The 72,089-nt window shown below is 37.0% G+C and overlaps 1 protein-coding gene across 1 annotated transcript; it reads right to left on the bottom strand.

The window, feature by feature from the left end:
• Positions 1–15,840: 15,840 nt before the first annotated feature.
• PCDH20 (protocadherin 20) lies at positions 15,841–23,334 on the bottom strand. Its single transcript, XM_061434424.1, has 2 exons — positions 22,577–23,334; positions 15,841–21,561 (listed from the first exon to the last, which is right to left on the bottom strand). The coding sequence occupies exons 1-2, from the start codon at positions 22,706–22,708 to the stop codon at positions 18,838–18,840; spliced, it is 2,856 nt and encodes a 951-aa protein (XP_061290408.1). The 5' UTR covers positions 22,709–23,334; the 3' UTR covers positions 15,841–18,837.
• Between the last annotated feature and the right edge of the window lie 48,755 nt (positions 23,335–72,089).

Raw genomic sequence — 72,089 nt, 5'->3', positions numbered from 1 at the left:
TATATATTTTTTTTCATAATGAGATGGAGGATTCAGAATATACATGCAGTAATTAATTGATGCTTTTGAACTGTGGTGTTGGAGAAGACTCTTGAGAGTCCCTTGGACTGCAAGGAGATCCAATACGCCAATTCTAAAGGAGATCAGCCCTGGGATTTCTTTGGAAGGAATGATGCTAAAGCTGAAACTACAGTACTTTAGCCACCTCATGCAAAGAGTTGACTCACTGGAAAAGACTCTGATGCTGGGAGGGATTGGGGGCAGGAGGAGAAGGGGACGACAGAGAATGAGATGGCTAGATGGCATCACTGACTTGATGGACATGAGTTTGAGTGAACTCTGGGAGTTGGTGATGAACAGGGAGGCTTGGTGTGCTGCGATTCATGGGATCGCAAAGAGTCGGACATGACTGAGTGACTGAACTGAACTGAACTGAATTTTTTTTTTTATATTAATGTTAAAATATCCTCCCATTGCACGTTACACCAGATCCCATAACTTTGAAAAATACCGTTGCATGTTATTATTTGAAAGATTTGCATAACAATTCCCAAAGTACACTTTACACTCCATTAAATCAAAACCTCACATTGCCAAGGAAGTACCCTAAGAAAGCTTATTAGCTCAAAACTATGAACTTGACGGAGAAGGCAATGGCACCCCACTCCAGTACTCTTGCCTGGAAAATCCTATGGATGGAGGAGCCTGGTAGGCTTCAGTCTATGGGGTCGCAAAGATTTGGACACGACAGAGCGACTTCACTTTCACTTTTCACTTTCATGCATTGGAGAAGGAAATGGCAACCCACTCCGGTGTTCTTGCCTGGAGAATCCCAGGGATGGCAGAGCCTGGTGGGCTGCCATCTATGGGGTCGCAAAGAGTCGGACACGGCTGAAGCGACTTAGCAGACTTAGCAGCATGAATTTGAAATGATATATAAGTATATTTGCAAAACAGAAATCAGCTATCTTTGAAATATAGTGGCACAGTTACTGCAGGCTACATATGTACATATGTAGTCAATGAATATTATGAAAGTGAAAGTGAAGGTAAAGTCGCTCAGTCGTGTTCGACTCTTTGCAACCCCATGGACTGTAACCTACCAGGCTTCTCCGTCCATGGGATTTTCCAGGCAAGAGTACTGGAGTGGGTTGCCATTTCCTTCTCCAGGAGATCTTCCCGACCCAGGGATTGAAGACCCGGGTTCGATCCTTGTGTCTTGCTTATCAGAGGTATTGGCTAATAGTGAATATGTTAAGTAAATAAATAGTTGATAATAGTTTTTATCTTTGGTAATGTGTTAGGATATTGTACCCAAAACCTTAAGGAGAAGGACAATAATCCAAACTTCTTTTGAGGTTGTCAAGTTTGTGATTTAGTTAGTTTCTACATTCAGTCATTCTGGGTTTACCTTCATTTACCTTACTGTATAAAAGCCTGGTCATCTTCATTTTCAAATTAATGGTATCTTCCATATTTTATATATATATATGTGTGTGTGTGTGTGTGTGTATAAATTTTGTATAAGTGAATATTTATTCCCATCTTATAAATCAAGTTTCTTCATTTTTCTGTAAGGCTCACACAATTTTCCTTGATTATTCTCACTTATTCTCTCATCTCCTCAAATTTGTTTCCCTACTATTTTCCTGCAATTATTATTATATTCATCAAATAAACAATTTTGTAATCTTTTTAGTATTTTTCTCTTTATGAGGCATTTTTATTCTTGTTATTTAATCCTAAGGCATATCTGACTCATTCATGACCCCTTGGACTGTAGCACACCAGACTCCTCTGTCCATGAAATTTCCTAGGGAAGAATATTGGAGTGGGTTGCCATTTCCTCCTCCAGGATATCTTCCCAACCCAGGGATTCATAGCTTCATGCTTCATTTCCTGCCTTGCAGGCAGATTCTTTACCACTGAGCCGCCAGGGAAAGGGAAAGGGAAAGTCGCTCAGTCAAGTCCAGTTCTTTGCAACCCCATGAACTATACAGTCCATGGAATTCTCCAGGCAAGAATTCTGGAGTGGGTAGTTCCCTTCTACAGGGAATCTTCCCAACCAAGGAATTGAACCCAGGTCTCCCACATTTCAGGCGAATTCTTTACCAGCTGAGCCACCAGGGAAGTAATTTTATGTTTAAATTTTATCTATATTTTTTCTACAAGTGTATGCAGGAAAGATATACAATTCTTATTAATTCATTTTAATGATTAGTTTTAATTGACTTCATTTTTAAATGCAGTTTTATCTCATAATATTTTTTAAATATTTTGCATATTGTCTTTTTAAGTATCACATTTTGGTTAACTTTCTAGAAAATGTAAAAATGTGTGTTTTAAGGAAAGATTTGAAGGAAAAGTAACTGCTGTTTTCAGTAAGATTTTGTATTTTTTTTACATTCATGATTGTTGTTTTCTATTCTAATCCCCTCAATTGTGAGTTTTTTTCTTGATATTCTGTCTTAGTTTCTTCAACTGTAAAATGATGGGGTTGCACTAAATTATCATGTAAAATTCCATGTTCTGATAATTTATATCATGTTTCTGGCCCTCATGAGATTTCCAAATGAAAAAGGACATACAAAGTCACTGTGGAAACAAAGTCCATGGGCCTGTGAAACGGATAATTAGGATGAACATATTAGAGGATATTGAGCACACAGGCCTTCAATCTAAAACACTATCAAATTTATGGGTTATTTTCCTGTGTAATAAAAATAAGGATTGAATGAATTTGAAAGAAGAATGAGTGAAAAACTGCTAAGACAACCTTATAGCACACTTTTTAATACAAATAGCAATAATGATAGCTAATATTTGAGGGACATTTCATTTGTGTGAAATATTTTGCATAAATTAATTTATTTGATTTTCAAAATTACACTATGAAGTAGAATAAGTTAATAATTTCCACACAGATAAGCCCTAAAAGGGGCAAATTTGGAGAGGGCAAATGGCTTTTCTTGAAGCTAGGACTCCATACAATACTGTTCCCCACCCCCGTCTATTATATAGATTTATTTAGACTGGGTTTGAAATTTCCACCAGTGGGTACTAGATACTACTTAATTCTTCAGTTACACAAGATAAACTGGAGCATAAAATATGTTAAATGACTTCTTTCATCCAAAAACGATGTTAAACTTGAAGATCTATATTTCTGACCCCAACTACCTCTTTCACCTGCTTGTATTTCCTGGATTTATTTAGAATTTCCTGCCACAGATATAGCATTTTTTCTTGATACTTCCACAACACTTGAAATTATACTTACATCTTACATTGTCCACTTGACATCTCATTGCCTTTTTCTTAAATTTCCAACATGATTCTTATGCATGTGGAGATAAATATTTATGTATGTTTATTTTTGGCTGTGCTGGGTCTTTGCCACTGTGCATGAGCTTTCTCTAGTTGCAGTAAGTGGGGCTACTTTCTGGTTGTGGTGCATGAGCTTCTCATTATGGTGACATCTCTCATGGTGAAGTACAGGCTCTAGGGTGCATGGGTTCAGTAGTTGTGGTACACCGGCTCAGATGCCCTGTGGCATGTAGGATCTTCTTGGACAAGGGATTGAGCCCATGTCTCCTGCATTGGCAGGAGGATTCTCAACCACTGGACCACTAGGGAAGTCCTCAAGTGGAGATTTTTGAAGCAACTATGAGCACAATATTGTAAATGTCTTGCATAAAATATTCTTGATGAAGTCAACCTCATGTTGGAATATCTACTACATGGGCACACAGTACTATTTGTACAATTGAATAGAACGGAGAGTTATGAGTATGAAATAAACTTAGTGAATTAGTTTCTTTATAATTCCATCTGCATCACAAAACCCAATATTAGAATGGGAGTTATGGCTACAGTGCTTTCATTGTTGATTTAATGTTTAGTATACAGGCTCTCTATTTGTAAAATAGGCTTGAAAGTAAATTATGAAAATTATAAACTTTATTATATATTACATGTGCATTAATTCTTATTAGTACCACAGTTCATCAGTTATAAATTACTATCTACTATGTTGTATATCAGAGAAGGCAATGGCATCCCACTCCAGTACTCTTGCCTGGAAAATCCCATGGACAGAGGAGCCTGGTAGGCTGCAGTCCGAGGGGTCACAAAGAGTCGGACACGACTGAGCGACTTCACTTTCACTTTTCACTTTCAAACATTGGAGAAGGAAATGGCAACCCACTTCAGTATTCTTGCCTTGAGAATCCCAGGGACGGGGGAGCCTGGTGGGCTTCCGTCTATGGGGTCACACAGAGTCGGACACGAATGTAGTGACTTAGCAGCAGCAGTATGTTGTATATCCTTTTTATATTGCCTAGTCAAGGCCATGTCTTTAACTTGTCACTACTCCTTCTAGCCAGTTTCCAGAGTCTTCTTCAATACAAGCTCCACACATGGGCAATGTGGTCTTTTCACAGAGCTAGAACAAATAATCTCACAATTTGTATAGAAATACAAAAAACCTCGAATAGCCAAAGCAATCTTCAGAAAGAAGAATGGAACTGGAGGAATCAACTTGCCTGACTTCAGGCTCTACTACAAAGCCACAGTCATCAAGACAGTATGGTACTGGCACAAAGACAGAAATATAGATCAATGGAACAAAATAGAAAGCCCAGAGATAAATCCATGCACCTATGGACACCTTATCTTTGACAAAGGAAGCAAGAATACACAATGGATTAAAGACAATCTCTTTAACAAGTGGTGCTGGGAAAACTGGTCAACCACTTGTAAAAGAATGAAACTAGAACACTTTCTAACACCATACACAAAAATAAACTCAAAATGGATTAAAGATCTAAATGTAAAATCAGAAACTATAAAACTCCTAGAGGAGAACATAGGCTAAACACTCTCCAACATACATCACAGGAGGATCCTATATGACTCACCTCTGAGAATATTGGAAATAAAAACAAAAATAAACAAATGGGACCTAATTAAACTTAAAAGCTTCTGCACAACAAAGGAAACTATAAGCAAGGTGAAAAGACAGCCTTCAGAATGGGAGAAAATAATAGCAAATGAAGCAAAGGACAAACAACTAATCTCAAAAATACACAAGCAACTCCTACAGCTCTATTCCAGAAAAATAAATGACCCAATCAAAAAATGGGTAAAAGACCTAAACAGGCATTTCTCCAAAGAAGACATACAGATGGCTAACAAACACATGAAAAGATGCTCAACATCACTCATTATCAGAGAAATGCAAATCAAAACCACTATGAGGTACCATTTCACGCCAGTCAGAATGGCTGCGATCCAAAAGTCTACAAGCAATAAACGCTGGAGAGGGTGTGGAGAAAAGGGAACCCTCTTACACTGTTGGTGGGAATGCAAACTAGTACAGCCACTATGGAGAACAGTGTGGAGATTCCTTAAAAAACTGGAAATAGAACTGCCTTATGATCCAGCAATCCCACTGCTGGGCATACACACTGAGGAAACCAGAAGGGAAAGAGACACGTGTACCTGAATGTTCATTGCAGCACTGTTTATAATAGCCAGGACATGGAAGCAACCTAGATGCCCATCAGCAGATCAATGGATAAGAAAGCTGTGGTACAGATACACAATGGAGTATTACTCAGCCATTAAAAAGAATACATTTGAATCAGTTCTAATGAGGTGGATGAAACTGGAGCCTATTATACAGAGTGAATTAAGCCAGAAAGAAAAACACCAATACAGTATACTAATGCATATATATGGAATTTAGAAAGATGGTAACAATAACCCTGTATGCGAGACAGCAAAAGAGACATTGATGTCTAGAACAGTCTTTTGGACTCTGTAGGAGAGGGAGAGGGTGGGATGATTTGGGAGAATGGCATTGAAACATGTATAATATCATATATGAAACGAGTCGCCAATCCAGGTTCAATGCATGATACTGGATGCTTGAGGCTGGTGCACTGGGATGACCCAGAGGGATGGTACGGGGAGGGAGGAGGGAGGAGGGTTCAGGATGGGGAATACGTGTATACCTGTGGCAGATTCATGTTGATATATGGCAAAACCAATACAATATTGTAAAGTTAAATAAAAAATAAAAGCACACATTTCTTGGTCAAATCCTTAAATTCCTCATTACACCTAGGGGAAAATATCAACCTCCAGATATGGCACAAGTCTCTTTATTATTTGCAGTACTGTACACTTCCTTTTTTTAATATAAATATTTATTTTAATTGGAGGCTAATTACTTTACAATACTGTATTGGTTTTGCCATACATCAACATGAATCTGCCATGGGTGTACATGTGTTCCCCATCCTGAACCCCCCTCCCACCTTCCTCCCCATACCATTCCTCTGGGTCATCCTAGTGCACCAGCCCTAAGTATCCTGTATCATGCATTGAACCTGGACTGGCAATTCGTTTCACATATGATATTATACATGTTTCAATGACATTCTCCCAAATCGTCCCACCCTTGCCCTCTCCCACTGAGTCCTATACATCTGTGTCTCTTTTGCTGTCTCGCAGATCCCACCCTTGCCCTCTCCCACTGAGTCCTATACATCTGTGTCTCTTTTGCTGTCTCGCAGACAGGGTTATTGTTACCATCTTTCTAAATTCCATATATATGCGTTAGTATACTGTATGGGTGTTTTTATTTCTGACTTACTCCACTCTGCATAATAGGCTCCAGTTTCATCCACCTCATTAGAACTGATTCAAATGTATTCTTTTTTATGGCTGAGTAATACTCCATTGTGTATATGTACCACAGCTTTCTTATCCATTCGTCTGCTGATGGACATCTAGGTTTCTTCCATGTCCTGGCTATTATAAACAGTGCTGTGATGAACATTGGGATACATGTGTCTCCTTCAGTTCTGGTTTCCTCGGTGTGTATGCCCAGTAGTGGGATTGCTGGGTTATAAGGCAGTTCTATTTCCAGCTTTTAAAGGAATCTCCACACTGTTCTCTGTAGTGGCTGAACTAGTTTGCATTCCCACCAACAGTGTAAGAAGGTTCCCTTTTCTCCACACCCTCTCCAGCATTTATTGCTTGTAGACTTTTGGATCGCAGCCATTCTGACTGGCGTGAAATGGTACCTCATAGTGGTTTTGATTTGCATTTCTCTGATAATGAGTGACGTTTAGCACCTTTTCATGTGTTTGTTAGCCTTCTGTATGTCTTCTTTGAAGAAATGTCTGTTTTGTTCTTTGACCCATTTTTTGATTGGGTCGTTTATATTTCTGGAATTAAGCTGCAGGAGTTGATTGTATATCCTTGAGCTTAATCCTTTGTCAGTTGCTTCATTTGCTATTATTTTCTCCCATTCTGAAGGCTGTCTTTTCACCTTGCTTATAGTTTCCTTTGTTGTGCAGAAGCTTTTAAGTTTAATTAGGTCCCATTTGTTTATTTTTGCTTTTATTTCCAATATTCTTGGAGATGGGTCATGGAGGATCCTGCTGTGATGTATGTCGGAGAGTGTTTTGCCTATGTTCTCCTCTAGGAGTTTTATAGTTTCTGGTCTTGTTTAGATCCTTAATCCATTTTGGGTTTATTTTTGTGTATGGTGTTAGAAAGTGTTCTAGTTTCATTCTTTTACAAGTGGTTGACCAGTTTTCCCAGCACCACTTGTTAAAGAGATTGTCTTTAATCCATTGTATATTCTTGCTTCCTTTGTCAAAGATAAGGTGTCCATAGGTGTCTTTAATCCATTGTATATTCTTGCTTCCTTTGTCAAAGATAAGGTGTCCATAGGTGCATGGATTTATCTCTGGGCTTTCTATTTTGTTCCATTGATCTATATTCCTGTCTTTGTGCCAGTACCATACTGTCTTGATGACTGTGGCTTTGTAGTAGAGCCTGAAGTCAGGCAAGTTGATTCTTTCAGTTCCATTCTTCTTTCTCAAGATTGCTTTGGCTATTTCGAGGTTTTTTGTATTTCCATACAAACTGTGCAATTATTTGTTCTAGCTCTGTGAAAAATACCGTTGGTAGCTTGTTAGGGATTGCATTAAATCTATAGATTGCTTTGGGTACTATACTCATTTTCACTATATTGATTCTTCCAATCCATGAACACAGTATATTTCTCTACCTATTAGTGTCCTCTTTGATTTCTTTCACCAGTGTTTTATAGTTTTCTATATATAGATCTGTTGTTTCTTTAGGTAGATATATTCCTAAGTATTTTGTTCTTTTTGTTGCAGTGGTGAATGGAATTTTTTCCTTTATTTCTATTTTCTCATTATTAGTTTATAGGAATGCAAGGGATTTCTGTGTGTTGATTTTGTATTTTTCAACTTTACGCTATTCATTAATTAGCTCTAGTAGTTTTCTACTGGAGTCTTTAGGGTTTTCTATGTAGAGGATCATGTCATCTGCAAACAGTGAGGGTTTTACTTCTTCTTTTCCAATTTTGATTCCTTTTATTTCTTTTTCTACTCTGATTGTTGTGGCCAAAACTTCCAAAACCATGTTGAATAGTAGTGGTGAAAGTGAGCACCCTTGTCTTGTTCCTGACTTTAAGGGAAATGCTTTCAGTTTTTCACCATTAAGGATAATGTTTGCTGTGGGTTTGTCATATATAGCTTTTATTATATTGAGGTATGTTCCTTCTATTCCTGCTTTCTGGAGAATTTTTATCATAAATGGATGTTGAATTTTGTCAAAGGCTTTCTCTGCACATATTGAGATAATCATATGGGTTTTATTTTTCAATTTGTTAATGCGGTGTATTACATTGATTGATTTGCGGATATTGAAGAATCCTTGCATCCCTGGGATACAGCCCACTTGGTCATGATGTATGGTCTTTTTAATGTGTTGTTGGGTTCTGATTGCTAGAATTTTGTTAAGGATTTTGGATCTATATTCATCAATGATATTAGCCTGTAATTTTATTTTTTTTTTTTTTGTGGCCTCTTTATCAGGTTTTGGTATTAGGGTGATGGAGGCCTCATAGAATGAGTTTGGATGTTTACCTTCCTCTGAAATTTTCTAGAAGAGTTTGAGTAGGATAGGTGTTAGATCTTCTCTAAATATTTGGTAGAATTCAGCTGTGAGGCTGTCTAGACCTGGGCTTTTGTTTGCTGGAAGATTTCTGATTACAGTTTCAATTTCCCTGCTTGTGATGGGTCTGTTAAGATTTTCTATTTCTTCCTGGTCCAATTTTGGAAAGTTGTACTTTTCTAAGAATTTGTCCATTTCTTCCAAGCTGTCCATTTTATTGGCATATAATTGCCTATAGTAGTCTCTTATGATCCTTTGTATTTCTGTGTTGTCTGTTGTGATATCTTCATTTTCATTTCTAATTTTATTGATTTGATTTTTCTCCTTTTGTTTCTTGATGAGTTTGGCTAATGGTTTGCCAATTTTATTTATCCTCTCAAAGAATCAGCTTTTGGCTTTGTTGATTTTTGCTATGGTCTCTTTTGTTTCCTTTGCATTTATTTCTGCCCTAATTTTTTAGATTTCTTTCCTTGTACTAATCCTGGGGTTCTTCATTTCTTCCTTTTCTAGTTGCTTTAGGTGTAGAGTTAGGTTATTTATTTGACTTTTTTCTTGAGGAATGCCTGTATTGCTATGAACTTTCCCCTTAGCACTGCTTTTACAGTGTCCGACAGGTTTTGGGTTGTTGTGTTTTCATTTTCATTCGTTTCTATGCATATTTTGATTTCTTTTTTGATTTCTTCTGTGATTTGTTGGTTATTCAGTAGCATGTTGTTCAGCCTCCATATATTGGAATGTTAAATAGTTTTTCTCCTGTGATTGAGATCCAATCTTACTGCATTGTGGTCAGAAAAGATGCTTGGAAAGATTTCAATTGTTTTGAATCTACCAAGGCTAGATTTATGGCCCAGAATATGAATCTATCCTGGAGAAGATTCTGTGTGCACTTGAGAAAAAGGTGAAATTCATTGTTTTGGGGTGAAATATCCTATAGATATCAATTAGATCTAACTAGTCTATTGTTTCATTTAAAGTTTGTGTTTCCTTGTTAATTTTCTGTTTAGTTGATCTATCCATAGGTGTAATGGGGTCTTAAAGTCTCCCATTATTATTGTGTTATTGTTAATTTCCCCTTTCATACTTATTAGCATTTGTCTTACATATTGTGGTGCTTCTATGTTGGGTGCATATATATTTATAATTGTTATATCTTCTTTTTGGATTGATCCATTGATTATTATGTAGTGTCCTTCTTTGTCTCTTTCACAGCCTTTGTTTGACTGTGAAAGTTTATTTTATCTGATATGAGTATTGCTACTTCTGCTTTCTTTTGGTCTCTATTTGCATGGAATATCTTTTTCCAGCCCTTCACTTTCAATCTGTATGTGTCCCTTGTTTTGAGGTGGGTCTTTTGTAGACAACATATATAGGGGTCTTGTTTTTTTTATCCATTCAGCCAGTCTTTTTCTTTTCATTGGGCATTCAATCCATTTATATTTAAGATAATTATTGATAAGTATGATCCGTTGCCATTTACTTTATTGTTTTGGGTTTGAGTTTATACACCCTTTTTGTATTTTATGTCTAGAGAAGATTCTTTAGCATTTGTTGGATTGGTTGTGCTGAATTCTGGGTTTGAGTTTATACACCCTTTTTATGTTTCCTGTCTAGAGAAGATTCTTTAGCATTTGTTGGTTTGGTGGTGCTGAATTCTCTCAGCTTTTGCTTGTCTGTAAAGACTTTTATTTTCCTTCATATTTGAATGAGATCCTTGCTGGGTACAGTAATCTGGGCTGTAGGTTCTTTTCTTTCATCACTTTAAGTATGTTCTGCCTTCCCTCCTGGCCTGAAGAGTTTCTATTGAAAGATCAGCTGTTATCCTTATGGGAATTCCCTTGTGTGTTATTTGTTGTTTTTCCCTTGCTGCTTTTAATATTTGTTCTTTGTGTTTGATCTTTGTTAATTTGATTAATATGTGTCTTGGGGTGTTTTGCCTTGGGTTTATCCTGTTTGGGACTCTCTGGGTTTCTTGGACTTGTACACTTCTAAATTCATTGTTAATAGTATCTTTTAATCTCTTCATCCCTTCAACTGATAACAGTAATATTTGCTCCTCTTTAGTCACTGTTCAGAGAAAGCAATGGCACCCCACTCCGGTACTCTTGCCTGGAAAATCCCATGGATGGAGGAGCCTGGTAGGCTGCAGTCCATGGGGTTGCTAAGAGTTGGACACGACTGAGTGACTTCACTTTCACTTTTCACTTTCATGCATTGGAGAAGAAAATGGCAACCCACTCCATTGTTCTTGCCTGGAGAATCCCAGGGACAGGGGAGCCTGGTAGGCTGACGTCTATGGGGTCACACAGAGTCGGACACGACTGAAGTGACTTAGCATAGCATAGCATAGTCACTGCTAGTTAGGGCCGGACAAAAACTTGGTCCACTTAAGAAGGGAATGACAAACACTTCAGTATTTTTGCCTTGAGGACCCCATGAAGAGTATGAAAAGGCAAAAAGATTTAACACTGAAAGACGACCTCCTACCCCCCAGGTCGGTGGATGTCCAATATACTTCTGAGAAAGAGTGGAGAAATAGGTACAGAAAGAATGAAGAGGCTGAGCCAAAGTGGAAACAACACCCAGCTGTGGTTGTATCTGTTGGTGAAAGTAAAGTCTGATGATAGAAAGAACAATATTGCATAGGAGCATGGAATGGTAAGTCCATGAATTGAAGTAAATTGGATGTGGTCAGACAGGAGATGGCAAGAGTAAACACTGACATTTTAGGAAACAGTGAACTAAAATGGATTGGAATGGGTGGATTTAATTCAGATGACCATTATAAATACTACTGTGGGCAGAATCCTTTAGAAGGAATGGAATAGCCATTGTGGTCAACAAAAGAGTCTGAAATGCAGTACTTGGTTGCAGTCTCAAAAATGACAGAATGATCTCTGTTTGTTTCCAAGGTAAATCATTCAATATCACAGCAATCCAAGTCTATGCTTCAACCACTAATGGCAAAGAAGCTCAAGTTGAAAAATTCTATGAATATCTACAAGACCTCCTAGAACTAAAAAGATGTCCTTTCTGTCATAGAGCACTGGAATGAAAAGTAGGAAATCAAGAGATACCTAGAATAATGAGCAAATTTGGCCTTGGAATACAAAATGAAGCAGGACAAACGCTAACAGAGTTTTGCCAATAGAATGCACTCTTCATAGCAAACACTCTCTTCCAACAACACAAGAGACGGCTCTACACAAGGACATCAACAGATGGTCAATACTGAAATTAGATGCATTAGATGGCACCTCACTCCAGTACTTTTGCCTGGAAAATCCCATGGACAGAGAAGCCTGGTAGGCGGCAGTCCATCGGGTCACGAAGAGTCAGACATGACTGACTGACTTCACTTTCACTTTTCACTTTCATGCATTGGAGAAGGAAATGGCAACCCACTCCAGTGTTCTTGCCTAGAGAATCCCAGGGATGGGGAACCTGGTGGGCTGCCGTCTATGGGGTTGCACAGAGTCAGACACAACTGAAGCAACTTAGCAGCAGTAGAAGCAGCAGCATATTCTTTGCAGCTGAAGATGAAGAAACTTGATACAGTCAGCAAAAACAAGAACTGAAGCTGACTGTGGTTCAAATCATTATTGCAAAATTAAGCTCCTTTTTCAGCTCTGTATTGCAAAATTCAGGCTCAAATTGAAGAAAGTAGGGAAAACCACTAGGTCACCAGGTATGCCATAAATCAAATCCCTTAAGATTATACAGTAGAGGTGACAAATTGATTCAAGGGATGAGAACTGATAGACAGAGTACCTGAAGAACTATGGACAGAGGTTCATACCATTGTACAGAAGGTGGTGACTAAAACCATGTCCAATAAAAGGAAATGAAAGAAGGCAAAGCAGTTGTCCAAGGAGGGGTTAAAATAGCTGAGAAAGGAAGAGAAGCAAAAGGCAAAGTCGAAAGGAAAAGATATTCTCAACTGAATGCAGAGTTCCAAAGAATAGCAAGGAGAGATAAGAAAGCCTTTTCAAGTGAACAATTCAAAGAAACAGAGGAATAAAATAGAATGGGAAAAACTAGAGACTTTTTAAAAGAAAATTGAAGATGCCAAGGGAATGTTTCATGCAAAGATGGACACAATGAAGAATAAAAACTGCAAGGACCTAACAGAAGCATGAGAGGTTAAGAAAAGGTGGCAATGATAAACAGAAGAACTGTATGACCAGTTCTTAAGGACCCAGATAACCACGATGATGTGGTCACTCACCTAGAGGTAGCCATCCTGGAGTGTGAAGTTAAGTAGGCCTCAGGGGATCTTCCTGACCCAGGAATTGAAGCTGGGTCTCCTGCACTGCAGGCAGATGCTTTGCCCTCTCAACCACCAGGGAAGCCTTAGGAAGCATTACTATGAACAAATTTAGTGGAGGTGATAGAATTCCAGCTGAGCTATTTCAAATCCCTAAAGATGACACTGTTAAAATGCTGCACTCATTACACCAGCAAATTTGAAAAACTCAGCATTGGCCACAAGACTAAAAAAAGATCAGTTTCCATTCCAATCCCCCCAAAAAAGGAATGAAGCAACAGTTAGCACTTGACATGGAAAAACGGGCTGGTTCAAAATTGGGAAAAGAGTATGAAAGGCTGTATATTTTCACTCTGCTAATTTAACTTATATGCAATGTATATCATGTGATATGATGGACTGGGTGAATCACAAGGTGGAGGCAAGATTTCCAGGAAAAATATCAACAAACTCAGATGTGCAAATGATACAACTTTAATGGGAGGAAGTGAGGAGGTAAGAGAGGAGAGTTAAAAAGCTGGCTTAAAACTCAACATTCAAAAAATGAAGATCATGAAAACTCAACATTCAAAAAATGAAGATCATGGTATCAGGTCCTATCACCCTATGGCAAATAGATGGAGAAAATGTAGAAACAGTGTCAGATTTCATTTTCTTGGTCTCCAAAATCTATGCAGGTCATTACTGCAGCCGTGAAATTAAAAACAAAAACAAAAAACTCTTACTCCTTGGAAAAATGGATATGACAAACCTAGAGAGTGTATTAAAAAGCAGAGACATCACTTTGCCAACAAAGGTCCATATAGTCAAAGCTATGATTTTTCCAGTAGGCATGTATGGATATGGGAATTGGACTATAAAGAAGACTGAGCACCGAAGAACTGGTGCTTTCAAACTGTGGTGCTGGAGAAGACTCTTGAGAGTCCTTTGGAAAGCAAGGAGATCAACCCTGAAGGAAATCAATTCTGAATATTCTTTGGAAGGATTGATGCTGACGCTGAAGCTCTAATACTTTGGCCACCTGATACGAAGAGCTGATGCACTGGAGAGACACTGATGTTGGGAAAGATTGAGGGCAAGAGGAGAAGGAGGCGACAGAGCATGAGATGGTTGGATGATGTCACTGACTCAGTGGACATGAATTTGAGCAAACTCTGAGAGATAGTGAAGGGCAAGTAAGTCTGGCATATTGCAGTTCATGAGGTTGCAAAGATTTGGACACGACTTAGTGACTGAACAACACCAACAAAAAGTCATAATGTGCTCACTAGGACATGTGTGATTTTCACATTATTTCTTCTTCCTCAAATACCCTTCTCTCTTCTGTCCAGTTTCCCCTGGCTAACTTCTCCTTTTAATACTCAGATTAGATATCATCTTCCTGAGAGTGTCCACTTTAGAAATAACCTCCTTCGGGAATCTTTCTCAGAGACTTCCCAAGATTGAGTTAGATCCTGTTCACTTGATATTCTGGGAACAGGCATTTATCCCATACAATGCTTTTGTTTTCAGATTGAAGTTTTTCTTGTTAGCCTTTCATGCCATTATCTAAAGTCATCAAGGGACTCTGTCTTGTTCTCAGTTAAGCCCATAATATTTAGAGTACCGAAATAAATATATATGATATGAATGACTGATTATTTTTTTAGTCATTGCAGTCTTCCTACTTCTTGACACCAGTGGGCTAAGCCTTAAAGTTCATTCAGTTTTGTTTTATGTCCTTAATGGAATACATTTCCAGTTTAGAATTTTATCAGAGGAAAAAGTACTAGTATTTTAAGAACAATTACCAACAATAACTGACATTTAAAAAATGATTATAGACTGTAGGTGTTCACATATATATTATCTGAAAATTATTCATGAACTTTTCTTATCAGAATTATAAATAATTAGAAAAAATTACAGTGGGTATTTTGCCCACGAATTACTTTTATTTTTAACTGATAGATTTTTTCTTTTTTGTTTCTATTTGCATAACTGTCAATCCTCTTCCTTTCAATAAATATTTGTTGACTACTCACACTCTAAAATCACATTGCTGGGCAGAGTTTGTAAAAATCAGCAAAATGATATTTGGTAGCACTGACTGCTTTCTTACAGTGAGCAAATTTTCCTTAGAGTGAGGACAATGTTCAGGTATCTGTGTCCCTTGTCTGTGAGCTGAGACTGTCCAATGAGTTGAAGAGCTCCATATGCTCAACACTGTCCTTTCATTACTCTTTTCTTTTTTCTGCCACAGGTCAGCACCCCAGTTCTCTGTGCTGAGATAGATTAGAACTGGAGTCTCCATAAGCTCAGGAGAGGATTGTATTTTCCCTTTTTTGCAATTGTCAATTGAGATGTTCTAGAAGTATAAATTAGAATTCTCAAGATAGGTATTATTGCAGTCAAGTCCACTTTATGCACTGTCCCTAGTATTGCTTCCCAGATGGTGCTATTAGTAAAGAACATGTCTGCTAATGCAGGAGACATGAGAGATATGGGTTCCATCCCTAGGTTGAGAATATCCCCTGGAGAAGGAACCAGGATACCCAATCCAGTATTCATGCCTGAGAAATCCCATGGACAGAGGAGTCTGGCTACAGTCCATGGGGTCACACAGAGTTGGACATGACTGAAATGACTTAGCACACACAATATTGCTTCAGTGATGCTACTTTATAGGCAAGATTATGCCTGGTGTCTACATAAAACACATGTAAAGCACTCAAAAAGACAAAGGCTTTGGATTTTTAATACATGTATTCTACACAATTGTTTTAAAAGAAGAATTTCTTTTTCCTTTTCCTTTTAACTACCATTGATAGCATAACTTCCAAGAGAACCTTTTTTTTTTTCTTTTAATAGGGTCAAGGCATCTAAACAGTCAAGTAATGCAAACTGTTTCCTCACTTGTAGCTGAAATTGCTTTGTTACTTTAAATTTCCCAATCCAAATTAATGAACAATTTTCTCTGTAGTATAAGAATGGATTTGGCAGTGCAAAGATCAGAGCAATCCTCTTCATTAAATTGGGCAAAGAAGACGCACTGGTCCTCAAACTGTTAAATGGATATTAGGGCTTTTAATGAATGGAACATTTATTTTTGTGCCAGCTCAACTAGCAACATTGACATGATTAGCATACATTTTGGCAGCCATTCTAGCACAAGGTGTTAGTAAAAAGGGGCTTTTATCTTTGAGCTTAATTTACTTTAATTTCCCTTGTTATAAATGTTTTTAGTGTGAATGAGATGTTTTTGTAAAGGAAATCCTGGCACAAGAAGTTATCAAAATATGTCCTTTTATTAATGTTAAAGGCATTTTTTAATGCTAGAGATGAAATCTGTATCCCCAAACACATGAACCTCTTCAAATTCAGAAGTGAGTAAAGTATTCTGCTATTTATACTGATAATTAAATCATTGCAATTATGGAGGGCTGTTTTTTTTTTTCTTTTAATGGTGCTACTTCTTTCACATGTAGTTCCTTTGTGTAAAAAATAGAAATATATATAAAAATAACAGGTGGAGAATGATTTCCTCCATTACCCTATATTAATTACAAATGAAGTTTGGAGGGCTATATCAATTATGAATGAAAAGTTTGGGGAGCTAAATAATCTTAGTTTCTTAGCTCAGTTGGGTCTCAAACGAAAGGAATTTCCAATAAAAGTATATTTCCCTTTTGTAGCAAGCACTACTGTTTCATATCTTATTATCATACTTATTTAAATTGTCAAATTGAAAATAAGAAAATGAATTAATACATATTCAAAAGATCTTAATTTTTGTATTTAATTTTTTTTGCAACGTGTTTTTATTTTAAAATTGAAGTTTATAACAGAGTTAATAGAGAATTTGAAATTAAAATGAGTGTTTATACTTGTTTCTAAGTCATAGTAAATAAATATGCATGTACACATGCATGGCTATAAATTTTCATATGAACTATCAAGTACATAACCATAGTCTTTGTCTATGATACACACACACACACAGACATATATATATGTCTATAATTACACATATGTTTAATAATTTACCCAATGTTTATTTAAGTAATAAATTAGTATAATGTAAACTTTAGCATAACATAATATTTAAAATTTACTCATATTTATCTTTAAAAGCAGATGAATTCTATTAATGGGCACTTCAGTAAAACAACAAACCCATGTTCAAATATAAAATAGTAAAAATGAGAAAATTATGAAAATATATACCTTTAATTTGCAGATATATAAACACTTTTGGTACAGTACAGACACATGATGCCAAAAAGTAGAATGATCCAATTTAAGCTAATAAGTTCTTTGTTTACACAGATAATTTTGCTATAGCTCTCATATAAAATAAAATTTCCAGCTCACACAATAAAGTGAGGGTGATCAATCACTGATAAACCAGCTTGCTTCACTGCAAAGCATTCAGTAAAAGCTAAATTATCAAAGAGGTCTGCTGCTGAGCTTACAAATAAACTCTTGGAACTAATCCAAAGCCAAAGAAAGGAAGCCAGAAATGGTAGCCAACAAACCTAAACAACAATAAAATGATAAGTATAACTTTCATAGAAAAGGTCCTGCTAAAACAACAGATAGCGTCCACCAGCTTCTAGAATAATTTTAATAAGGTTTCTTTTTTTTTTATGTAACACATGAATTTAAGTATATAAGATCTAACACAAAGCCCAAATATAAAGTACTACTGACGAGTTGTGAAAGCATCAAAATGTCATAAATACCTATTAAGCAACTAAGGATTGAAACATATCTTTGCTTCTGGTTGTTTTCTTGGACATAGCTTCTAGTTACATTTTCTTTAAGAAAGAATTTCCTGTGTTAACAGTAAATGCAGTGGTAAAGCAAATAGAAAGCCACGAGAGTACACAGAAAGTGGATTATTCTTCAGCACATCAGATCTTTAACACATGGCAAAATATTTATCCTTGCTAAAAAAGAACTGTGCTTCTTCACAGATGCCTTCTTTTCCAAATTAAAGATGCCTTCTATTTCAAATTATACATGATGCATTTGTGAAGTAATAAACATTCTGTTTACAAATGCATTTATTTTCTTTTTAATCATATATTTAAGTAGGGTGAAATCCCATTTAATCTCATCTTTGTTTAATGTTAAAAACAATATATTTAAAATAGACTCTTTCGTTAATTTCATGTACAACTGTCATGTACAATACCTTAAAATAGTTCCCTGCAAAGGAGCAGTTGAAGCCCTCTTGTGGTTAAAGGACTTTTTAGACAAAAAATGCAATGTACATTTTCTTACCTTATTCCTAGGTTTTAACAATCATCTGCTTGGTGTATGAAAGCTGCAAATCATGTCCAAGATTTTCTAAATAACAGCTCCATAGCTGTTAGTACCAATTTCATTTAAAAATTTCTGTACACATATTATAACTTCTGATTTTGAATTTAAAAACCTGTAAACAGCTATTTACAATATAGTACAAGTTATAAATTAGATGTCCTTCATTCAAACTGCCATCCACATTCTTGTTTTGGTGGTGAGAAATCCCCAAAATCAGTTGAAATATCTCTTCTATTCCACAGCAAAAAAAAAAAAAAAAATCAAATATTAGAAATATCCATTGGTTTCCTCTCTCTCATATGCAAGTCAATTTTTCCTTTTAATGGAGTTTGTACTTCCAAATTTTCATCCTCCCTATGGTGTTTCTTCTCTCTCCTTAAACAGATATATATGCCCATCCCTGTTAAGAATGTGATAGAACTCAAGCTTATTACAGATAGAGCTACTAATGTGGGCATACAGGACACGGATTCAGCTTTCCTATGAGTTGGTTCTATTGAAATCTGTGGTTCTTTCTCCTCTATGCTAATTTCTGGTTCCTTTCTTAGAAGATTCTCAATGTAGCTTTCATTACTGACAGTGTCATTGACAAAAAGATTCACCATAACTGTGGAATGGAGAGGTTCTGGATAACCATGATCACTCACTTTCACCAATAAACGATGGAGCCCATAATCTGTCTGCAGCAATGCCTCTTCCAAAGTAATGTTGCCAGTTTTAGGGTCAATTCTAAAGGATTCAGGCCTAGGCCCTCTTCTCCCTATGATGCTATACGCTATGACAGCATTCATGCCTGTGTCTTTGTCAACTGCATAGACCTCTGTAACTAGTGAGCCAGGGAGAGTAGAAGGCAACACCAACAAGTAAGACATGTTAGACTGAGGAAATAAAACAAGAGGCGGGTTGTCGTTAATGTCTAGAAGGAGAATTGTGATTTTTGCAGTAGAGGAGAGGGGAGGCGTACCCCCATCAACGGCTTCAACCCACAAAGTGTAGGAGCTTTGCTGCTCTCTGTCCAAAGAGACTTTAGCTCTCAGCAGGCCCTTTCCAGTGTCTATGACAAAAATATCACTCTGGTTCACCACGGAGAGAGCAACCCATCCGTTTTGCCCAGTATCGGCATCTGTGACACTAATTACTCCAATTTCACCGTATCCTGGAAAATTTTCTGGCACAAAGAAGCTGAAGTCCTTGTTGATGAACCTAGGGCTGTTGTCATTTTTATCCAACACTGTGATAACCACAGTAGCTACTGATTCTTGGGGTGGCTTCCCAGAGTCAACAGCTCTGACTGTGTACCTATACTTTTCTTTCTCCTCTCGATCCAGCTGAGTAGAAACTGTCAGAATTCCTGTGACACTGTCTAAGGAAAAATATGATGGAGCATCAGGTCCCAGAAAATATGAAACTTGGCCCCTCTCTCCACTGTCAGCATCTGTAGCATCTAGCTTAGTCAAAAAGGCATTGGGTGCATTATTTTCTTCAATGGTTAGTTCTACCAAGGGTTGAAGGAAAACAGGAGCATTATCATTGTCATCTAAAAGTTGCACTTTAATCATTTTTTTGACTTGAAATCCCTCAGAGTTCCAAGCTACTATGGCTATTTCATAGAATTGCTGTAGCTCATAATCCATAGGTTTTGTCGTTTCTAGAAGATACTCATTACTGTATGGTTTGTAGGGCAATAACCTAAATGGTCCTTCACCATCCAGATAGCAGTTCACCTTGTATTTACCTTCTGGATCTCTTATGGTAAAGAATGCAATTGGAGTGTTAACAGGTTCCAATTCTTTCAGGTAAATAATACCATCTATTTGATTTGCTATATAACGAGGGACAATTTCAGGTGGCCTGAAAATGACTTTGATAATAGTCACCAGGGCAGTGATCACAGCAGGGATGCAGCCTGGCCCATTAGCAAGGATGGTGAGCTTGTGTGTTTGCAGAACACTTCCTCCAATCTTACTGAAAAGTTTAATGACCCCGGTGTTTTCATTCAAATGGAATAAATCCTTGGATGCTTGTGGAACTTTCTGACTGTAAGAGTAGGTGATCTGAGCATTGTTTCCCAAGTCTCTGTCCACAGCCTGAACAGCTGCAATTGGTGTGCCCACAGTAGCATTCCCATACACAGTGATGTTGATTTGTGAGTCTGTGAAGAGTGGGCAATTGTCATTAATGTCACTTATTCCAATGGTGAGGGTGGCACTGCCTATCAGTGGTGGAGACCCACCATCCTCAGCTATGATGATGCTCACATACTGGTCCTGGGTCTCTCTGTCCAACAGTCCCATGACAATTAGATAGGGGGTGCGCTCCCCATTCTCATTCTCCTCCACGTCCAGGGTGAACATACGATGGTAGTCCAGCAACCGGTAGGTCTGAACACCATTAGTGCCCATATCTGGGTCCACTGCGGGATGCTCTATGGCCAGCCGGGTGTTTACAGGTGCATTTTCTGGGACCCAAACTGATATTTGGGAAATAGGGAACCGCGGGGCATTGTCATTGATGTCCCGGATAGCGATTTTTACCTTCACAAACCTAAAGTATTCCTGAGGCAGGACTAGGACATCCAGAAGCAAAAGACAAGAGTCAGCAGAAGGCGAAGAGGAGATGGAAATGCTGCGCCCCCAGGCAATCCCTCCGCCTCCTTCAAGACACAAGGCCTCCCGGTCGATCTCCTGGGCAGAAGTGTGTAGCTCCCCTGAGCGGTTGTCTAGGGTCACGTACTGGCCACTCAGCCCCTGGGAGGCCAGGCTGAAGGAGAGAGGAGGGTTCCTCTCGGCGACGCTGTGCTGAGGCGACTGAGACAGCAGGTCCTGCCCCCCTGCGCTGGGCAGCAGCCGCAGGTCCTCCGCCAGGCTGCCGATGAGCACCCCCGCCGGCAGCCCCTCGTTCAGGCTGTACAGAATCTCTGTGGCCCGGCTGTAACTCGCCAGACAGTTGAACGGTCCCACGAAGAGGAAGAACAGAAGCAGATGCTGAATGGGGCGGGGTGGGGGGCGAGGGAGTGGGGGGAGAGAAGGCTTGTTACATACACGCGGAATTGGAGTCAGAACGCGTGCCCCGGGCTTCTTCCGGCTCCATCCCCATTCTCAAAGGCAAAGGCTCCAGTCAAAACAGGGTTAAGAGGAAACTTGCTGCAAGGGAGAGATCTGCGCGGCAACGCTGTCTCCAAAACTTATTTTCTGTTTACTTTCTGCACCGCACCCCACCCACCCCGGCTCTCGCCCGGTTCCCCATCACCCTCACTCAGTAAAGGTTCAGAATCCCAAACCATCAAGCGCCCCGGGAAGTATGGTGGAGGGACTGCACCGCGCGGCAGGGTAGGTCACGGGGAGGGAGGGGGCTGGTAGTGGAGAGGACCGAGAAGTGGGCTCTTTATTTTTTCCCACTGAAATGTTTCTACAGCTAAGGTCCTAGGAACGCGAAATGTCTTACATCCCTTGCTATGAGACCGATAACAACAACAACCACAACAATAAAAACATAGACACTCTAGCCCCTCGGACTCCCTACTCCACTAAATAAACCCTTTAGGTCTGAAGAATTGATCTTCGTTTTAACACGTACCTAAAATCAAATCGAAAAGATCTGAATTTCCACCCAATGATAAGCTCTCACTAATCCTCCTTCCTAGGTAAAGAGTAGCAAACGCGGAAAACGAAATGCAAAAACAATTCGTCAGTTGCAGTAGACAGTCAAAGCCAGATGCCGGCCAAAGAAACCCCTCTATCTTAAAGCCATATGAGCACACCCTAACCCCTTTCACCTCGTCTTCTTCCATTCGTGCTTCAGAAACTTCTTATTACCCAAGGACTTGCCTATTCCTTGCTAACATGAAGAGACATTATCCCAAACTCCCTTTCCCTCCCCTCAACCTTCCCGTGAAGTTTGGAATAAGGTAAAAAGATTTGAAAAACGTAAAGGAGTAGGAACGGCACCACGGTGCTGCACCCTGTCAGGGCCGCGGGACTCCTGGATCTCAACCCTTACCGGCAGGTTTCCGTGGCTGGCGCTGCTGCTAGGACGACTGAGACTCCCCATATCCGGGCGCGGGCGCCAGGTCGCCCGACTCCAGCTTACTGCCCCGGCCCGTGAGCCGCACGCATCCCCGCCGCCGCGCATTCCCCGGGAGGCTGCGGGCTGCGCGGTGGCGCAGGAGGGCGGCAGAGGACACTCCCTCTCTGGGCATGCAAATCGCGGGGGGAACTTCAGCCAATAGTCCCCGGCTTGTCAATCAAGGACAGCAGTTCCTGGAGGCCAGAAAGGCGTGGGGGCGCTGGGGCACGGTCGTGATTTCCTGCTCCGCACGTGGGCACGTCCAGACCCGGCCTGAGGAGCCGGAGCTGGGACTTGCCTCGGAAGACCGCGGCTAGGCTCTACCTGGTCCGGCTCCAGGAGCATGGCCCCGGCCTCTCTCCTCACAGCACCAGTCAGGACCCAAGTCCACAGGTTGAAAATGTGAGAGGGAAAATTAGATTAAATAAATAACTCTGCATTTATATCCGAAAGAGCATAGCGAGTAAATAAGTATGCATTCATATCCGAATGGAGAATAAGTATGCATTTATATCCGAATAGCAAGTCCGCGCTACAAAGCAACCATAGGCGCGATCCCCAAATGCCAGCTTTGCCACCAGTTCATCGGAGACTTGGATTCAGCAATATTTGCAAGGAGGAAGAAACCCCACTTTTTCTGCGGAGGGAAGGGATTTCAAGCTCTTTGTAAGGCGGTCTCAAGCTAAGAAGCAAATATGGGAACTCGGTGAACATTTCAATATGCTTTAATTTTGAAGCTTCGCTGTTGGTGGCTGTTGGTGGCGGCACTTTCCATGTCGTAGGCGCAAGCGTCCTTGGGTATCTGCCTTGTGGTTTTTAAGAGAGTCGCGGCTTCTGGCTAAGGTAAAGAGCCAAAGGGGAGGGTGGAAACTATTGCTTGGTAGCACAAGTGGTTCTACCTGCAAGCAATTTTACCATATTTCTCTAAGGAAAAGAGGTGTTTTTTGTTGTTGTTTGTTTGTTTTTTTGTTTTTTACAGCGCACTTACTGAAGCCTGGGGCTTCCCGCATAGCTCAGTTGGTAAAGAATCTGCCTGCAATGCTGGAAATCTGGGTTCGATTCCTAGGTTGGGAATATCCCCTAGAGGAGGAAATGGCAACCCACTCCAGTATTCTTGCCTGGAGAATCCTGTGGACAGAGGAGCCTGTCAGGCTATAGTCTATAAGGTCGTCGCAAGAGTTGGACATGACTATCTTTCTTCCTTTTCTTTACTGAAGTCTAGGCTTTTTAGAAATAAAGGCTACTTCAGGTTATTGTTTTTTTTTTTTTTCTTGGAATGCTTACTGGGAAAGGAATACTGCAGGAGTGTGGTGCAAAATGCCTGGATAGCCCCTTTGACTCTGGCACTAGACATATGACAAAATTCTAATTTATACAATCAGGGCTGTATGTATCTTAATACACTGAGAAACCACAGTGTATTAAATCTGTGAAACACTCTTTGATCTGCAGGGTGCCTAATGGGAAAGACCATTGGCCTTTCCCAGAGTAGACATTTCACTTCACCACTAGGTTTTCATATATCCTGCTACTGTCTTAAACATAAAGCCCTCCCAAAGAGTAACTAACCACTGAGCCTGGAATAGAAAAGTCTTTCTCTTGGTTTGGAGAAAGATCTGACATCCTATGTTTTCCATAGGGTCCACTTTAATTTTTTTCTTCTTCTACTGTATGCTGAATAGAATATAAATTGCTTAGCAGAGCTAATTGTTTTGCTTCTAACACTTCCTATTTTCTCCTCATCTCTACCAATCCTAGAGACACAAAAGTCCTAAATATTGATGCCACACTACATCAGAAAACCTGGTGTGTGTAACAGCTTCTTATTGCGTTAGTGTAGCTATACATGGAGTTCACAAACAAAACTTCTTATAATACAAGTCTGGCTTATAAAATTAGCTCCTTTAAGCTCTTTGAAGTGAAATTGTAATGCTGATGAAGTGGTAAACACACATGAACATGTACAGGTAGGTGCAAGGCCATCACACAGTTGGTAAACAAAACAGTTAGAGAAGTATGCTTTGCCTCTCCTTGCTTCCTGAGCTGCTTGTTCTGCCCTACAGCTGAACTTTTACCACATGCTTGGTAAATAATTACTTTGGAATCTGAAGTTGAAACATAACCAACTTCAAAAATCAGAAGAAAGCTGCTTCTGAAATGTGTTTAATTTATGTCATCACACAATACTCACAGCTTCTGGAATTTTGAGGCACATGACCAGAATTAGGCAATCCATCCAAAGTCAGGATACATACAGCTTAGACATACAATCTGAATTAATTCTACATCTGTACAGATAGCAACAGTGGTAGACTATATTTCCTTACAGGTTATCCCCTCCCCAACAGGTAAAGACCTTCTATTTTGGTGAAAATTTGGGATTTGTTTTCTTTAGTTTATCCTTTGTCTAGAAGGACACTACAATCAACAATAATTTTCTCTAGTGTTTCTATAAAGCATGACCATATAAATTATAAGTCAAAACACAGAAATTAAACATTCTGGAGATAATGTTTGAGACAGTAATAACCACCTTTGCTTTAAGTTGTTGTGGTTATTGCAAAGTTTCTTCATGGAAGTTTGTCATCAAGGCCAGCACAATTTGGGGTAGCATCTTACATGACACATCCCAAACTATTAACTGAGCTACTTATTATCTTTCCTCTGAAGATCTAAGTAGAGATTTCATGCAGGTTTAAACTGTAAACGAGCTTAGAAATAAAAAGAAAAGAGCAAATTCCTTTTTTTCTTCTCTTGTATCTTCTTAACTTGGCACTGTGAAAGTGTCCCCAAACTCCTGTTCCTTATGAGCCAGCTCTGTGACCTGGCATCTGGTGTCACATATTTCTTTCTAAGGAAGACTTAGAGAGCTTCTATGCTATTAACCCCTTGAAAATAATACTTATGAACTTCTCAGATGTCTCATTTGCTCTGGGCCTGCTTCCCAGGTGTTCTGTAAAAATCAGTTTAGAAGAATAGCTAGATTATAAGCCTCCCAAGCTTATTTTTTCTATAGACAAAGAAAACAACTTGATGAAATAGATGACACTGAGCTGAACCAGGGGATTTGGATACCTTCTCTAGGTTGTTATGAAGTTACTGTGTGACTTTAGGCAAGCCATCAGATCTCTCTGCTTCAATTTCATATAAAAATACCCATACACACTACATACACATATATGATAGAACTAGCTTACCAGATATATGTCTTTGATAGAAATTACATAATGATACATAGGTTAGTTTGATCTTTATTTTATTACAGCATAATGCAGAAGGTTAATAATAATTTTCATTTATTGCAAGCATTCTCTCCTTGAGGTTTCATCTCTTTATTTTCTGTGACCTTGCAAGTGTCTATAAAACTTCGTACATTTAACAAACATACCCTAAAACTCCTAAAATTGTGAAGTGTTATGTTTTCCAGGTAGTTTTTGTTTGTATTTTTCAGTTAACTCTGATAATATCATTTAAAGTATTTAAATGACAGTATGCTATCCATAACATTTCATGTGATTAATGCATATACAGACAATTAAACTTATTTTGAACCACATTCTGGTTATTCAAGATTATAAATAAATACAAATTAGGCATATGACCTTATTTGAAGACTACTTTATGCAAATAAAGACTACATTGAGGTACCAACTCACACTATTCAGGATGATAATTATTTAAAAATGTACAAATAAGTAATAATATTCATGAAGAAAATGGAATTCACCTCCACTGTGGTGGGAATGCAAATTGGTATAATTACTGTGAAGAACTATATATGGAGGTTTCAAAACACTAAAAACAGAGTTGCTGTATAATCCAGCAATCCCACTTTTGGGCATATATCCAAACTATGATATGAAAAGACACACGCACCCTTATATTTATAGAAGCACTGTTCACAGAAGTGAAGACAAGGAAACAACCTAAATATCCATTGACAGATGACTGAATAAAGAAGACATGGAATATTACTAAGCCACAAAAAGTAAGAAATTATGTCCTTTGCAGCTACATGGATGGACCGAAAGATTATCATGCAAAGTGAAGTAAGTCAGAAAGACAGATACTAAATGATATCACTTATATGTGGAATCTAAAATGCAACAGAAATTAACTTACCAAACAGAAACAGACTCACAGGCACAGAGAAGAGACTTGGGATTGCCAAGGAGTACGGAGATTTGCGAAGGGTTGGATTGGGAGTTTGGGACTAGCAGATGCAAACTATTATGTAGAGAACGGACAAACAACAAGGTCTTATTGTATAGGACAGGGAACTATATCCAATATCCTGTAATAAATCAATATGGAAAAGAATATGAAAAGAATATATATATATATATGTGTGTGTGTGTGTAACTGAATCACTTATACCAGAAACTAACACAACATTGTAAATCAACTATACTTCAATAAAAAAGAAAAAAAAGATTATTTTGTTTTTTGTGTGTTAATATATGATTTTATTTTTTATTTTTTTTAAATTTAAATTTGTTTATTTTAATTAGAGGCTAATTACTTTACAATATTGTGTTGGTTTTGCCATACATCAACATGAATCCACCACAGGTGTACACGTGTTCCCAATCCTGAACCCCCCCTCCCACCTCCCTCCCCATACCATCCCTCTGGGTCATCCCAGTGCATCAGCCCCAAGCTTCCTGTATCCTGCATCAAACCTGGACTGGTGATTTGTTTCTTACATGATATTATACATGTTTCAATTCCATTCTCCCAAATCATCCCCCCCTCCCTCTCCCATAGAGTCCAAAAGACTGTTCTATACATCTGTGCCTCTTTTTGCTGTCTCGTATACAGATTTTAGCAGTCACTTTAGATGTCTTAAAATATGTTGTATATGTATAATGTTCACATAGATATGTAATAAATGTGAATATTACAGTATATGTGGGACATTTAATAACATGTAAATATATTATATAATCATTGTAAATATATGGTAAAGAATCTCCCTGCAATACAGAAGACCTGGGTTCAATCTCCAAGTCAGGAAGATCCCTTAGAGAAGGGCATGCTCACCCACTCCAGCATTCTTTCCTGGTGGCTCAGTAGTAAACATCTGCCTGCTAATGAAGGAGACATCAGTTCGATCCCTGGGGCTGAGTCAACAAGCATTTATCACTCATCAACAGTGAGAAAAACACTATTGTAGACATAGATTTTCTATCTGAGACCTTTCTGAAGTAAAAACCTCTTTAGTCAAATATTGTTTCCTAAACATGTACATGTGCTTCCCAGGTGGTGTTGTGGTAAAGAATCTACCAGCCAATGCAGGAGATGCAAGAGATATAGGTTCAGTCCCTGGGTTGGGAAGATACCTGGAGTTGGAAATGGCAACCCACTCCAGCATTCTTGGCTGGAAAAACTCCACAGACAGAGGAGTCTGATGGGCTGCAGCCTGGCATGGGTTTGCAAAGAATCAGACACGACTGAGCATGCATGAGCACTCGCACGCACACACACACACACACACACACACACACACACACGAACTTCTCAGTGTTTGGCTGCTGCTGCTGCTAAGTCGCTTCAGTCATGTCCGACTCTGTGTGACCCCATAGACAGCAGCCCACCAGGCTCGCTCATCCCTGGGATTCTCCAGGCAAGAACACTGGAGTGAGTTGCCATTTCCTTCTCCAATGCATGAAAGTGAAAAGTGAAAGTGAAGTCACTCAGTCGTGTCCGACTCTTAGCGACCCCATGGACTGCAGCCTACCAGGCTCCTCTGTCCATGGGATTTTCCAGGCAAGAGTGCTGGAGTGGGGTGCTAGCTTAGATCTTCTCACAACTTGTAAACAACATATATTATGATTTTTTTTTTTACTGATGAATATGTGTATACTTGAAAGCATGTGTATACTTGAGAGGGTCTGAATAACTATGAATCTCCTAGTTAGTCCTCATTTTATGTATTAGTTGAGAGCAAGAAAGATGGTCCCTAGCTAATGAGAATCCTCAAAACACTATTTCTTAAAATAGTAGTAGATTTTGGCCTCAGGATTATCTCCCCAATATTAGAGGATAGCTTAGTAAAAGAGCTTTACTTTTTTTTTTTTTTTTTTACTATCTATTATTTCCCAAATCCTACTGTTAAACATTGCCATAAGTACTGGTTATTTTGTTTTATATTTTATTAATTTTAAAATTTTACAAACGTTTTAAAGAAACAATAATAGCTTTTCTCATAGCTCAGTCGGTAAAGAATCTGCCTGTAGTGCAGGGGACCCAGGTTCGATTCCTGGGTTGGGAAGATCCCCTGAAGAAGGAAATGGCAACCCATATCCAGTATTCTTGCCTGGAGGATTCCATGGACAGAGAAGCCCAGTGGGCTACAGTCCATGAAGTCGCAAGAGCCAGACATGGACTTACCGTCTAAATAATCATCATCACTAATTTCAGTAAATTATTGTTCAAGTAAAGCAAACTTTGAAAAAATCCTGTTGTGTTTTTCCCTACACAACTAAGAATTAATTGTAAGGCTAATAGAAAGTAAACACATTGGTTCTTCAGCTAAGAAAACTGGATAGTTAGGAAATAAATATGTATTTATCTTGCATTATTTGTATGAAAGGGGCACACATAAGCTAATTTACTGTAATACAAAATTGTATTCTAAAACATTTACCACTGTACTGTGCAACTTATAAAGGTGACTTTTGTTAAGCATTGGTCTATTCTGAATAGTTGGTGATGGACAGGGAGGCCTGGCGTGCTGCGATCCATGGGATTGCAAAGAGTTGGACATGACTGAGTGACTGAACTGACTTGAACTGAACTGATTCTGAATAGTACTTTCCTTTTTGTTTTAGAAACTTTGTATAAGTAGATTTCACATATCTCTTCTTTTCCCCTGTTTTCCAAGAGGAAGGAATGTAGTAGAATTGAACTGTCTTTTTATTTCCAGAACTCCATTAGGAGCACTTTAAAAGGGATAAGTATAGCTGGATGAAGTCATCAGAAAACTCCAGATCTAATTTTAGATCACATTCTCAACTTTCTCTCCTTATCCTTAAAATAAATTTCAAAGTCATTTTCGATTCATTAAAATTTCACATTCTTCCTTCTTGCTTCTGGTAGAGGTGATAATGAGCAGTGAAATCATCAAAAGAAAGGTAGCAGGATTGAGGAGAAGACTAAATGAAGGACATGCAAAATCCACAAAGTGGATCAGCAGTTGCTGAATAATGAACAGTTAACTAAATGCAGTTTACTGATGATGTATGTGTATCATCTAGCCTTGTTCCCTAGAGTCAGCCCCTGGGAGAGTTGAAAGAAGGGAGAAGTATGGGCTTTGCCAAGAATGAAGCAATTTTAAACCCTATAAATTAGCATAGAAATTAGGTCAAGGACAAAACAAATCTATTGAAGGAGAGAAATCATTTGAAATTTCATTTTAGGACACTGATCCTGTGTCCTATATCCTTCAGGTACCTTCTCTTCACTCTCACAGATTGAAGTGTTACATTGGGAAAAGCTTAATGAAAACTTGTCCTCCTGTAATATTTTACACAGATTGACAGATCTTCTGCCTGGCTTTTGAAAATTTCTTTTTTATCTGAGTCTTTGAATTTAAGGTGGGATTGCTAAAAACTGCATAACTGTTCTGATCTTGGCATACACTGAATTAGTGCTGTAGGATTAATCAAAGTTTCTGTCAATGATGTAAAAAGTCAACATGTTCATAGTAGTATCCCTACAACCACTAGCTTCCTCCTGGGTATCTTTGTAGGAGGAAGGTATAGCTGCTGATCTCAATTTCATTTACTGCTGACAGGTACCAATCATTGAGCACGTAAGTTTTGCAGGTGCATGGTGAACATTATCTCTAATCTTCACAAGAAAACTGAAAGTTAATAATCCCATTTTTAAGAGAAGAAATCTGAAATTCTCAGAGGGTAGTAGGTTGCTTAAGGTCATATAGCCAGGAATTAGGCCAAGTTAAAATTAAATAAGGAAAATTTGGTATTTTATTTTAATTTCATAAATCTTCTTTCTGTATATTGGTGTTAATCTAATATTCACTAAGGTAAGCACGTATGTTGTGTGTTGAATATGTGAGTGTTATCAACAATGGGCAGAATCTGACAGGAACAGAATCACTCCCAAAATACAAAACTTGTGAAAAAATTGCATAATTATGAACTTCAATAAAAAAAATATGTAAGTCCAATTTATGAAATAACAAATATTTTTTATTTTCTTATTTAGACTATCAAGAAAAGAAACATTTTGTAAATAAACTTTCATTAATGGCTTGGAATTATATGGCACCAAAACATTTATTTAGTGAAAGTAGTGTGCTTCTTGAGAGAAAAAAAAAAATATTATAAACATCTTAAAGGCCCACCAATTCTTAATCATAAATAATATTTAAAACTGATCAAGTTGGTATCAACTTTATATAGAATCAATAATAATAATTATAGTTTTTTGTGGATTGCTCCTCTTTATGGATAAATAATTTCTTCATTAACTAGATTAAAGTAGAACATCACTAAGAGTAACTGGCTTTTAGTGACAAAATTGCATTACCAACTTTATTTTAAATATTTATATGATTTTTTAGAATTTAAAATAACTCAAAGAAATGCAAATGAGTTAAAATGAATGGAATAATATTTTTATTACCCATAATTTAGACTTTGAGCAATTTAACCCCTATATAGACAGAATAAGAAAGAATGCTAGAAACTGAGAAATTCACTTGAGAAGCACTTTTTTTTTTAATTTAATTTTATTTTTAAACTTTACATAATTGTATTAGTTTTGCCAAACATCAAAATGAATCCATCACAGGTATACATGTGCTCCCCCTCCTGAACCCTCCTCCCTCCTCCCTCCCCATACCATCCCTCCAGGTCGTCCCAGTGCACCAGCCCCAAGCATCCAGTATCGTGCATTGAACCTGGACTGGCATCTCGTTTCATACATGATATTTTACATGTTTCAATGCCATTCTCCCAAATCTTCCCACCCTCTCCCTCTCCCACAGAGTTTTATTATACTCATACTCAGTTGCTTCAGTCGTGTCCGACTCTTTGTGACCCCATGGACTGTAGCCCACCAGGCTCCTCTGTCCATGGGGTTCTCAAGGCAAGAATACTGAAGTTTGCTGCCATTTTCTTCTCCAGGGGAACTTCCCCACCCAGGGATCAAACCCAAGCCTCCTGCGTCCTGCGCACTGGCAAGCAGATTCTTTACCACTGTGCCACCTGGGAAGCCTCTAAATAAAAGCATTAAGAATTTTCTAAATGTATCATAAGCATGATATATATTTTCTGTAGGAGCAATTTTCCTCATTCTAAATGTGCATATATATGATATGCTTTATTGGGGGGAAAAAAGCATTAAACACAGTTAGCGCTACTTCCATATTCCAAAACCTCTTTTTCAAAAGCCCTGAGTCTGCTAAAGTCCTGCTAGAGCTTGTTAAACTATTTAATAATGATCGTAAAAGACCTTTTACACACAATATCCGCTAGTCACAAAGCTGAGAAATCTCAGGTACCCTTGATACCTGTGTGAATATTTTAGCATTTCTGTGAGATTTCTGGATCAAGATTGATTCCAGGTGCCATCTCTACATATTTATGTAATAACTACAAGCAGCTTTTGTAGACTAGATACGGGTCCTTTGAATCAACATTAATGTCAAGGCTCTCCAAGGTCTTATAGCAAAGGCTACAGTTAACCTCCTTAGTACCATAATTGAAGCAGCAGTGACATTTTTTAACAAAAGGACATGTTTACACTTATCACACACCATTAATCAAAAAATATTACAAATCTTGAACCACCTTTATATTTCTCCTCCAATATGTTTTGGCAAGTAAACAATATATTCCTTACAAATTACCAGGCACAGAATGATGGCAGAAACAACATAGAAGGTGCCAGACTTTTATTTTTGTGTTGCTGTCACATAATTATGGTCTACTTTTCCTGACTTTACACATTCATTTTACACTTTCCCTGATTCTGTGAAACTGAAATGTGCATGAGTTTTCAGTCACAACCAGCCTGTGAGGGTCCTCTGTCCATGGAGTCTTCCAGGCAAAAATACTGGAGTGGATTGACATTGCCTACTCCAGGGCTTCTTCCCAAATCAGACTCAATTTGCTTCTCTTTTATATGCTACATTGACAGGTGGATTTTTGACCACTGTGCCATCTGGGATGCCCCAAACTGAAATGTATTTTCAACCTTTTATTCCGAGCCTATTTTGTCTTTGCCGAATTTTCTCTTCTAACTTTTTAACACAGGTTCCTCCAAAGGTCTTTTGTTTCCTTCCAATCACTCACTGGGGAGCTCTTTCCTTATGATTCTATTCACCCATTTAACCCTGTTCTACAAACACAGACATTTTCTGCTATTAGGAGAAGTTCTGCTTCCTTGACTATGCTAAATAATTTCCTGTGTGGATCACAGCAATCCATAGAAAATTCTTAGAGTTGAGAACACCAGGTCATCTTACCTGCCTCATGAGAAACCTGTATGCAAGTCAAGAAGCAACAGTTAGAACCGAACATGGAACAATGGCCTGGTTCCAAACTGGGAAAGGAATATGTCAAGGCTGTTTATTGTCACTCTGCTTATTTAACTTATATGCAGATTCCGTTCAGTTCAGTCGCTTAGTCATGTCTGACTCTTTGCAACCCCATGAATCACAGCATGCCAGTCCTCTCTGTCCATCACCAACTCCCAGATTTCACTCAAACACATGTCCATCTAGTCAGTGATGCCGTCCAGCCATCTCATCTTCTGTCGTTCCCTTCTCCTCCTGCCCCCAATCCCTCCCAGAATCTGGGTCTTTTCCAATGAGTCAACTCTTCGCATGAGGTGGCCAAAGTATTGGAGTTTCAGCTTTAGCATTAGTCCTTCCAATGAACACCCAGGACTGATCTCTTTTAGAATGGATGGGTTGGATCTCCTTGCAGTCTAAGGAACTCTCAAGAGTCTTCTCCAACATCACAGTTCAAAAGCATCAATTCTTCGGCGCTCAGCTTTCTTCACAGTCCAATTCTCATATCCATACATGACCAGTGGAAAAACCATAGCCTTGACTACATGGACCTTTGCTGGCAAAGTAATGTCTCTGCTTTTTAATGTGCTATCTAGGTTGGTCATAACTTTCCTTCCAAGGAGTAAGCATCTTTTAATTTCACGGCTGCAGTCACCATCTGCCGTGATTTTGGAGCCCCCAAAAACAAAGTCTGACACTGTTCCCACTGTTTCCCTATCTATTTCCCATGAAGTGATGGGACCAGATACCATGATCTTCGTTTTATGAATGTTGCGCTTTAAGCCAACTTTGTCACTCTCCTCTTTCACTTTCATCAAGAGGTTTTTTAGTTCCTCTTCACTTTCTTCCATAAGGGTGGTGTCATCTGCATATCTGAGGTTCTTGATATTTCTCCTGGCAATCTTGATTCCAGCCTGTGCTTCTTCCAGCCCAGCATTTCTCATGATATACTCTGCATAGAAGTTAAATAAGTAGGGTGAAAATATCACAGCCTTGACGTACTCCTTTTCCTATTTGGAAGCAGTCTGTTGTTCTATGTCCAGTTCAAACTGTTGCTTCCTAACCTGCATATAGGTTTCTTAAGAGGCAGGTCAAGTGGCCTGGTATTCCCATCTCTGTCAGAATTTCCCACAGTTTATTGTGATCTACACAGTCAAAGGCTTTGGCAGAGTCAATAAAGCAGAAATAGATGTTTTTTTTTTTTTTTGGATCTCTCTTGCTTTTTCCATGATCCAGTGGATGTTGGGAATTTGATCTCTGGTTCCTCTGCCTCTTCTGAAATCAGCTTGAACATCCTGGAAGTTCACGGTTCACGTATTGCTGAAGCCTGGCTTGGAGAATTTTGAGCATTACTTTACTAGCGTGTGAGATGAGTGCAATTGTGTGGTACTTTGAGCTTTCTTTGGGATTGCCTTTCTTTGAGATTGAAATGAAAACTGACCTTTTCCAGCCCTGGCCACTGCTGAGTTTTCCAAATTTGCTGGCATATTGAGTGCAGCACTTTCACAGCATCATCTTTCAGGATTTGAAATAGCTCAACTGGAATTCCATCACCTCCACTAGCTTTGTTCATAGTGATGCTTTCTAAGGCCCACTTGACTTCACATTCCAAGGTATCTGGCTCTAGGTGAGTGGTCACACCATCGTGATTATCTTGGTCATGAACATCTTTTTTGTACAGTTCTTCTGTGTATTCTTGCCACCTCTTATTAATATATTCTGCTTCTGTTAGGACCATACCATTTTTGTCCTTTATTGAGCCCATCTTTGCATGAAATATTCCCTTGTTATCTCTAGTTTTCTTGAAAAGATCTCTAGTCTTTCCCATTCTGTTGTTTCCCTCTATTTCTTTGCATTGATCACTGAGGAAAGCTTTCTTATCTCTCCTTGCTATTCTTAGATTAGATCATGCCAAATGCCAGGCTCAATGAAGCACAAGGTAGGATTAAGATTGTAGAGAGATAAATCAATAACCTCAGATATGCAGATGACACTACCTTAATGGCAGAAAGTAAAGAGAAACTAAAGAGTCTCTTGATGAAGTTGAGAGAGGAGAGTGAAAAAGCTGGCTTAAAACTGTATGACACAGCAATCGCACTCCTAGGCATATACCCTGAGGAAACCAAAATTGAAAAAGACACATGTATGCCATTGTTCATTGCAGCACTATTTACAATACCTAGAACATGGAAGCAACCTAAATGTCCATTGACAGATGAATGGATAAAGAAGTTGTGGTACATATACACAATAGAATATTACTAAGCCATGAAAAGGAATGTCTTTGAGTCATTTCTACTGAGGTGAATAACCTAGAAGCTATAATACAGAGTGAAGTAAGTCAAAAAGAGGAAGATAAATATCATATTCTAATGCATATATATAGAATCTAGGCAAATGGTACTGAATAATTTACTTACAGGGCAGTGATGGAGAAACAGACATAGATAATAGACTTGTCGACACGGGGAAATGGGAGGAGAGGGTGAGATATAAGGAAAGAGTAACATGGAAACTTACATTACCATATGTAAAATATCCAGTGGGAATTTGCTGTACAGCTAAGGAAACTCAAACAGGGGCTCTGTATAAACCTAGATGGGGAGGGAGATGGGAGGGAAGTTCTAAAGGGAGGGGATATATGTATGCTGCTGCTGCTGCTAAGTCATTTCAGTCATGTCCGACTCTGTGCGACCCCATAGATGGCAGCCCACCAGGCTCCGCCATCCCTGGGATTCTCCAGGCAAGAACACTGGAGTGGGTTGCCATTTCCTTCTCCAATACATGAAAGTGAAAATGAAGTCGCTCAGTAAGTGCCTTCATGACCCCATGGGCTGCAGCCTACCAGATTCCTCCGCCCATGGGATTTTAGAGGCAAGAGTACTGGAGTGGGTTGCCATTGCCTTCTCTGGGATATCTGTATACCTATGGCTGATTCATATTGAGGTTTGACAGAAAGCAACAAAATTCTGTAAAAGCAATTATCCTTCAATTAAAAACAAAACATAACAGCATTCAAAAAAGGAAGATCATGAGAAAGGAAGATCTAGTCCCATCACTTCATAAATGGGGAAATAAATGTAAAGAGTGACAAACTTTATTTTATTGGGCTCCAAAATCACTGAGGACAGTGAATACAGCCATGAAATTAAAAGACAGTTGCTCCTTGGAAGAAAAGCTATGACAAACCTAGACAGCAGATTAAAAAGCAGAGACATCACTTTGCCAAAAAAGGCCCATATAAGTCAAAGCTACAGTTATTCCAGTGGTCATGTACTACTGGATGTGAGAGGTGGACCATAAATAAGGCTTAGTGCTGAAGAATTGATGCTTTCAACCTGTGGTTCTAGAGAAGATTCTTGAGAGTCCTTTGGACAGCAAGGAGATCAAGCCAGTCAATCCTAAAGGCAATCAGTCCTGAATATTAATTGGAAGGACTGATGCTGAAACTGAAGCTCCAATGCTTTGGCCACTTGATGGGAAGAGCCAACTCATTGGAAAAGACCCTAATGCTGGGAAAGATTGAAGGCAGGAGGAGAAGTGGTCAACAGAAGATGAGATGGTTGGATGGTATAATTGATTCAATGAACACGGGTTTGAGCAAACTCGGGGAGATGGTGAAGGACAGGGAAGCCTGGTGTGGTGTGCTGCAATCTATGAGGTTGCAAAGAGTCAGACATGACTGAGCAACTGAACAACCACAATAAGGAGAAGTTATCTGGACCTGAGTATGCCTTTCTCCTGGGTGAAAGTTCCCTTCTATGAATACTTGTTCTTTCTTAAAAATGGTCTGTTTTAGATCTAACATATGACAATGCATCTAGCATAAAACAGAAATATCCATACTTGTAGTCACAAATAAAAGGCAGTCCATGTACATTATGAAGCCAATAACTACTGTTGCCATTTTTTGGAGAAAGGCAGAACTGAGGCACAGAGCTTTGTTTTCATTTTAACATATAGAAGGCTAACTACTCCTGGATCAGAGCAGAGGTAAAGTTTGAAGAAATCACATAGCATTACTGAACACTGTTGCTTGAGAAATCAGCTACCTACCTTTCAAAAGTCCTCTGAGAGCTAATTAGAGTGGTAACAAAAATAATAACAGCTACTAGCTGTTACCCCATAAACCCCATAGCTGTTTTTTGTTTCCAGCATACTGCATAATTATTGCTTTTACAAAATACACTTTTCTTTAATTAAAAATTCCTATATTTTCTACTAAGTTTTCCACAACATGCTTATCCTTCACAGTCCAGTGTTTAATGTATTCCATCTTTTTGGCACTTTTATCTATATCAATTTTTATTCCTATGGGTTTTACTGAATTCAGTTCAGTTAGGTTCAGTAGCTCAGTTGTGTCCAACTCTTTGCAACCCCGTGGACTGCAGCACAGTAGACCTCCCTGTCCATCACCAACTCCGCTAGCTTGCTCAAACTCATGTCCATCAAGTCAGTGATGCTATCCAACCATCTCATCCTCTGTCATCCCTTTCTCATCCTGCCTTCAATCTTTCCCATTATCAGGTCTTTTCCAGTGAGTCAGTTCTTCACATCAGGTGGCCAAAGTACTGGAGTTTCAGCTTCAGCATCACTCCTTCCAATTAATATTCAGGGATGACTTCCTTTAGGATGGACTGGTTGAATCTCCTTGCAGTCCAAGGGACTCTCAAGAGTCTTCTCCAACATCACAATTCAAAAGCATCAATTTTTCTGTGCTCAGTTTTCTTTATAGTCCAATTCTCATATCCATACCTGAGTACTGGAAAAACTGTAGCTTTGACTAGACAGACCTTTGTTGACAACATAACATCTATGCTTTTAACTATGCTGTCTAGGTTGGTCATAGCTTTTTTCCAAGGACCAAGCATCTTTTAATTTCATGGCTACAGTTACCATCTGCAGTGATTTTGGAGCCCAAGAAAATCAAGTCGGTCACTGTTTCTATTGTTTCCCCATCTATTTGCCATGAAGTGATGGGACCATATGCCATGCTCTTAGTTTTTTGAACGTTCACTTTTAAACCAGGTTTTTCACTCTCTTCTTTTACTTTCATCAAGAGGCTCTTTAATTTCTTCACTTTCTCCATAAGGATGGTATCATCTGCATATCTGTGGTTATTGATATTTCTTCTTGCAATCTTGATTCCAGCTTGTGCTTCATCCAGCCCGGTATTTCACATGAGGTACTCTGCATATAAGTTAAATAAACAGGGTGACAATATACAGCCTTGACATTCTCCTTTTCCAATTTGGAACCAGTCTGCTGTTTCATGTCCAGTTAGAACTGTTGCTTCTTGACCTGGATGTGCAGATTGCTACTAGATTTTTCAAATCATTTTATTTATATTTTATAATGCTTTATGAGTATATTGTATATCTTTACTTATTGTCCTGTATAATTTTCGGACAAGACAGAATTCACTCACACAATTTTTCTGGTGGATATAAACATTTTAAGTATTTCAATATTTCATATATACATGTTCAATGAAGCTTCCTTTATCCACATCTTTGTAAATTTTCATGATTATTTAGTAGAAGTTATTAAACATTGAATATGTATTTAAAATAGGGTACAGGAGACTTCCTGCATGGTCCAGTGGTTAAGACTCCACACTTCCAATGCAAGGGTTCAGTTCAGTCATGTCTGACTCTTTTTGACCCCATGGAGTGAAGTACACCAGGTATCCCTGTCCATCACCAACTCCCAGAGCTTGCTCAAACTCAAGTTCATCGAGTCAGTGATGCCATTCAACCATCTCATCCTCTCTCCTCCCTTCTCCTCCTGCCTTTTCATACTGCTCAATCCCTGGGTGTGGAACTAACATCCCACATGCCTCATGGCCAAAAAGTCAAAACATGAAACAGAAGCAATATTGTAACAAATTCAACAGACTTTAAAAGTGATCCACATTAAAAAAAAAAAAAAAACACTTTTGAAAAATGGGATGGAAAAATTTAATATTTCCTAGTATGAAATATAACTTGCTGCTATTTAGTCATTAAGTTATGTCTGACATTTTGCATCTCCATGGACTGTAGCCAGACAGGTTCCTTTGTCCATGGGATTTCCCAGGCAAGAATATTAAATTGACTTGCCATTTCATTCTCTAGGGGATCATCCTGACCCAGGAATTGAACCAGCATGTCCTGCATTGCAGGTGGATTCTTTACCACTGAAGCCCCAGGGAAGCCCATGAAATATATCAGCCTTAATACTAGTATGTTGTTTTGTTCAGGATCTTAGTCTTGTCTGACTCTGCAATCTCATGGACTACGGCAAGCCATGCTTCCCTGTCCTTAACCATTTTCCAGAGTTTGCTTAAACTCATGTCTATTGAGTCAGTGATGCCATCCAACCACCTCATCCTCTGGTGACTCGTTCTCCTCCTAACTTCAATCTTTCCCAGCATCAGGGTCTTTCCCAATGACTCAGCTCTTCAAGTAAGGTGGCCAAAGTATTGGAGTTTCAGCTTCAGCATCAGCCCTTCCAATGAATATTCGGGGTTGATTTCCTTTAGGATTGACTACTTCGATCTCTGCTATCCAAGGGACTCTCAAGAGTCCTCTCCAGCACCACAATTCAATGCATCAGTTATTCATCTCTCAGTCTTTTTTACTGTCCAGCTCTCACATCTGTACATGGCTACTGGAAAAATCATAGTTTTGACTATACAGATCTTTGTAGGCAAAGTAATGTCTAGGCTTTTTAATTTGTTATCTAAGTTTGTCATTGCTTGTCTTCCAAGGAGCAAGGGTCCTTTAATTTTTTGGCTGCAGTCACCATCTGCAGTGATTTTGGAGCCCAAGAAAATCAAGTCTGTAACTGTTTCCATTGTTTCTCCATCTATTTGCCATGAAGCAATGGGACCACATGCCATGATCTTAGTTTTTTGAATGTTGAGTTTTAAGCCAGCTTTTTCAGTCTCCTTTTTCATTTTCATCAAGAGGTTCCTTAATTCCTCTTTGTTTTCTGACATAAAGATGGTGTCATTTGAATATCTGTGGTTATTGATATTTCTCTCAGCAATTGTGATTCCTTTGTGCTTCATCCATCCCAGCATTTCACATGATATACTCTGCATATAATTTAGATAAGCAGGGTGACAATATACAGCCTTGACATTCTCCTTTCCCAATTTTGAACCAGTCCATTGTTCCATGTCCAGTTCTAACTGTTGCTTCTTGACCTCCATACAGATTTTTCAGAAGGCAAGTAAGGTGATCTTGTATTCTCATTTCTTTAAGAATTTTCCACAGATTGTTGTGGTTTACACAGTCAAAGGCTTAGTACAGTCAATGAAGAAGAAGAAGATTAATAAATATATCCCAAGGATGTTTTTAGTAATTTGCAGTGGTATTTGCAATATATGAGGGCACTCATTTCTTTACTTTGACGTCATTAGTAGATGATGTTATTTTATTTATTTCCAATACGATAGGCCCAAATAACATTTATCATTGTTTTTATTAGAAGGGTAATAGTCTTGTTAAATGGAAAGTTTCTTTTTTCTTCTTTTTTTATTTGGGAAGGCAATTCATAGTTTTCCTTATTGCTTTATAAAGTTCACTATTCATAAGTGATAGGAGAACTGATTTGTCTGGCAAACGTTAGATAGGTTTCTTAACTTTTTGCTCTATCTTGACCTGCATTTCTCCAACTAAATAACAAGATCTTTATGGATAATAGTTAGCACAGACTGGGAAGACAGTAAAAATACAATTAATAATTATTAAGTTACCAAAAACATTAATATCTTTGATTTTAGGTAATTTTAAAATACGCTAAAACATCTTCAAGTTTCACTAGCAGCATGGATAATGAATTTCTAAGTACAGGAGATTCTGCCTACTTATGTGGTATTTTTCAAGTCCTCATTTATTTTTTTTAAATGGATATAATAATGTGTATTAACATAAATGCTTTTTGACTATAATATGTATTATATAATTCTCTTGAGTATAAACAAATCAATCAATATTTATTAACCAAAGTTAAAATGCAACATGATTAACTTTATTGAAGAAATACGATACTCTTTTTTCTTCCAAAGTAAACATATTGAAAATTTTATATTCTTAGTTTTGTCTCTGCTGGATGGCAGAGGCATCTAGGATCTAGAGACTATTGGCCTAGCAAAAGCTTCTAATTCACTTGGTTCTTTTCTTGATCACTATACTCTTTAGTAGAGTTCAGTAAATAGACATAATATAAAAATACTTTGCTCCTCCAGGGAAAATGTTTTCTTCTTTATGCATTCAGTAATAGTTCTTTTCATTTTTGGCTCTACTTTAAACCATGAGAGAGAGCAATAAATATGAAACTGAATGGAAATGAAGATCTTAGAATTGCTTTCCCCACAGAAAGAAAATGTCTTTGGGTAAGGAGTGACTCTCTTTTATTTTTCCTGTGGTCTATGATATATTTTTCTTAGCTGCAAAATTCAGGAAACAATACCTTTCTCTGATGTCATATAGATTAAGTAAAAAGAATGTCTGTAAACAGTTTAAGTTTCTGAAGCAAAAAGAAAATTTTTATTTCACTCCTAGGGTCCGAAATAAAAATAGTTTGCAATTCTAGAGCTTGGTAGATCAAGCTATAATCAGAGTATTACAGGAGAATCTGGCAGTAATCTTTTGTATTTTTCATTATTGTTTCTCTCTACCCTCCCCCACTTATTTCTCTTACCTAGCCAGTATTTTATTTTGTATAATAGAAAAAAAAAATTATTGTTTCTAAAGGTGAATGGTGTTATTATTAAGTTAGCAACTGGAATATTTGTGGACATGAAAATGTTTCACATGACAAAAATATTGCATATTTTAGTAGAAAACAGTTCAGTTCAGTCACTCAGTCATGTCTGACTTTTTGCAATCCCATAGATTGCAGTACACAGGCTTCCCAGTCCATCACCTACTCCCAGAGCTTGCTCAAACTCATTTCCATTGAGTGGGTGATGCCGTCCAATCATCTCATCCTCTGTCATCCCTTTTCCTCCCACCTTCAATCTTTCCTAGCATCAGGGTCTTTTCCAATAAGTCAGTTCTTCGCATCAGGTGGCCAAAGTATTGGAGTTTCAGCTTCAACATCAGTGCTTCCAATGAATATTCAGGACTGATTTCCTTTAGGATGGACTGGTTGGATCTCCTTGAAGTCCAAAGGACCCTGAAGAGTCTTCTCCAACACCACAGTTCAAAAGCATCAATTCTTCATTACTCAGCTTTCTTTATGGTCCAGCTCTCAGATCCACACATGACTAATGGAAAAACCACAGCTTTGACTAGATGGACCTTTGTTGACAAAGTAATGTCTCTGCTTTTTAATCTGCTGTCTAGGTTGGTCTTATTTCCCATTAGTAGAAATATTGATATTTTAATATTAGATCAGAATTTGAGACCTTGTTTTGTTTTGTTTTGTTTTTTAATTTGTTGTGGTAGGCATTACAGAGATAACTCACGTCTAGTTAAATCTGGGCTTTATAACAGGTAGAATGTTCTATAATTTAAAATCTACTAAGTGAGGATATTTGTATGCTGCTAATTTTAATAAGAATTAAAACTGTATTGATCTCTTACTTCAATAAAGTCTTGCTAGCTTCCATAAAAATAGGATACTGTTATTATCACAGTAATAGATGAGAAAACTGAGACCCAGTGAGTATACAAGCCATATTAGGCAAGGTCATATGCAGTAATAAATTCCAACTCTCAGCTTAACATGACAAAGGTTTATTTTATTTTTCTTGCTGTAATATAATCACAGGTTCATTGTTGGTCTCCATATATTCTCACTTATAGCACCAGGTTGATGAAGATTGCACTGTTGGTGATTCCTCTGCCCCATCTTTTAGCTTTCAGGGCCACTATAGTGAGGAGAATAAAATATGGATCATTCATACCTATCTTCACCCAACTGTACAGATATCTTTTCTGGAAATACTTCACTGCCAAAAACTCATCACATTTTTTGCCAATCTGCAAGAGATGGAGAAATAGTCTTTTCTTACACTTAAGAAGGAAAGAGGAGTCAGGTTTGAACATAGAATAATTTCAGAACAAAATGTAAGTAGCTTGTCCAAGGTCAAATAGCTGGTAAGTAGTGGAACTGATGCGAAGAACTGACTCATTGGAAAAGACCCTGATGCTGGGAAAGATTGAAGGTGGGAGGGGGAGGGGAAGGGGATGACAGAGGATGAGATGGTTGGATGGCATCACCGACTCAGTGGACATGAGTTTGAACAAACTCCGGGTGTTGGTGATGAACAGGGAAGACTGTCGTGCTGCAGTCCATGGGCTCGCAAAGAGTTGGACACGACTGAGCGACTGAATTGAACTGAGTGGAACTGAAATTCAAATCTAGACAATCTGGCTCCAAAGTCAATCATACTAACAACTTTACTATTGTTAGCACTTAATAAGATAACATTATTTCTCATTCTAAATAAAATTATAGTCTTATTAATTTATCTTTGAATTATTTATTCCAAATACCTATTGTATTCAGAACTATTAAAGAAATGACTTATTGAAAAATTATAACTTTGTCTCATCTAATGCACATCCATGAGGAATGTGCTCAAGAACATACCATTTCCTGAAAACATATTGGTTATGTTTCCAGGAAATAGCATGCATGTATCATATATACATAATTAAATATATATATATATATGTGATATTTACAACTGACATCAATAACTGACTATTCCAGTGTCTGTTTAGTTTACCTGACTTTTTAAAGGAGTGCCTCTCAATTGCTCATTCTCTTCAAATTCTTAAGTGTCACACTATATCAGTTATTTTATGAGTTTACTAGTCAAGAGGGAGGACAAAGTATTCAGATCATTATACCTATACCTTAGAGCTATATAAAATTTTGTGTTGGCCTATTAAATAAAAGTGCTTGAGTCACTCTAAGCATGAACCAATTTTTTGTCTAGTATTCTAAGTAGCAAGTGGATTTCAGATTTTCTATATTATAATTTACATACACTATGCAAAATGTAAATGTAAATACTCCACAAGCTATAAAGTTTGTTTTTTCTATATATACCATTAGTCTAGCCAGAGAAAACAAAAAACTAAAATATACATTGGATTTCAGATTTTCTTGTTGTTGTCTGCTCAATAACAAGTAAGATGAGGATCATAAAGTCTGAAGAAAATGCTGGATTTCTTGGAAGAATTGATAGAAATGCTTTCTGGTGTATTAGATTTATTCCAAACAGTGCTTACTGGGAAAAAGAAAGACATTTTATTGCCAAAGGAATTTCAGACATGCATAAGGTTACAAATTTGTATGGACCTGGTATAAAAAAGCATATGAAACAGTGAAATAAATTAGGATATTGACATTTCTGTTTTTTGTGTGCTTCTAGATCCATGCATTTCTTTTGATTTGCATTATTTTAACTCATTATAATCAATTATTTTATTACACTGTGAGAAAAAATTATTGAAGTCATTGGCAACAATGTAGTGCCATATATTGAGTTAAAAAAAACAAGAATACAAAATATAATTAATTGAGGTAAACTCAAATTTGATTTTCTTATACAATTTGTAAAGTTAGCATTACCTATCAGATTAATACACGTTTAGCCGAGTAAGATGCCTTAGAATCCAATTAATGTTATAAAACTCTTATTCCATATATGGGGAAACTAGGCTTAGAGAAGTGAAGGTCATGCTACTAAATATCTAACTAATATCTAAGTAGGATTAATTGTCTATTTACTGTTATTTACTGTTATCTTGTAATGTTACATATTTATCTTTTACTTCTCATTGAATTATAGTTCTCATAAATTTTTAATTTTGAATATTCTCATCAGTTTACAATTAAACATGAAGAAGCTTACCACAAATGCCTTGAATTTCATAGAAAAAACAACAGAAGTTTTGAAGCAAAGCAAAAGTGAACTTACAGAGGCATATAATGAATTGTGCATTGATTAATTTGATATTATGATAAATTTAGCTGTGACTTTAGAAGGCTTGACTGGCTTCTCACATTCTTATTCCATATGTTGCAATGCCATTTTAGTTGTCTAGAAGAAGAAATACTTTCTTCTTGTGGGACCTATGAGATTATGATGTGAACCAGCTGTATAACGTGGCTTTTTAATGAAAAACTGTACTATAACTATAAGGTTGTATGTTTTTGTAACAAGGCAATTTTCAACAGCAGGTCTAGAGTTCTGTTTTTTCTTAATATTTATTTTAATATCTTTTACATTCCTCCAGAGAAATTATTATTATTGCTGCAAAGCTATGCTCTACAATAAGAAGACTTTATAAGTTTTATCAGTCTGCAATGAATATGTAACAGTAGTTAAAAGAGATCTAGTACTTCCCTAGTGGTGCAGTGCATAGGAATCCACCTGCTAATGCACAGGACAAGAGTTCAATCACTGGTCCAGAAAGATTCCACAGTGGCTGAGCAACTAAACCCATGTACCACAAATACTGAGCCCACATGCTGCGACTATTACAGCCCATGTGCTTAGTTAGAGCCTGTGCTCCACAACAAAAGAAGACACCACAGTAAGTGCTTGCACCGCAACAAAGAGTAACCCCTGCTGACCGCAACTAGAGAAAGCCTGCACTAAGCAATGAAGACCCAGAACACCTAAATAAATAAATAACAATTTTTAAAATGTTTTATTGAAAAATAAATCTAGAATATTGAACTTCTATCATATTAAACATTTTTTTTTTTCAAATTGAACTTTACCTGCTCACAAATTTCTATTCTTCTTTATCTGAGACTGTTACAAACTATTCTCAGTTTGGACTGACATAGATCCTATAAGAGGGCATAGAATCCTTAAAAGTAAGAAGATATATTTTAGCTCTGATTATCTCTAACCATGACTTTGACCTTGATCAGGTCATTTGACTTTCTTATGTGCTGCAATTTTATAATTTATTTAAAAATATGTTGGATCAAGTAGACTCTAACTTTCATTACTTACATTAAAATTTTGAATCTCAGAAATTTTAATTTTGAGTCTACATAACACCTTTTATGATTTAAGCAGACAACAGTTAAAAACAGAATCACTTTGTCTTAAAAATCTACTCCTTTTTCCTTATATTCCACTAATTAAATGACAAATGATTCTTAAATTTTCATAGCCTTTGAAATTATTTGGTCAAACTAATCTCGTTACACTGTATCAAAACCCTAATCCTTTGTTGAAAAGTCACCTTGGATAGTAAGAAGCAACAGGTAGGATGTTTTGGTTCTTGATTTAATCAAAGGGAGAAAAAAGAAACAGAATAAAGCTCATTAGTAATCAGATAAATTAAAATCATGACTTTATTGAGGCACTTTTATACTTGATAAATTGGTGAAAACTAGCAAGACTAATAAAACCAAGTGTGTGTGAACACGTAGGGATTTTCATATACGCTGGTCTGCTGGCACTAGATCAGTTGGCCCCTCTACTTGAGAACACAACTTAGCACTGTTTAAAGATACTTATATATGTAAAAGAGCCATAGATTTTAGGGGGAAAAAAAAGGAATTGTAAACATATAATTCTGACTAACAGTTATACCTGTGAGGAAGGCAGCAAGTGGCATAGGGAAAGAATAGAAATTCATGAATAGTTGCTTTGTCTAGTTCTTAGGGTGAGTGTGAGTTGATTTACTGCTTTTATTCAGAATTTTTAAAGTGATGTATTGTTTTTGTATCAAGCATTATATAATGTAGGCATTAACAAGTAGTTATAGCAAATATGTACTTTCATAAAGTGACTCTCAGTGTTTTGCCATTTTTTCCCCTGAAGACTATAAGAAATTTTGTATAAGAGTGAATTATTTTCTTCCCAAATGAAAAAAAAAAAAACATAGCTGGGGGATAAATTAATATTCAATTTCTTTGTATTAAAGATTTTTGAAATCTACTTGTAAATAAAAATGAATAATATTCAGCTTCTTTTCTGAAAGCAAAGGGACATAAAAATGATTATAATACCATGCCATAGAAGAGTCACTTGCAAAGTGGTAATAGAAGCACATAAAAGAAATTCATTAAGTCCTAGAGAATTTATGGAGGAAAATAAAAGAGAACATTTAAAAGTTAAGAGTATTACAAAGGAATTTATTAGACAGAAAAATAATGTAGCACAAACAGAAGGGTTAAAGATGCCCAGGAACAGTAAAGCAAAACACTTCAGGAAAGACAAATTGGTCAGTATGATGGTCAGATATTGGTCAGATATTTTGAGGCCATGGGTAGAATGATAGGGATGGGTTAACAGTAGAAAAGAAAACTAAGATGTGAGGAGTTGAGTCTTCCATTTAATACGTATGAATGGCAATTGGAACGGAATTGAGAAAATGTCTGCATGATCATGATTTCTATTTTTGATAACTGTAGGCATATTTTTATGGGGGAAAAGTGACAAGTTATGTGTTGAAATTGTATTTAATATTCCTTATTTGAGAAATAATTATGAGTATTTAGACATACAGGCTAATTTCTGGACAGAGGTGAAAATTAGAAATGTATAGACTTACGGACATGGAGAGAGGGGAGAAGGTAAGATGTATGGAAAGAGTAACATGGTAACTTACATTACTGTATGTAAAATAGATAGCCAACTGGAATTTGCTGTATGTCTCAGGAAACTCAAACAGGGTCTCTGTATCAGCCTAGAGGGGTGGGATGGGGAGGGAGATGGGAGGGAGGTTCAAAAGGGAGGAAATATATGTATACCTATGGCTGATTTATGTTGAGGTTTGACAGAAAACAACAAAATTCTGTAAAGCAATTGTCTTTCAATAAAAAATAAACTAAAAAAAAATTTTTAAAAATCAACTTAGCCATGGAAAGTGAAACCTTGGGCTTTTAAAAAATCATCTAGAGATAGTATTCAAAGGCATAAGAGGAGTCAAAAGCAGGAATCTGCACTAGAGACTGAGAAAAAGAAATGAGAGCGGTATAGCTTTAAAGCCAGAAAGATTAGACAAAGGGAGCAGACATTTTTGTGGAAATGAAGGGTAACTTTGGTAAAGTATTTAGGTGTTAAACTCTGTACTAAGTTCTTATATCCTTTCTTTCACCATGCCCCACTCCCCCCACCTCCTCACTAATAGGCTCATGAAATATTATGTTATATTGCTAACTTTACAAATGAAATGAGTGAAACAGCAAATAGTTGAATTCACTTAATACTACACATATCTAGTGTTAGAGGTTAGGTTCAAACTCTGGTCTCTCTGACTGCAAATCACACTCTTAAATTCCACTCTGTACCAGAATAGATGGAGAGTTGATAATGCCCAAAGCCAGAAAATAACCTGGTGAAAAGTAATCAGAAACCAAGATTTAAAAAAGATCATTAGATGTAGCATTTAGAGAAAATTTGGTGTGTTAGAATAAAAAATCAATTAAATCAATAAATTCTTGGAAAAATATTTAATGTAACTTGAAAGTAAGAAGGTTTTGAAGGAATTTATAAGGTGACTGTGATAGGCAGCAATGATCTGTATAGTTAGACAAACTTTGAACAATAATGAACGAGTTACTTCATAGATCAACGAGTTTTCTCCTCTGAAATGTAAATAATCCTTAAATCATTTTAGATGGATAAATTAAGTAATATTCATAAAATCTCCTGTCACTTGGATGATGTAGAACTTCAAATAGGAATGTTATTTGCCATCCCTAATTTGTGATTATACTCTGAAACTTTTGAAGAGTGTGAAGAATAAAACCAGACTCAGCAATATAGTTGTGGAGACCATTAATGGGAGCATAATTTTCTAAATGTTTGACAGTGATAAGAATTATACTGGGGGCATGGTTGAATAGAATGATGGAAATTAAGGGAGGAATCTTTCATGGAATATTTAGAGAGAGAAACTGAAGATGGAAATAATTGTGGAGCAATGCTTTGGAGAAATATTTACGGAGCAATGCCTTAGAAAAGGACTGATAGAATAAAGCTGAGTCATATTCCTGAGTAAGATTGGATTTGAGTGATTCCCCTGATGATTTGTTTCTTTCATTTTTAACCCCTTTGAAAAGCAGGAATTATAGGTCATTGTGCAGTGAAAGTGACCTCAGACCAATTTTCAGAATACCTAAATCAGGGTCTTCTCCTTCTGTCACCAACTAGCAGTTTGATTTTGAACAAATCACTCAGTCTTTGTTATGGACTGAATATTTATATCTCCTCCAAATTCCTATGGTTATTACAAGGATCAGAGCTTTCATTCTCTGTTGCATTTTCTTCTTTCTCTTTCTTCCTTCCTCCTTCCTTTTTCTCCATTTTTCCTTTTTACTTTCCCTTTTTAAATTATTTTCTTTCTTCCCGATTTTCTCTCTTTCTACCTTTCTTCCAAATCAGCCAGAGAGGCTATTTCCTTCTCACTGTTCTTATTCTTCCATTATTCACTACTTAATTGGGATTCGCTACTTTATTCAGATACAAATAACATAGAAAATATTTTCAAATATTAAATAATGAAGATATGCACTGTATACAATATTGAGAAAATATATTTAACAAATGCAAATCACTGAATATGAGCATATCATCTATTTTAATGTTTTAATGATATACAAACCTAAGATTCCCTTAAAAAAAAAGGCAGAAAAGAGTATCTAAACTATCTTAATATTCACCCTTTAAAATAAAATATTTCATCTTTAAAAATCAACTATATAACCTAGAATTATTTAATTTAGAAATCTACTAAACATCTTGTAATCTATGTGTATAACATGTCCAGGCAAACTGGTGAAAAATTAAACTGGACTTAGTCTTCAGTTCCAGGAGACTATACCATCTATGTCAGTTTTCAATGATCAATCATTAATTAATTCTCATTTAATTACCTGTTTTACTACTAGCAAGATTCTAAGATTGACACTGAAGATGAAATCATAAGTGACACCAAAGCATGTTTTCAATTTAGCTAAGATATACACACAAAAATGGAGAACACCAAATTCTTCTTCTTTTTTTTTTTTAATTGGAGGAAAATTGCTTTACAATGTCATATCGATTTCTGCTGTGCAACAATGTGAATCAGCCATAATTATACACATATCTCCTCCCTCTTCATCTTCCTTCACGTCTCCCCATCCCAACCCTTCCAGGTCATCACAGAGAGCAAAGCTGGGCTCGGTGAAGAATATCAAATTCTATATATTTGCTAGGGTGGCCATTAAATAAGTAAATTATACTGTCTTTTTAAATATGAAAGGTATATATAATTTTTCACCTTCAAATTCTGATTAAGCATAATTTGTATTCTTTCAAGATGAAATAAATAAGTAGAAATCATAATTGCTGAAACAAGGTAGACAAACCATTTTATGGACAAGTCACTTTACATAATTTTGATGTGGTTATTAAATGTTGATTTACTAATGATTTTTTATTTTAAAATTTGTCCACTTTTCTAAGACAAAGAATAAGAATTCTGCAATACATATACTGACATCTAGATTTCTTCAAAAGTCATTTGGAAACTTAAAGGTTAATATCTTATATAACTTTATAGACCCTTTTCAGTCCTAATACTATTCTAATTCTACCTGTTTTATAAGCCTGGACACACATACCCTTACACTCACACCCTACACAGGCCTTCACACTTATGAAGTTATATACATACACACACATAAATGTCAAATACCTACTTGCCCATTTCTGACAAAAGATAGTAAGAATATGGAGTAATAAAAATTTAATAACAAAAATATTTTATTATTTTCAGAGGATAATACAAACCAAACATTTTCAGACATAGTGATTTGGGGAAGAGTTTTAAACATACACTTTTTTTGTTTTTGTTTTTGTTTTTAAAGAAAAAGTTGAAATCACAGTGCATTTTAGACCTTTTATCCCATTAGCTCTTTTTCCAATATTTCTTTGGAAGAAAGTCTTAATAATGATTTCTGTACTGTACTGGGAAAAAGTAAGTTCTGTGATACACTGCTAATATGATACAGCTAGAATGCTTAATACCATAAGTCTTTCATACTATTTCTTATCACATTAACACAGGGACAGCATGTCTTTCCTGGCCAGCTTAGTTTCTCATTGCCTGCAGCTATTGGAGATTCATGAATATTTAAACCTTGTGAAAATAAGTGCATGTTGACTCTGTGATATCACTCAATAGCTAAGATTGGCTTTTTTTCCTCCAAAAGTTGGATTTTCTCAAGAAGATTCTGTCACCTGCAGAGAAGCACAAAACCTGAGAGAAAAGCATAGGCAAGGATTCTCTGTTCTGATATTTTCTTGTGTCATCCAGTCACTACACAGAGCCAATAGGCTGCATACTGGCAGCAAAAGCAGAGGTATGTATGTTTTATGTTTCTTCATTGCCAAGTTTCTTGCTGACTTTCTTGTAGTTGTGGATGTAGTAATTTAGCAGTTTACTATTGATCTCCTAAAGCTGATAGTTTTGCATAAGTCCTTTGCATGGCACTAGGCCATTTCCTGTATTTGCCTATGTGATTCTGTATATCTGACATCTTTTCACTGACAGAAAAAAATAGCAATGAATGAATCTGGATTCTACTGTGACTTCTAATTTGTAAGTTTTTCTTTTTGCAAAATAGACAGGTAAGACACTCATTTAATACATGGAAAAAAGTGCTGATGCTCATTTAAAGGCTGAGATATAATTTCTTTTAAAAATACACTTTTTGAACAATTGTTTTGGTTTAAGCAAAATTATTTTGTATTAGGGTAGTGGATTCACCATAGCAATAATTATTCAATTAATTAATATTTTTTCAGTTATAACAGACTTTGGACCCTGCCTTAAGTATTGAGCACAATAAAATCAGTATATTTAAATTTTATTAATTAGATCTTTCCATTTTAGATGTACAAAAGTTCATATATGCTATCTTTACTGGAAAAAATATCAGAGCTTTGATATAGTGTTTTCCATATAAGTTTCACAGCTTGAATCTTTAGCCCATCAAACTTTAATAAGTAAAAATAAGAATTACTTCAACTTCTAATTTCATTTATTATATGTTATAGGTCAATAGTAATTTAGTATCTATTATATGATGTTAAAATATAAGATTATCATGAATAAATCTGTGTCTATAACAAAATCCTCAATCGAGTGACTTCAACTTTTATGACATTTATTATCTCATATAACAGGAAACCTACCAATAAGGTAAAGTATAGACATGGTATCATCAGGGCTCTGGTTTCATTTCTTTTTTTTATTTTCTTGCCTTTACTTTCTACCCTACACCAACACCTTTGCCCCCAGGCTAACAGATCACATAACTATACCAAAGCAAAATTTGCAGTAGGCATTCTTAGATAAGTAATAAGATTTTATCTGAAGCTGTTGTGAGAGAGGAGAGAGAGGCCAGAACTCAGTCTGAACTCAACTATGATGAAAAAAGAATTTTTAAGAGCTAGAGTGAAATGTATAGTAGACCTTCTGAGTTTGTTAACTGGCTAATTGTCTGTACCTAAATGAAACTGAACTTTGTCATATTTCCATGAAAGGAAGTATCGATAGTTTTACAATTGGAGCAGGTGACCCAGAAATTAGGCTCCTACTCTACCTCAGAAATCAGAAGAGGGGGTATCCAGCATCCTGAATAATTACATTTCAAAAATATGGCTGCATAAACCCTGGAAAATTACAAACCTGGTTTATAAAACTAGCATGTGTCTTTTAAAAATATTTAGATTTCAAAAGGATAAAGAAGCAATTTTCAATTAAAAAAAAAAACAATTAAGTAAATGTTCTAAGAAAAGGGAAGTCAGGGGCCATGAGTCAAGCAGAAGCCTGTCTAAAGATTAGTCACACTGAGAAAAACATTAAGACTATCTTGATCTGTTATTATGTGATTTCCAGTAGCAATTAAGACCATCTGTTTCTTTCTTTGAGTTTAATTAGAGAGAGAAAAAAACTGATCTCCCAACTATAGATTATAAGTTCTTCCTTAGACTCTGTTCAGTAATTCAGTATGAATGCTTACTCCTAAAGAGCAAAAATAATTAACAAGAGAATATTATATGGTGATCGACCAAAGCCTGGGTTCCTAAAACAATCACTGGGAATATGGATTTTATTATGGGTTTGTATTCATCCTGAGATTGGTAATGGAGAGACTACTTGATTTAAATTTAGGTTCTACTGCGATAAAAGAAGGGAGAAAAAGATTCTGAGTGGTAAGAACCAATGTCACTATGTCTTATTTTAAACATTTTATTCATTTGTATGTATTTTACCTAGGAGAGAGAAATAGGTAGTTATTTAATGAGTATAGAATTTCTGCAAAATGAAAATGTTCTAGAGATTGGTTATACAACAGTGTGACCATTCGTAACACTACTGAACTGAACATTTAGAAATGGTGAAGACAATAAATTCTGTCATGCATTTTAATATAATTTTATATCCATTTGTAAAAATATTGGAGTCATTTAGAGTAACTTATAGTAGCATGCCATATTTTGTTATTCTAATCATTTTATTTGTGAAGCTCTGTTTTTAATTCATGTATACGTTTTGCTCTTAACGATATTTAATTCTTATTTTTGTCTCATAAATAATACGAATTATTGGAAGCATTGCTATGGTGAATATGGCTTACTGTTCTCTGGAAATATTTATTTGCATTAAGTTAAATGTATTGGAGTTTATCTTCATTACAAAAGGCAAAAAGTAGATGTGCCAGTATTGGGCACTAGGGTGACATCCTTTAAACCTACAAGTCATTTAGAAAACTGTAAATGTATTCCCTTTACATATCTAAAACTACTGTTTGCATTTCCTCCATATAACAGTACAAACAAGTCTCAATTATACTATAAGAGTGACTAGCTTTTGTTTCTGAAAATTATAGCATGACGAAAGATTTGATTGCACTTTTAAAAGTGATTAAAAATGAGGACAAATATAAAGAAATTTATAATTTTGTGACATGAAATATCTAATGGGTATATAATACTGCCAGACAAAGTTTCAGAGGTTAATGTTCTATAAGAAAAATTATTTTAGGACAAAGTAAAGCATGCAAATTTCCTATTCAGGATGAATCTTCTAAAATAAATATGAAATATTTCTCTCTTATGAGAAACATAGTTTTACCAGTAGCAAGTTGAAAACTTAATCAGGTTGACTTCACAACTCAAATTTTGCCCAACTAGTAAATCTGAATTGATGAAAAGTGAGAATTGAGGTATATATTTTGACTTCCCCTTAACTGCCAACTTGACTGAATAACAACGTACTTTTAAATATCTGAAACTATAGGGGATTGCTTAGGTAGTAGGTGAAATGGAGGCGGAGAGGAGACAAGACTCAAGGCCATCTGAGTATGCCTATTTCAACTCTGTTTGGTAAAACAGTGAAGTTATCTTGTTTTCCATTCTTCATATTACATTTTTTCTAGGGAAAATAATTATTTATGTTAAGGAGAAGATTATAAACTTATGGATATTAACAATTATTTTTGCAAATATAAATTTTCTCTATAACAAGTTTAGGCACAGTTTGCTATTTAGTCTCTCTAGTATTAGCAGTCAAGTTGTGAACTGGTTTACTTTTAGAACTGAGTTAATAGTGACTGTTGATTCAGGCTTATTTGACTTTTTTGTGTGTAAAAATGAGAAAATTGGTGAATTTTGTCATTGTTTCTTGACACTAGTATATTCTTGTATTTTTTAATATAAATTTATTTATTTTAATTGGAAGCTAATTACTTTACAATATTGTATTGGTTTTGCCATACATCAACATGAATCTGCCATGGATGGACACTTGTTCCTCATCCTGAACCCCCCCTCCCACCTCCCTCCTCATACCATCCCTTTGGGTCATCCCAATGCACCAGCCCTGAGCATCCTGTATCATGCATCAAACCTGGACTGGAGATTCATTTCACATATGATATTATACATGTTTCAATGCCATTTTCCCAAATCATCCCACCCTCGCTCTCTCCCACAGAGTCCAAAAGCATGTTCTATACATCTGTGGCTCTTTTGCTGTCTCACATACAAGGTTATCATTACAATCTTTCTAAATTCCATATATATGCATTAATATACTGTATTGATGTTTTTCTTTCTGGCTTACTTCACTCTGTATAATAGGCTCCAGTTTCATTCACCTGATTAGAACTGATTCAAATGTATTCTTTTTAATGGCTGAGTAATACTCCCTTGTGTATATGAACCACAGCTTTCTTATCAATTCGTCTGCTGATGGACATCTAGGTTGCTTCCATGCCGTAGCTATTATAAACAGTGCTGCGATGAACATTGGGGTACACACGTGTCTTTCAACTCTTGTATTTCACTTTAGATAATAAGCAGCAATGTATTTTTATCAGCACAAACTGACAAGATAAATGATAGGAAAAAAAAAAAAACAAGAAACAAGTTACATGACATCAATGTATTCCATTTCTCTTTGTATAAAAATAATATAAGGTATATAGTAATTATCTTTTTAAAAATTCAGAAAAACTATAGGAATGCTAACAAATATCAGTATAAATCCATCCACATTCTAGGAAAAGGTAAGAACAAAGACATTCAAACTTAAAACCATATAGGTATAGCTCCCTATAGACTAAGCACTTGACAATATACTGCAAACAGCTCTGAAACCTAGCTATATTTTTAGCAACATCAAGAAGAAAAGAAGTAAAACTCAGATTTTGCATAAGATATAGTCTTGAAGTATTTCCCACTTTAAGCTGGGACACTGATTGGCTTCATGTTAAAAATAACCGGGATTATCAGAACTTCAGCAATAATTATAGTTGTCTTCTGTTACCTGAATGGTCCATGGAACCTAGCATAATATAAATGGACTCAGTATCTCCTGGATATGTAGTGCCCAAAAGATTCCAAATGAAGCTTAAAATTCCTCTATGGGAAAAGTTCTGCTAATCTAGGCTACAAATTATACCAAAAACTAATTTTTATACACTGTCTAAGCTACTGGAAAAGGCAATGGCACCCCACTCCAGTACTCTTGCCTGGAAAATCCCAGGGACGGCAGAGCCTGGTGGGCTGTCATCTATGGGGTCACACAGAGTTGGACACGACTGAAGTGACTTAGCAGCAGCAGCAGCAGTCTAAGCTACAGATCTCACACGCTAGTAAAGTAATGCTCAAAATTCTCCAAGCCAGGCTTCAGCAATATGTGAACCGTGAACTTCCTGATGTTCAAGCAGGATTTAGAAAAGGCAGAGGAACCAGAGATCAAATTGCCAACATCCTCTGGATCATGGAAAAAGCAAGAGAGTTCCAGAAAAACTTCTATTTCTGCTTTATTGACTATGCCAAAGCCTTTGACTGTGTGGATCACAATAAACTGTGGAAAATTCTGAAAGAGATGTGAATCCCAGACCACCTGATCTGCCTCTTGAGAAATTTGTTTGCAGATCAGGAAGCTACAGTTAGAACTGGACATGGAACAACAGACTGGTTCCAAATAGGAAAAGGAGTACATCAAGGCTCTATATTGTCACCCTGCTTATTTAACTTATATGCAGAGGATATCATGAGAAACGCCAGACTGGAAGAAACACAAGCTGGAATCAAGATTGCAGGGAGAAATGCCAATAACCTCAGATATGCAGATGACACTACCCTTATGGTAGAAAGTGAAGAGGAACTAAAAAGCCTCTTGATGAAGGTGAAAGTGGAGAGTGAAAAAGTTGGCTTAAAGCTCAACGTTCAGAAAATGAAGATCATGGCATCCGGTCCCATCACTTCATGGGAAATAGATGGGAAACAGTGGAAACGGTGTCAGACTTTGTTTTTGGGGGCTCCAAAATCACTGCAGATGGTGATTGCAGCCATGAAATTAAAAGACGCTTACTCCTTGGAAGGAAAGTTATGACCAACCTAGACAGCATATTGAAAAGCAGAGACATTACTTTGCCAACAAAGGTCCGTCTAGTCAAGGCTATGGTTTTTCCAGTGGTCATGTATGGATGTGAGAGTTGGACTGTGAAGAAGGCTGAGCGCTGAAGAATTGATGCTTTTGAACTGTGGTGTTGGAGAAGACTCTTGAGAGTCCCTTGGACTGCAAGGAGATCCAACCAGTCCATTCAGAAGGAGATCAGCCCTGGGATTTCTTTGGAAGGAATGATGCTAAAGCTGAAACTCCAGTACTTTGGTCACCTCATGTGAAGATTTGACTCCTCGGAAAAGACTCTGATGCTGGGAGGGATTGGGGGCAGGAGGAGAAGGGGACGACAGAGGATGAGATGGCTGGATGGCATCACTGACTCGATGGACGTGAGTCTGGGTGAACTCCAGGAGTTGGTGATGGATAGGGAGGCCTGGCGTGCTGCGATTCATGGGGTTGCAAAGAGTCAGACATGACTGAGCGACTGACCTTAACTGAACTGAACTGAAGCTACAGATTAAAATAACCATATGTGAAAGAAAATTAGACATAATGAATTAAAATCAGTAAAAAATAGATAAAAGATACAATAGTACAAAAACATGAGATAATGAAATTATCAGGTATAGGCTGTAAAATAATCAGACTTTTAAAGAGATGGGAAAACTTATGAAAATATTTATAGACAGCAAGAAACTATTAAAAATAAAATACCAGTTTGGAAAGCAACCAAATAGAAATTCTAAAAATGGAAAATACAAAATCTGAAATTAAAAACTATAGATTGTACACAACTGAATGAGATTTATTGAGCAGAATTATTGAAGAATATAGAGAGAAAATATGGAAATGCAGAATAAGAAATGAGACACAAAAGACTATGAAATGTTGTGTTATATAGCTATTCCTATGTTCTGTAATATATTTTTACAGAATACAGTAAAACGAGAACTTTGCTTTTAAGAAATGTACATAATCAAGAATACTATGCTCTATAAATTATTTAAATTGTTTACTTAGGTCTTTAATTCATTTTAAATTTTGTTGTTTGTTTATTGCTATTGAGCTTGCAAGAGTTATTTATATTTTTAAAATTTTAGCAACTACAGAATATGTGGTTAGTGAACACTTTTTTTTCCAATTATGCAAGATGTCTTTTTATTATGTTGATTATTTATTTTTCTGTGCAGAAGATATTTTAGTTTGATATAGTTCCACTTTTTTTTTTTTTAATTTTTTGCCTGTACTTTTGTTTTGCCTATGCGTATCCAAAACTCATTTGCCAAGAAGTTCTTCCTTATTTTTTCTTCCAGGAGTTTTAGTTTCAGGTCTTACATTTAATCTTTAACCTACTTTGAGTTAATTGTTACGTATACTGTTAAAATAAGGATACAAATTCTTTCACATGAAGCTATCCAGTTTTTCCCAGTACTGTTTATTGAAGTGTCTATCTTTAACCCTATTATCTATTCTTAACGCTGCTGTTGAAAATTAGTTGATGTATTTCTATGAGTTTATTTCTGGGATCTTTGTTCTATCACATTGATCTGTGTGCCTGTTTTTAAAGCCAGTGTTATAACATTTTGATTACTATAGCTCTGTAATATAGTTTGAATTCAAGAAGTATAATACCTCTAGTTTTGTTCTTCTTGCTTAAGATTGTTTTACCTAAATTAAGATCTTTTTAGTTTCACAGATATTTTTAAGCATTATTTTACCTCTTCCCTGGTGGTTCAGACAGTAAAGAATCCACCTTCAATGGAGGAGACACAGGTTTGATCTCTGGTTTCGGAAGATCCCCTGAAGAAGGGACTGACTACCCAGTCTGGTATTCTTTCTTGAAGAATTCCATGGATAAAGGAGGCTGGCAAGCTGTAGTCCATGGGGGTGCAAAAGACTTGGACCTGACCAAGAGAGTAACATACAAAATACTTCTATTTAAGCTGACATCTACTAGCAATTAACAACAACAACAACAACAAAAAAGCCAAAAGCTCAACGTGTATAGAAAATCTAAAAAATGTTTAAATGACTTTACCTAATAGCTTACATAGAGTATTTCACCCAACAGTTATAGAATACATATTTTTTAAGCACACTGAACACAATTACAAATATTAAATGTGTGATAGTCCATAAATCATCTCAACAACTTTCAGATTATTCAAATCAAAGAAAACATGTTATTTGGCAACAGTATCTTATTACAATAAAATTGGTAATTAAAAACCCTTATATATGTATTTATGAGTAAAGAGAGGGTGATAACTCTTGGAAGTCTAAATAGTCATTTAGCATCATTAAATATCAACAAATAATTCACAAAATCAACAAACTAAGGGAAAGTAGCATAGTAGATTATTTTTGAAAATCAGAGTTACTACTCAAAGAATTTGAAAAATTAAAATTTGTTGCCTGTGGGGAATGGTTTTTAGACTGGAAAAATCAGGAATGTCTATTTTTTTGTTACTAGCCTTTTGTCAGTTTTGTAAAGTGTGCTCAGTCATGCTTAAATATATAAGGGAAGTCAAACCCAAATGAAATCTAAAAAAAAAATAAAAATTGATATGATTTTTTTTTTGGAGTAAAATACACTGGATTAGCCTCCCTAAACCAAGTTATCCCAACATCTATCTAACAAATCTAAGAAGTTACAGAGTAAGGCAAACCTCTCTACAGAACCATTAACTGGAATTTAAAATCAGCCTATTACCAGACTATAGGAGGAAGTTTTTCTTATCATATGTGCTTTTTTAAAAAGGCACCTATTGGCATTTTCACCCCCAAATAAATTGTCTTTGTGAACCTCTACTCTCCTCTGTCTCTGCCTCAGAAATTTAAGTGCACTCAAAAATGTAACCTGAAACTGGGACAGATCTCACACAATGGCTATATGACATACCAAAACAGCCATAGTAAGAGACCTTGAAATGACAATCTTCTGGAATTCATTCCTAAACTACAACAACAGTTTGGCAGAAAATTGCCACAGTTGTGGGGAAAGTGTTGGGGAGTGATGATCATCAGTGGTACATCATTTCTTTGGCAAAACAATAATCAATTAAAATGCTTTGGATACTTAAAAGTCAGGAAAGAAGTTCTAGTAATAGTCAAATTGGTTTTGCATTTTTGTTTTGTGTTTTACATCTAGTTTGCATGGATGTATATTACAATTTTGTTTTTATAAACCCCTTCGGTAATGCCATCCAATCATCTCATTCTCTGTCGTCCCCTTCTCCTCCTGCCTTCAATCTTTCTCATCATCAGGGTCTTTTCTGAGTCAGTTCTTCACATCAGGGGGCTAAAGTATTGGTGTTTCAGCTTCAACATCAGTCCTTCCAATGAATATTCAATGATTTCCTTTAGGATTGAATGGTTTGGTCTCCTTGCAGTCCAAGGGACTCTCAACAGTCTTCTCCAACACCACAATTTAAAAGCACCAGTTCTTTGTCACTTAGCTTTCTTTCTTTCTTTTTCTAATGTATTTATTTTTTAATTGAAGGATAATGGCTTTATAGCATTTTGTTATTTTCTGTCAAACCTCAAGTTCCCTGGTGGCTCAGTTGGTAAAGAATCTGCCTGCAGTGCAGGAGATTGTCTACAGCACAGGAGACCTGGGTTCAACCCCTGGGTCTGGAAGTTCCCCTGGAGAAGGAAATGGCAATCCACTCCAGCAGTCTTGCTTGGAATATCCCATGAGCAAAGGAGCCAGGTGGGCTAGAGTCCAAAAAGTCGCAAAGAGTCAGACAGGATTTATTGACTAAACCACCAGCTGTCAAACCTCAACATGAATCAGCCATAGGTATATATATGCCCCCTCCCTCCCATCCCCGCTACATCCCATCTTTCTAGGTTGATATAGAGTCCCAGTTTGAGTTCCCTGAGACATACAGCAAATTTCCACTGACTGTCTACTTTACATGTGGTAATGTAAGTTTCCATGTTATTTTCTCTATACATCTCACCCTCTCCTCCTCTCTCCCCATGTCCGTAAGTCTGTTCTCTATATCTGTTTCTCCATTTCTGCCCTGAAAATAAATTCTTCAGTACAATCTTTCTAGATTTCTTTATGGTCAAACTCTCACATCCATACATGACTACTGGAAAAACCATAGCTTTGACTAGATGGCTTTTGTTTGTCTCTGCTTTTTAATATGCTGTCTAGGTTGGTCATAACTTTCCTTCCAAGGAATAAATGTCTTTTAATTTCATGGCTGCAATCACCATGTGCAGTGATTTTGGAACTCAATAAAATAGAGTCTGTCATTGTTTCATTGTTTCCCCACCTATTTGCCATGAAGTGATGGGACCAGATATCATGGTCTTCATCTTTTGAATGTTGAGTTTTGAGCCAGTTCTTTGACTCTTCTCTTTCACTTTCATCCAGAGGGCCTTTAGTTCCTCTTCACTTTCTGCCATTAGGGTTGTGTCATCTGCATATCTGAGGTTACTGGTATTTGTCTTGGCAATCTTGGTTCCAGCTTGGGCTTCATCCAGCCTGGCATTTCGCGTGATGTAGTTGTCATATAAGTGAAATAAACAGGGTGACAATAGTTTCTTAAATGCAAAGGTCTCCATCACATTCAAAATGTACACTCCCCATTTTCCTCACTCTGATGTCTGAAAAGAAGCAATCTTTTCTTCCCTTACCTCCTCTGGACATCCTCCACCCCTAATCCCATCCCCACCTCAATCTCTGTTTAACTTCCCTATTATCTCAGTTTTTGCAATAGTATTTTCTCAATGTGGTTTTTTTTTTGTGTGTGTGTGTGAGATCTTAGTCAAATTTTATTTCTTGGGGCTCCAAAATCACTGAAGATGGTGATTGCAGCCATGAAATTAAAAGACGCTTTTAATTTTCCAAGGAGTACTTGGAAGGAAAGTTATGACCAACCTAGATAGCATATTTAAAAGCAGAGACATCACTTTGGCAACAAAGGTCCGTCTAGTCAAGGCTATGGTTTTTCCAGTGATCATATATGGATGTGAGAGTTGGACTGTGAGGAAAGCTGAGCACCGCAGAATTGATGCTTTTGAACTGTGATGTTGGAGAAGACTCTTCAGAGTTCCTTGAATTGCAAGGAGATCCAACCAGTCCATTCTAAAGGAGGTCAGTCCTGGGTGTTCATTGGAAGGACTGATGCTAAAGCGGAAACTCCAATACTTTGGCCACCTCCTGCGAACAGTTGACTCATTGGAAAAGATTCTGATGCTGGGAGGGATTGGGGGCAGGAGGAGAAGGGGACGACAGAGGATGAGATGGCTGGATGGCATCACTGACTCGATGGACATGAGTGTGAGTGAACTCCGGGAGTTGGTGATGGACAGGGAGGCCTGGCATGCTGCGATTCATGGGGTTGCAAAGAGTCAGACACGACTGAGTGACTGAACTATACTGAACTGAAAGGACATCATTTCCCAGCTAAGAATTAACCGTGACTTTTTTTTTTTTAAATTTTTTCCTGCAATCATCTTAATTTACATTTGTGTTATTTCTTGGTTATTCTATGTCTTTTCTATTATACAGTAAATTCTGTGATTTTGATGTATCTTACATACCTGGCATTAAATAAATTCTTGTAGCAGAAATGCATGAGTATAGGGAAACAGTTTAACAGAAGTAAAATTTAATAAATAATCTGTCCCAAAGCAAAATGGGCTGCCTTTAAATTACTGAACTTGACATTTTTAACATAGGATGAATGACTATCTGTCAGTGATAAAGATGTTCCAGAGAGATTTATACAAATAATGGTTCTCTACAAATAATAGGGCTCTCATTGTGGCTCAGTTGGTAAAGACTCTGCCTGCAGTGCAGGAGACCCTGGTTTGATTCCTGGGTCAGGAAGAACCCCTGGAGAAGGAAATGGCAACCCACTCCAGTACTCTTGCCTGGAAAATCCCGTGGACAGAGGAGCCTGGCGGGCTACAGTCCATGGGGTTGCAAGGGTTGGACACGACTTAGTAACTAAACCACCACCAAACCACCAGTGGAACTATAATGGTCTCTAAGGTCTTTTCTGATCTTTATATTCTGTGACTTACAATGAACTTTATAGTACAACTTGCTTGTATGTTAGAACTGCCAGTATTTCACAAATAATTTTTCTGAAATACTATAGGATGAGACCCATTGGGTACTGCACACTAGATTAATGATCAACGATTGACTAAAACAGTGAAATTGGAGATGATTTTCTTTATTTTTCTCCCTTCTACAGCTAATGATTTGAAGATGCATATTAATTCACTGAGGTATCAATTTGAAATTTGGTCTAAATTAATAATTAAGATTTCTCCAAAGAATATATACAGGTAGCTAAGAGGCACATGAAATATGTTCAAAATCCCTAATCATCATAGAATGCAAATAGAAAAATACAGTGAGATATCATCTCACACCAATCACATTGGCTATCATCAAAAAATCCACAAACAATAAATGCTAGAGAGAGTGTGAAGACAAGGGGACCCTCCTTCTCTGGAATGTAAAATTTTACAACCCCTATGGAGAACAGCATGGAGGTTCCTTAAACTACTAAAAATAGAGCTGCCATATAACCTTGCAATTTCAATCTTGGGCATGTATCTGGTGAAGAACAGATCACTCTCTGGGATGAAAATGAAGAGTAAAAATCTCTTGCCCCATTCCTTCCTCATACTTTTACCACTTCTTAGAGGTAAGCTGCTGCTGCTACTGCTAAGTCACTTCAGCCGTGTCCGACTCTGTGGGACCCCAGAGATGGCAGCCACCAGGCTCCCCTGACCCTGGGATTCTCCAGGCAAGAACACTGGATTGGGTTGCCATTTCCTTCTCCAATGCATGAAAGTGAAAAGTGAAAATGAAGTCGCTCAGTCATGTCTGACTCTTAGCGACCCCATGGACTGCAGCCCACCAGGCTCCTCAGTCCATGGGATTTTCCAGGTAAGGGTGCTGGAGTGGGGTGCCATTGCCTTCTCTGTTAGAGGTAAGCATGTATAGCTTTTAGCAGTGGTAGATAACACAATAATTTTAAATAAAGAACATATACCTCTGTCAACTGATTTTTTTTGAAACATAAGAAAACTTGAACACACTAATTACAATTATCTTTTAATTTCCATCCTCATATTTTGTTAGCTATATTTTTGTTATGTTTAATCTTACCCTTAATCCTTTAAGCAATATACTTAAAAATCTAATTTTGATCTATCAACTTTAGCTATTTTTCATCTAGATAACTCCTCTCTTATCTTTTCACCTCCTCTTCTGTGAACCAGAATATCATATTATTAAAACAAAAATTTTGCATTTTAAAGAGAACTATGGTTAATTTAAAAGTTAAAAAATAAATGACCCAATCAAAAAATGGGCCAAAGAACTAAACAGACATTTCTCCAAAGAATACACAAATGGCTAACAAACACATGAAAAGATGCTCAACATCACTCATTATCAGAGAAATGTAAATCAAAACCAAAATGAGGTACCCTCTTATGCCAGTCAGAATGGCTGCTATCAAAAAGTCTACAGGCAATAAAGGCTGGAGAGGGTGAAGAGAAAAAGGAACCCTCTTACACTGTTGATGGGAGTACAAACTAGTACAGCCACTATGGAGACAGTGTGGAGATTCCTTAAAAAACTGGAAATAGAACTGCCATATGACCCAGCAATACCACTGCTGGGCATGCACATTGAGGAAACCAGAATTGAAAGAGACAGGTGTACCCCAATGTTCATCACAGTACTCTTTACAATATCCAGGAAAAGGAAGCAACCCAGATGTCCATTGGCAGACTTGTGGATAAGAAAGCTGTGGTACATATATACAATGAAATATAACTCAGCTATTAAAATTAATGCATTTGAATCAGTTCTAATGTGGTGGATGAAACTGGAGCCTATTATACAGAGTTAAGTAAGTCAGAAAAAAAAAACAAAACACTAATACAGGATCAGTTCAGTTCAGTTGCTCAGTCATGTCCGATTCTTTGCGACCCCATGAACCACAGTACACCAGGCCTCCTTGTCCATCACCAACTCCCAGAGCTCACCCAAACCCATTTCCAATGAGTCGGCGATGCCATTCAACCATTTCATCCTCTGTCGTCCCCTTCTCCTCCTGCCCCCAATCCCTCCCAGCATCAGGGTCTTTTCAAAAGAGTCAGCTTTTCACATCAGGTGGCCAAAGTATTGGAATTTCATCTTCAACATCAGTCCTACTAATGAACACCCAGGACTGGTCTCCTTTAGAATGGACTGGTTGGGAATCCTGGAAGTCCAAAGGGACTCTCAAGAGTCTTCTCCAACACCACAGTTCAAAAGTATCAATTATTTGGCACTCAGCTTTCTTTAGAGTCTAACTCTCACATACATACATGACTACTGGAAAAACCATAGCCTTGAATAGACTGATCTTTGTTGGCAAAGTAATGTCTATGCTTTTTAATATGCTATCTACGTTGGTCATACTTTCCTTCCAAGCAGTAAGCATATTTTAATTTCATGACTTTGGACACCATCTGCAGTGATTTTGGAGTCCAGAAAAATAAAGCCAGCTACTGTTTCCACTTTCCCCATCTATTTGTCATGCAGTGATGGGACCAGATGCCATGATCTAAGTTTTCTAAATGTTGAGTTTTAGGGCAACTTTTTCACTCTCCACTTTCCCTTTCATCAAGAGGTTCTTTAGTTCCTCTTCACTTTCTGCCATAAGGGTGGTGTCATCTGCATATCTGAGGTTATTGATATTTCTCCTGGTAATCTTGATTCCAGCTTGTGCTTCTTCCAGTCCAGCATTTCACATGATGTACTTTGCATATAAGTTAAATAAGCAGGGTGACAATATACAGCCTTGACATACTCCTTTTCCTATCTGGAACCAGTCTGTTGTTCCATGTCCAGTTCTCATGGCTGCTTCCTGACCTTTCTCAAGAGGCAGGTCAGGTGGTCTGATATTCCCATCTCTTTCAGAATTTTCCACAGTTTATTGTGATCCACACAGTCAAAGGCTTTGGCATAGTCAATAAAATAGAAATAGATGTTTTTCTGGAACTCTCTTGCTTTTTCCATGATCCAGAGGATGTTGGCAATTTGATCTCTGGTTCCTCTGCCTTTTCTAAAATCAGCTTGAATATCAGGAAGTTCATGGTTCATGTATTGCTGAAGCCTTGCTTGGAGAATTTTGTGCATTACTTCACTAGCATGTGAGATGAATGCAATTGTGCTGTAGTTTGAACATTCCTTGGCATTGCCTTTCTTAGGGATTTGAATGAAAACTGACTTTTCCAGTCCTGTGGCCACTGCAGAATTTTCCAAATTTGCTGGCATATTGAGTGCAACACTTTCACAGCATCATCTTTCAGGATTTGAAATAGCTCAACTGGAATTCCATCACCTCCACTAGCTTTGTTCATAATTATGCTTCCTAATGCCCACTTGACTTCACATTCCAGGATGTCTGGCTCCAGGAGAGTGGTCACACCATCGTGATTATCTGGGTCATGAAGATCTTTTTTGTATAGTTCTTCTGTGTATTCTTGCAACCTCTTCTTAATATCTTCTGCTTCTGCTAGCTCCCTACCATTTCTGTCCTTTGTCCAGCCCATTTTTGCATGCAGTGTTCCCTTGGTATTTCTTATTTTCTTGAAGAGATCTCTAGTCTTTCCTATTCTATTGTTTTCCTTTATTTCTTTGCATTGATCACCAAGGAAGGCTTTCTTATCTCTCTTTTCTATTCTTTGGAACACTGCATTCAAATGGGTATATCTTTCCTTTTCTCCTTTGCTTTTCGCTTCCCTTGTTTTCATAGCTATTTGTAAGGCCTCCTCAGACAGCCATTTTGCTATTTTTGTAGTTCTTTTTCTTGGGTATGATCTTGATTCCTGTCTCCTGTACAATGTCACGAACCTCCATCCATAGTTCCTCAGGCACTCTGTCTTTCAGATCTAGTCCCTTAAATCTATTTCTCACTTCCACTGTATAGTCATAAAGGATTTGATTTAGGTCATAACTGAAAGGTGCAGTGGTTTTCTCCACTTTCTTCAATTTCAGTCTGAATTTGGCATACACAGTATATTATACAGTGTATTAATGCATATATATGGAATTTAGAAAGATGGTAACGATGACCATATATGCAAGACAGAAAAAGAGACACTGATGCAAAGAAGAGACTTTTGGACTCTGTGGGAGAAGGCAAGGGTGGGATGATTTGAGAAAATAGCCATGAAACATGTATTTTATCATATGTGAAAATGATTGCCAGTCCAGGTTCCATGCATGAGACAGGGTGCTCAGGGCTGTTGCACTGGAATGATCCTGAGGGATGGGGTGGGGAGGTAGATGGGAGGTAGGGTCAGGATGGGGAACACATGTACACCCATGGCTGATTCATGTGAGTGTATGGCAAAAACCACCACAACACTGTAAAGTAATTAGCCCCCAATTAAAATAAATAAATTTTAAAAAGGCATTCAAAATGAGGAGGGATTAAAAAGTAATAAAATATTAAGAAATGCCTAAAAAGAAAAAAAAAAGTTAAAGAAGTAAAAGTACTTCTATGGTGGTCCAGACATTAAGAATCTGCCTGCCAATTTAGGGCACACAAGTTCGATCTCTGGTCTGGGAAGATTCCACATACTGAAGAGTAACTAACCCCCTGCTCAGCAGCTTCTGAATCTGCACTCTTTGGAGCCCACATATGGCAAATACTGAGCCCATATCTTGCAATTACTGAAAGCCACATGCCCTTGACCTCACGCTCTGCAAAAACAGAAGCCACCACAATGAAAACCCATGAATCCCACTAGAGTGTCACCCCTGCTCGACACACTAGAGAAAGACTATGCATAGCAATGAAGACCCAGTGCAGCCAAAAAATAAATAAATGAGTAAAATAAAAAATATGTGTATTAAAAATAAGTTAAAATTATTGACATATTATGCTGGTATAATCATTATTTCATTAAGAACCACACGCTATAAAAGACATACATCCAATGTCATTAAAATTTGGGATCTTTTTTCCTTGTTATTACTAAGAATAATACTATAATTTGCTTAAAAGAAGACCATTCTTTTTTTATGAAACTTTAGGTTATTATAGATTTACTTTATTGAAGAGATATATACTTGTCTCCTGATTCGTTGATCATACAGCTAAACATCTACCATATTAAGTTTATACATAACCATTGCAATAGAGTTTACAAACAAGGCTAATTCCTATAACAACATCTGTATATCTGTGCATAAATATACATGAATTGGTAGATCTTCAAACAGAGATATTTATAAATAAGTATGCTAACTGTATGTATAAGATAGGAAAAATTGTATAGTGTTTTTACATATATACATTTATTATTCTAACTTGAAGTTTATGGAATTTTCCAGGCAAAAGTACTAGAGTGGGTTGCCATTTCATTTCCCTATCTGGGGATCAAACCTGGGTCTCCCACATTGCAGGCAGATGCTTTACCCTCTGTTCCACCAGGGAAGCCCATCTTGAAGTTTATCAGTCCAGAAAAAAATTAGTCACTCAGTTGAGTCCAATTCTTTTCCAATTCCAGGCTCTTCTGTCCATGGAATTCTTAGGCAACAATATTGGAATAAGTAGCCTTTCCTTTCTCCAGAGGATCTTTTCAATCCAGAGTTCAAAGCCATATCTCTTGCATTAAAGGCAGATTCTTTACTGTCTGAGTCACCAGAGAAGCCCCAATGTAGGACATATTTTTAGGTCTTTAGTTAATAAAACCTTTATGTGTCTATCATGATCCATTAGGCTTCAAGGAACATATCAAGCAGCCTATTGCAAAAAAGATTTAACATTGAGTTATTCTACTTCCTCTCAGTTGGCTTTATATGTTTGCATTTTTTGAAAATTTTTTTCCTTTTCAATGAAAATCAACAATGCTGAGACTATTAAACAAATCCAGTTCACTTTGTCCTATACATTAAAATATCATGATTGCTCACTGTGGTTTCCATTTATATTTTCAGGGAGAATCTTTAGTATAGTCATTGCTATCATTAGAGGCAATTTTTTAATCTGCTAAGGTGTTAATATTGTGAGTGGCCTATTTGCTAAGATGTCTTTGTTATGTGAATACAGAGACTCCTTGTTTGCTAGATTATGCTTTTCTTATGCCACTTAATGGAAGGATATAGGAGAAAAGGAGAGGGGGAGAGACATTTAATTAGTAGGATGACAATAACCTAAGAAAAGCAATGGAAATGATTTCTGCTACTAACAAAAACCTATTACCAGCATGTATAGTTTATTCATTTGGTAAATTATATTTATTCTGGACATTTTCCTATTGGAGTTACTCAAAGTCTAATTTTTTAACATTATTGCTTTTATCTAATTTTCATTATTAAGATTTGGGTAATTATTTCATAGTAGTATCAAAATTACACATAGTATTCATTTTAACATTTTAAATCTTAGAATATTCATTTAGATACCTTTGAAAAATTTAGTCCAAATAATGTAAAAGTGACTGATAAACACAGTAAAAAATACAAGGTTGTGTGATAGAATGGAGAATTCTATCAAAAGGTTTTAAATGATATACTAAAATTTATTTCAGAGTTTAACATGAAGATATTCTTACATAATATTATTCTGTGAGAATAATCATGCTCAAATATCATTAATAAATGTCCATAATGGAAATATCATCACCACCTTTGCATTCATACATACTGAGAGGAAATATATAAATAAGAACCTACACTGCATACAGAAGCACCCACACAATATCTAATTCTTATTAATCAATATACCAATTACTACAAAGTGGCTATTCCTTGCAGACCCAAATTACTTGTGTAATTTATGTGAAAAGAACAACATTTTTCGTTAAGGCTTGGATGAAACTTTCTAGAGACAGCTATATTAAAGTAGTAACTATCACCATAGTCACAATTCATATTACCTATACACCCATAATTTCATCCCAAAGTCATGGTGCTCAGCATGGTGGGCACTTTTGAATGTCACTAGAGGTCTAAAAATCAATATATAGAATATATATATTTTTAATAGTGGCATTTTAGCTATTGATTAAATTCTAAATACCTCAAGTTTTTGTGGAACAAGGCTGTTGACTGAAGTCAATAGATACTGAAGTATCTATTCTCGAAAAAGGCAAAGATATGAAATACTTATATGGGGATAAATGAGAAAAACTAAGTTTTATGTATACTTTATTAAGAAATAGAGGAAATGTTAGAGAGATTCTCATTTTATGAAGAGACGATTGATTTCAATTTTGGCAGTGGAATATTATTTTTCAATGATTTTTTTCAACATTTATATATATATATTTCAAACATATTATGTATAAATAATATATACACACGTCACATATATTATATATATTATACATAACATCACACAAAAGCATATAGGTATGTATTGTATATACATGTATATATTTCTTTCTAATATATTTATACTACTAGCTATATTCAAATTAGTAAGAATAGAAAAATGATATTCAGGATATAATAGTACAGTGACTATATATATGGAGATTCATAACCAAATTCAACCATAACAGAGATAACACTTAATAGATTGTAAAGATAGAACAAATATAGGGAAATATGTAATATGTCATAAATATACCCTTAGCACTTTTTCATAATTTTTACACATTAAAATTCACCATATTGTTAAAATGTTAATATGTAATATCTTAAAGATACTTACACTATAATTTGTTATGGTTACTATGTATAATATGTCTCAGTCCAAATACTCCTTTTCATATCTGGATATTTCTCTTAGTCTTACATTTTGGAAGTCAATGTAATGAACTTCTATCTTGACCAATAGCACAAAGTTGCTTTGAGCTAATACGGAAAACATTCAGTTCAGTTCAGTTCAGTTCAGTTGCTCAGTCGTGTCCGACTCTTTGTGATCCCATGAATAGCCAGGCCTCCCTGTCCACGGGTGCTGCTAAACCAACTCCTGGAGTTCACTCACACTCATGTCCATCGAGTCAGTGATGCCATCCAGCCATCTCATCCTCTGTCGTCCCCTTCTCCTCCCGCCCCCAATCCCTCCCAGCATCAGAGTCTTTTCCAGTGAGTCAACTCTTCGCATGAGGTGGCCAAAGTACTGGAGTTTCAGTTTTAGCATCAGTCCTTCCAAAGAACACCCAGGATTGATTTCCTTTAGAATGGACTGGTTGGATTTCCTTACAGTCCAAGGGACTCTCAAGAGTCTTCTCCAACACCACAGTTCAAAAGCATCAATTCGTACGGTGTACGAGACAGCAAAAGAGACACTGATGTATAGAACAGTCTTATGGACTCTGTGGGAGAGGGAGAGGGTGGGAAGATTTGGGAGAATGACATTGAAACACGTAAAATATCGTGTAAGAAACGAGATGCCAGTCCAGGTTCGATGCACAATACTGGATGCTTGGGGCTAGTGCACTGGGATGACCCAGAGGGATGGTATGGGGAGGGAGGAGGGAGGAGGGTCTAGGATGAGGAACACATGTATACCTGTGGCGGATTCATTTTGATATTTGGCAAAACTAATACAATTATATAAAGTTTAAAAATCAAATTAAAAAAAAAAAAAGCATCAATTCTTCGGCACTCAGCTTTCTTCACAGTCCAACTTTCACATCCATACATGACCATAGGGAAAACCATAACCTTGACTAGACGGACCTTTGTTGGCAAAGTAATGTCTCTGCTTTTCCATATGCTATCTAGGTTGGTCATAACTTACCTTGTCTCTGCTTTTCAATATGCTATCTAGGTTGGTCATAACTTTTCTTCCAAGGAGTAAGCATCTTTTAATTTCATGGCTGCGGTCACCATCTGCCGTGATTTTGGAGCCCCCCAAAATAAAGTCTGACACTGTTTCCACTGTTTCCCCATCTATTTCCCATGAAGTGATGGGACCGGATGCCATGATCTTCGTTTTCTGAATGTTGAGCTTTAAGCCAACTTTTCACTCTCCTCTTTCACTTTCATCAAGAGGCTTTTTAGTTCCTCTTC

This window comes from Bos javanicus, chromosome 12, assembly GCF_032452875.1.
Source record: "Bos javanicus breed banteng chromosome 12, ARS-OSU_banteng_1.0, whole genome shotgun sequence".
NCBI lineage: Eukaryota > Metazoa > Chordata > Mammalia > Artiodactyla > Bovidae > Bos > Bos javanicus.
The sequence above is the reverse complement of the archived record's forward strand: the minus strand, read 5'-3'. Positions and strand labels throughout refer to the sequence as shown.

Bases quoted from the DNA above. Each gene is read 5' to 3' on its own strand.
- PCDH20 (XM_061434424.1), bottom strand. From the start codon at position 22,708: ATGCGCGGCGGCGGGGATGCGTGCGGCTCACGGGCCGGGGCAGTAAGC. The intron at 21,562-22,576 runs GTAAGGGTTGAG...CGCCCCATTCAG, and splicing joins CCAGCCACGGAAACCTGCCG to CATCTGCTTCTGTTCTTCCT.